This window comes from Desmodus rotundus, chromosome 12 (genome assembly GCF_022682495.2).
Source record: "Desmodus rotundus isolate HL8 chromosome 12, HLdesRot8A.1, whole genome shotgun sequence".
Taxonomy (NCBI): domain Eukaryota; kingdom Metazoa; phylum Chordata; class Mammalia; order Chiroptera; family Phyllostomidae; genus Desmodus; species Desmodus rotundus.
Window position 1 is genome coordinate 39,618,179 of NC_071398.1, and position 69,640 is coordinate 39,687,818.

General features: G+C 49.6%; 3 protein-coding genes across 11 annotated transcripts; all 3 read left to right on the forward strand.

The window, feature by feature from the left end:
- Positions 1 to 24,803: 24,803 nt before the first annotated feature.
- Positions 24,804 to 37,409, forward strand: CXCL17 (C-X-C motif chemokine ligand 17). Its single transcript, XM_024577629.4, has 4 exons — positions 24,804 to 25,108; positions 32,881 to 32,961; positions 33,578 to 33,679; positions 37,202 to 37,409. The coding sequence occupies exons 1-4, from the start codon at positions 25,030 to 25,032 to the stop codon at positions 37,297 to 37,299; spliced, it is 360 nt and encodes a 119-aa protein (XP_024433397.1). The 5' UTR covers positions 24,804 to 25,029; the 3' UTR covers positions 37,300 to 37,409.
- Positions 37,410 to 38,043: 634 nt separating this feature from the next.
- LIPE (lipase E, hormone sensitive type) lies at positions 38,044 to 56,849 on the forward strand. Of its 5 annotated transcripts, none has more exons than XR_006653623.3 (10): positions 38,044 to 39,507; positions 47,982 to 48,517; positions 50,595 to 50,685; positions 50,803 to 50,948; positions 51,116 to 51,301; positions 51,516 to 51,810; positions 52,561 to 52,788; positions 53,032 to 53,208; positions 54,882 to 55,212; positions 55,369 to 55,481. XR_006653623.3 is itself a non-coding variant. In XM_045185587.3 (10 exons), the coding sequence occupies exons 1-10, from the start codon at positions 38,634 to 38,636 to the stop codon at positions 56,434 to 56,436; spliced, it is 3,171 nt and encodes a 1,056-aa protein (XP_045041522.2). In that variant the 5' UTR covers positions 38,044 to 38,633; the 3' UTR covers positions 56,437 to 56,849. The 5 variants fall into 5 exon arrangements, 4 of the variants coding, with proteins under 4 accessions (XP_045041522.2, XP_045041524.2, XP_024433476.2 ...); XM_045185587.3 differs by lacking the exon at positions 54,882 to 55,212 and adding an exon at positions 56,221 to 56,849 and having other exon boundaries at positions 55,369 to 55,790; XM_045185589.3 differs by lacking the exons at positions 38,044 to 39,507; positions 54,882 to 55,212 and adding exons at positions 40,887 to 41,083; positions 56,221 to 56,849 and having other exon boundaries at positions 55,369 to 55,790.
- Positions 56,850 to 64,785: 7,936 nt separating this feature from the next.
- Positions 64,786 to 67,001, forward strand: CNFN (cornifelin). 5 transcript variants are annotated; one of them, XM_045185584.2, is made up of 5 exons: positions 64,826 to 64,886; positions 65,386 to 65,599; positions 66,041 to 66,151; positions 66,558 to 66,694; positions 66,788 to 67,001. In XM_045185584.2, the coding sequence occupies exons 2-5, from the start codon at positions 65,563 to 65,565 to the stop codon at positions 66,875 to 66,877; spliced, it is 375 nt and encodes a 124-aa protein (XP_045041519.1). In that variant the 5' UTR covers positions 64,826 to 64,886; positions 65,386 to 65,562; the 3' UTR covers positions 66,878 to 67,001. The 5 variants fall into 5 exon arrangements, with proteins under 5 accessions (XP_045041521.1, XP_045041519.1, XP_045041518.1 ...); XM_045185583.2 differs by having other exon boundaries at positions 64,827 to 64,886; positions 65,278 to 65,599; XM_024577382.4 differs by having other exon boundaries at positions 64,833 to 64,886; positions 65,418 to 65,599.
- The last annotated feature ends 2,639 nt before the right edge of the window (positions 67,002 to 69,640 follow it).

The following is a 69,640-nucleotide window of genomic DNA, read 5'->3' on the forward strand; positions in this document are numbered from 1 at the left end:
GGTAGTACAGATAATTCTAACAAGCTTTGAGGAAACAATTTGGCAATATTTAATAAGAGCCCAAGTAAGTCCTTTGACTGAATTGTCTATTCACTTTCAGAAATATAGCCCAGGGAAATAACTAGAAGTGCAAAACAAACCTAATGCAAAAAAGATATTCACCATAGTAATATTTAAAAGAGACACGACTAGAAATAACCCAGATGCCTAACAATAGAGAAATCACTAAATTATGAATCATCCATTAACATAATGTTAGCCATTTTTTTAAGATGATAAAAACATATTTTACTTAGTACTATTGCAGTAAGGGAGAGAAGCTTCAGTAAAACCAAGCTCAACTCCCAATACAGAAAGACAGCTGGGGATTAACAGCAATCAAGCAGCTTAAGGGGGTCAGTGGATGGAAAATCACCAGAAGTAGACAGCAAGTTTGGGGATTCTTGCTAAACTGCTCTGACAGGATTCTTGTTATAGGCAGATCAAGGATTTAGACATCAAGATAGGGGACTAGGAATTTGATCAGATATTAAGAATGGGGATTCTACCTAAACTGATTTAGTAGGATTCTTGCTGAAACTGAACTCTACAGGCCAAGAATGGGGCCCAGGGACCAGGCCTAGCAGAAAAGAGGGCTCGGAGAAACCTGTCTGAAGTTTGGTAAAGGGTTAAATCTTTGTCACAACAACAGAAACAGGCAGAGGAAACCGGCGGTTACTTTTGGAAAACCAAATATTACACTCGAAGCTACCACGCTGATCTGCACCACAAGGCGCACACTTCTCCAAGTTCCAGCAGCAGAACTGGCCGAATCTGCCAACTCCGGCCACGTCTTTAATTGGAGATTGTGTCCACATTCTATCCAGTGATTGTTCTGAAGCCCTTAGCACCTGACGCTGAGCCAAGGGAACGGGTACAGTAACTGCTATTCATGGCGTATGTTAGTCATTTTTAAAGGTTTTTTTAAAAGCTTAATCATATGAGAAAATTCATAAGTGAAAAAAATCAGTATACAAAGTTATATACATAGTATGATCTCAATAAGTACAAAAATGGTAAAAGAAAAAAGTCTATATATGCCTTTAACTCCAGGTATGTGTGATGAGAAGAATCTTTTCCTCTGCTTGACAAGATGTCTGCAATAAGCATGTATTGTTTTAACACTCAGCAAAAAAAAATTTTCTTAAATATATGTCCTCTTGTGGACCTCATATTAGTAGAGTACCTGACGCATACTGGGCACATAATAAACATGTGCTGAGTTCATTCACTAATGGGAGCAGCGAGCTCCTATTTTTTTTTTTGTCTGAGGAACATGAAGCGGGGGGAGTTAACTGCACTTGGAGTGAGGAGGCCTAGATCTCAGAGACTGGGAGAGATCACAGCCCTTCCTCATCCACAGAATGGAGGGAGCACCTGCCTACCCGCCCTCAGGAGACTCTGGTGGGAAGCAAATGAGACAATGCCTGTGAAGTTATTTTGTAAATTGAAAAATTCTACACAGCATCTAAAGACAAACACTAAGGAACTACTGTTGTTTTCGCCCTTCTCGGTTTATTGCAGAACAAGAACGATATAAACCGGAAGCCCACGGGAAAATCACCCCTTTCCCAGAACAGTTTACAAAATCCCCCACTTCTCCAGGTGCGCAAGAGTGGGTGCCTCCTGGAGCAGTATCTTAAAGAACTCAAATTGTTATAGAGTTACAGTGTCACAGTATTTAAAACATACAGTAAAGACCTTCCCCCACGTACAGCTGGAGTCTCTTACAAGAGGCACTAAGAATTTTCAGGTCTGTTATTACACTGGCTTCCTAAGTAATATTTCTACCTTGTTTCTCCTTTCCAGCCATTTCTGTGCTTTATCATCAAAATACTCTTCCTGTATCATAGAATCACAGACTCCATAGCTAGAGAAATACTCTTCAGTCACATGGTCCAAACTCCTTAGAGCTAAGGAATCTAAAGCACCTAAAGCCCAGTCATGTTAAAAATAAGTGACTGAATCAAGGTCAGAATACTGATGTCATTTCCCTCCTCAAAAACTTCTTCCAGAAAACAAACAAACAAACAAAAAAACCCCAAAAAACCTTCAGATAAATTCCACTCCTTAGTATGACTTTCAAAGCCCTTCACAACCTGGCTCCAACCTACCAATTGAATCTCCTCTCACTCTAGTCTCCCCGACAAACCCTTGGTTCTAGTCCAGCTGGTTTCTTCTCCATCTGCTGAACTTCAGCTTCTTGGCATCATCTCGGATGTTCTCCTGGAGGGCCCCTCACCTTCCTCGCCAAACTTTGCACATTTGCAAGGCTTACTAACTGTTCAGAAAGCCTCCCCTGGCCAGCTTGGCCCCGAGGGCAGCTCTCCTACCTCTGGGCGCCCAAAGCTCTCACTGTCCATTACACTTGTGTATATCCTTTGCAGTCCTGACATAGTGATTTGTATGTTTACCTGTCTTATTACCTCCCCCCACCTAGATTATAAATGACCTCCTTAACGGTGAGGGATTGTCTTTTATGTTTCTCCACATTCCCCAGCTGCACCCATCCACGACGGTATGGGATGTAAGTTGCTGTTCTAAGTTATTTCATTTGATCCTCATGATATTCTCACAAATGAGAAAGCAGAGGCTCACACAACTAAAAAAGTGGCAGAGATCCATGATGGGAATCCAGTTCCCTCAGCCTCCAAAAGCCTTAGCCATAAACCATGCTGCCTCTAACCCGGCCAGCACCTCATGTGGGGCAGGTGTGCCGGAACTGCTCACTGGTGTCCCAGCCGTTACCAGGGTGAGGTGCAGAGCTAAGGTACACATGACAAGGAAGCAGAAGCAAGCTTCATACTCCCCTCTTCTGAGGCCCCAACTGGGTTCCCCTGAGTCCCTGGGAAGTCTCCTTGGATTCCTGGCATTAACCCCTCACCCTGTGCCAACTTAGGCAGCAACCCCACTCTGTCCCACAGGTAGCTTATCTGGGAGCCCTGACCAAATGGGTTAGACACCAGGGAATGAAAGGCCAAACTCCTCTGAAGCTGAGCCAGAAAAGTGATTCTTAAGAAACTAAATGGCTCACTGGAAGGGAGCTCCTCCCTATGGCCACCGGGGATCAGCTCCTGTGTGTTCCTCTCCGGGCTTGTCAGGCAACTTTGGGACTGCAGAGACAAGGCCCTTGCCAACGAGCCCTGTCTCACCGAGCTCGGGTGGCAGCACACCCCAGGTCAGCAGGAGGGCCCGTGTCTGTCCTGCTCACCTGGCCCAGGGCCACCTCTTCCGAACGCTCGCATGGAAGCAGGCTTTCCAGCTCTGGTGGTAACAGCTACCCTTGATTGAGTGCCTCCTGTGTGCCAAGCACTGTACCAGTGCTTTAAATGTTTGTCTCAATTAATCCTTGTTACTATTCTGTGGACTTCATGGACAGTGTCCTAGTGCCATAGGTAAGGACACAGGCTCTGGGGTCAGACTGTCCAAGTTCAGAATCCCAGCTCCACCACTTGCGAGTATATTAGCTTGAACCTGCTACTTAACTTCTCTGTGCCTCAATTTCCTCATCTGAAAAATGACCACTACACTACACTTAATTCCTAGAAATGGTATGAGGATTAACTGAATTAATAAATGTGAAATGTTCAACATATGTTAGCTAAACTATTATGTGGGCATTATCTCTATTTTACAGATGTAGCAACTGAATCTTAGAGAGCTTAAGTCACTTGCCAAAGTCACACAATTAATAAAGGACAAAGAGTGGATTTAAATCCAGCTCTGGACACCTGACACATTCCATCGCTTGAAGCATCACTCTGCTTTCTATCTTTCTTTATCTCCATCTCTATCTCTATCTCTATCTTTCTTTATCTCCATCTCTATCTCTACCTCTATCTCTATTTATCTCTATCTTTCTCTATCTCTACCTCTATCTCCACCTCTACCTCTACCTCTACCTCTATCTCTACCTCTATCTCTACCGCAACTTCTAGCTCCACCTCTATCTCCACCTCTCTATTTCTATCTCCATCTCCAGTACTCAGGCAGCAGCTGGACTGCTGAAAGAACTACAATAAGACTCAGGGTAAAATAAAGTTCCCAGGCTCATCCTGGAGAAGCAGAAATCTACAGAGCCCAGAGCCAACTCTGAGAATGTAGGGGTCTGGAAAAGTTTCACTCACCCTACCTACAGTAATTTTACACAAGTGACATCAGGCTAAAGTTAATATCAAAGGCAGTATTGAAAAAGAAAAGTCACAGAAGGGCATCACAAAGCCTTAGCAGAGCGGGTTTTCAACCGAGAGGGCAGGTCCCACCCGAGTATGGTAGAGGGATGCTAGGTTAGTGCGGAAGCCTCAGAAAAATGTTTGGCACCAGTTAGTCTGAGCATTTTTTTGCATCTTTCCCTCTATCTGACCCTTAGCTATTGCCGAAACTCCTGTCTGGTGTGAAGTGTACTTCCCTAGAGACAATTCCACAAGGCCTCAAATTACCCTGCCTTCGCATGGCTAACTTTCTTAAGAGTAGCTAACAAATCCTGCTTCCAGACCCCAAGCAACATGCACTTGTTCTCCATCTCTGGGAATGCTTGAGGGCGTGCTCTCCGTGAGGGGCTGAGCCACCAGCTGAGGGACTATGGGAGTTGCCTTCCCCACCACATCACCTATCACAGCATTTCCTAAGGAGCCCAGTTTCCTGCTTCCTGCTCACTGTGCTCCTGAAAAGGAGGGTCAGAAAGCGCACAGGGCTGGACTCCTGCCCTACTCTCCTTGGTCGGCCAGTCGGCATCTGACCTCGCCTGTCTGGTTCTGAGAGTCCCCAAAGGGTTACCACTGAGACAAGAGTTGGGTGCAGAGGGAATTAGACCCAGAAAGCCTTGCTCGAGAATTGTATTTATCTTTGAAAATCAGCACCTGGAACTTGGTAGGTAGGTGACAGTATCAGTGAAATTAAATTGTTTTTAAAAGGCAGAATGCCTAAATATTGGTTAGAAACAAGCCATAAGTCTGCCCTGTTTCCTGCTTGTCAGCTTGTCTCTAATCTTCCCAGAACAGGCTGCTGCCTAGGCCGCAGCAGCTCCAGAATCCCCTGGGTCCTGCTCACAAAGGGTGGAAATGGCTAAATACTCCACGTCTAGTTCCAGATCACGTCTAGTTCCAGAGAACTGAGCTCATCCCACTTCACCCTCCACCTCCCCACACCCTGGTACATTACACACCGGAGAACAAAACAAGGTGAATTTCACACCCGATTAAGGAAATTTCTATCACCTTTCTAATCACCCCTCTGACAACACAAGTTACCAGTACATTGCACAAAAAGCAGAAACATAAAGACAGCAAACCCAGCTCCTGAATTGCTTCCTCTCAGCAGCAACTGCCGTTGACCCCACACTCGGACCTGCACCCACACACCCAGGCACGTGTAACGCACTCATGCACCTTCATAGCACCCACTCTAAACTCTTAAGCCGTACAAGAGATGAAGACACCACACGGGTTCACCTATGTGTTACGCGGGCCCCAGACCATATTTAGAACCCCTCCTCGCCCTTCACCACGCACGCATGCTAGGAGCATGCGCACGCGCCCCTGTGCGCCTGTGTGTTGTGTCAGGTTTTATGGGGAAAGAGGAAAACATGAAGCAGAGACCCCGATATCTATGGAAACAATTTCCTGCTATTTGTTTCAGGGAACCACAGGCAGGAAACAGCCCGGAAAGTTATCAAAACAATGACAGCCTACTCCGGAAATTGAGTGTGATGCTCAGGGGAGGTTGTGGAGGAGGCAAAGGAACAGGAAGTCATGTGACACCAAAATACGAGAAGCCTGGGCAGGGCAGGGAGCCTACGAAGCGGGCCCTCGTTCCCCAGGGCCGAGGGGCCTCCGACTGCGAGACTCTCCCCCCACACACACAGTAGGCATCTCCAGGCCACTGAAACACGGCTGTGCAAGAGGAGACACAAAGAGAACTCACAACCTGCTCGTTTGGAGGAAGGAAGGAAGGCACAAGAGACTAAAAAAAAAAAAAAAGCAGCACACAGGGCTCTGCCACACCTGCCCCTGCCTCCGCCTCCCTGCTGCTAATCATAGAATGAGAACTTGAGAGCAAAACAGAACACGACATACTATTTCACCCCAATCCAACAATTTGCCCATAAGAAAACTCAAGTCCGGAGTGGGCGAGTGACTTTCTCATGGTAACAGCGGAAACCAGTGGCTTAGTTGACACAGAACCAGATCCCCTCACCCCCAGCCCAGGGCCCTCACCCACGTCTGGATCTCCCAGAGACCACAGTGTGTGAACAAACCTCCAAAATGAACTGTATAAAACTCCCCATTGTCCTTACTCTGGAGAGGGGGTGTAACGGGACCAGCCCTTCAGACTTGCCGGTAAATGAAAGATTCCTCCGCCCGCACAGCAGACCACCGCTGTGGGTGACGGGATTCCCACTACAATTCCCAGGCTGCAACCCCCGTCCCCACTGCTGCTCTCAGTTTGTCCCCACTCTGAAACAGCTATTTCCCTCTAAACACAAACACTAAGGAACTACTGTTATCTGTAGTGACGCAGCTGAACTTCATGGAAAGCTCCATCTCCACCTGAGGGTGTGGCTGGGCCTACAAGGAACCACAGAGCAACCCCAGGTAAGGCACCCAGGGGACAGGCAGAGAAGTGAAACCCGCCCCTAGGGAGGAGTGGGCAGGAAGAGGATATAAGAGGAAAGAAGCAAAGGACGAATGAAAGGACAACGTGCATAAAAGATACTGACTTAAAACGCCTTCTCTAGCAATAAACGTCAGCGTGATTTCATCCGTTCTCAGAACGAAAGGCACCCCTCCAATAGGCCAGAGAAAGGAAGAAAGCAGAGACCACACTGTCAATTTCACAGAGGGACAAGACCCAAACTGTGGGCCACTACAGAAGCCAAGATTCCATTGCCCTCCAGAACCCAGACCACCAGCCCTAACTCAGGAAGATGCAAATATCAGTGTTTGAGAAATTTCACTTTCAGTTGGTCCTAGGTGACACCTACAGATCTCAGTACGTAACAAACATCCCAGAGCAGTCAGCCTTACCTTCTCCCCACTGGACAGCTCGCGGTTAAAGGCACATGTGATAAAGTCCTCCAGGCAACCTGGCTTCAAATTCTGACTCTAGCACAGGAGCAGCAAGGGCCGGGGCTCACGCCTATACCTTAATCCCGTCATCCGTAAAATGGGGCTGATAGAAGCACCCACCTCACGTGTTGTTGTGAGCATCAAATGAGGTAATCTAGTTAAAGTGTTTGCCCCACTGCCTGGCAGGTGGTAAGCATACAATACTTGTGGGCTATCAGTTGTTCTATTAGCACACAATTAGTTGTCCTAGTTGTCAGTTGTACCATAATTAGTAAGCATACCATATTTGTTGGCTATTAGTACCTTTTTTAAGATTTTATTTATTTACTAATTTATTTTTAGAGAGGGGAAGGGAGGGAGAAAGAGAGGGAGAGAAACATCAATGTGTGGTTGCCTCTTGAGCACCCCCCACCGGGGACCCAGCCTTTAACCCAGGCATGTGCCCTGACTAGGAATCAAACCAGTGACCCGTTGGTTCACAGGCCAGCGCCCAATCCACTGAGCCACATCAGCCAGGGCTTACATGCAATATGTTATACAACTCCTTACTCCCAAGAGATTGACACATAAAGCAATTTTTAAGCTATTGGGTGCCCTCCCAGGAAATTTCCTGACCTAGTAACCTAGCTATGAACTTAATCCTTCTAAATTACTTCTTCCCCTTTGCCTTCCTCGTTCACCCCTACCCCACACCGTGTTCTCAACAAAACTTTACATTTACATTGTGCTTTTATGTTTCATAATGAATGTTAAAGTGTTTTGTAGTATGTGTTTTGGTTGCCCGCTCTTCTCCATTATCTTTCTCCAGAAGTCTTCCTTTCTTTCTCCCCTTTCCATCTCTCCCCCTGTGGATTCACTGCCTCCATTCTCCAAAAGACTTACCAGTAGATAATATGTGATCTGCCCCCAGGCTAAGAACACCAATCTGGCCAAAACCCTGAGAAGCCGCTCTGATCAGCAGAGGAAAGACAGGTGAGGAGTAAAACGCAGCCTGCACCTTGTAACAAGAGGAGACCACGCCAAGCAGAGCGCACAGGCCAGGCGCTGGGCTCGCGGCCTCTTCCCCATCTTGGCCCCCACCACTCCCTCACTCCAGCTCAGCCTCCTTCTAGAGCAGGGCTGTCAAACTCATTTTCACCGGGGGCCACATCAGCCTCATGGTTGCCTTCAAAGGGCCAGATGTGATTTTAGGACTATATAAATGTAACTACTCCTTAACTAGGGGCAAGGAGCTCAGTGCTGCTGCCTTGTAGAAACAAGGTGCCGAGCCAGATAAAACAAGGTGGAGGGCCGGATTGGCCCTCGGGCCTTGTGTTTGCCACCTGTGTTCTAGAGCTTCTTTCCACTGCCCATAAGTACTTACACCTGGCTCGACCACAGGCATCTTATCTAAACTCCCAAAACTGAGCTTAGCATCTGGTGGTGGATCCTCAGGCCTTTGAAGGGATGAAGCAGGCTCCAGTGAGAAAGAGGAAAGAAAATGCACAGCCAGGGCATTCGAGCTATAGGGCTTGAGTTTATCTAGTCAAATCTCCTCATTCTGCAGCAGGTAAGGCTAAGGTCTATTGAACAAATCTACTAATTCAAGGTCAGAGCTTAGTCACCAGGACCCAGGTCCCCTGGCCCACAACACTGCTTTTTTCTACTAATAGGCATAGAAGACTCCCAAGCTAAACAGGATTCCCACAACTTTCCCCGTTCCCTGGACACAGCTCAGAACCCCCTACCCCAACCCACAAGCCTGCAGATTCCAAGGTGACCTGGAAGGAACAGAACAGGAAGTTGTTAGCTTTGGCACCAGTTCAGGGTGGAACTCTTGGGGCCAAACACAGGGCCTTTGACTACAGGAAAGAATAGGTCCATTGTCTTGGTGGGTGGAACCCAACCATGGCAGGAGCAAGGAAACCAGTTTTGTGCTTGGAGATCAAGACGTGGCGCTAAAATATCAGGGTGGTGAGAGGGAAGGGAGAAAGGAACATACTTTAAGAAAATAGAGGCATTTACAACCATTCTTACGCCTAGGATTTGTTTGTTGTTTTGCTGTGTTTCCCTCACACAGCGCCTCTGAGTGCCCCAGGATCTAGCAGGGCCAGGAAAAGGTGTGCCTCCCTAGAGGGTGGAGCAAACAGGAGACTTGATGGCTCCACTCCGAAACTGTCAGTAGAAAAAGGAGCCACTGTTCCGTTCCCTAACTGGTGAAAGAAAAAACAGAAAAACTCAGCTACACATCCACCTCTCAACAAGGGAAACAAACCCTCCTACAAAATACAGGGGATTGTGTTTGGGGACTGGGACCCTGCCCACCTCAATACTGTAAGAAACAGGGAGGGGAAATGCAGAAAAGCCTGGGCCTTCAACAACAAATATTTCACTAGCACGTTCTCCCCAGCCTTGAAGTTTAAAGTTGATTTCCAAATTGCCGTAAAGTCTTCGTTTGCCCCATAAAAGATCTCTAACCATATTCCTTGATTCCTAGAGACTCTTTCCTTTGGGTTTGATCCACTCAAGTAACAGACCATTTTAAATGAAGGACAGAATCTGACACTTACCCTCAGGACAAAGCCTGTCGTTTCTCCCTTCCTTCCTTTGCACAAGCTTTCCTACCTGTCACATCCTTCCTTTCTCTTGCCTGTGCCCTTGGCAAACAAATGGCATGCTTCCCAGAGATCTTGAAGGCATTTCCACAGGCAACAAAGTGGTTCCTTCATCTGTGCTCCCACAGTACACTGAACATAACTCTGCTTACACCACCACGATGTAATGATGTGTGATTTTTAATTTTTAAAAATTGAGATACAATGCCTTGGCCAGGTGGCTCAGTTGATTGGAGCATCATCCTGTACACCAGAAGGCTGTGGGTTAAATCCCCAGTCAAGGCACATAACTAGGTTGCGGGTTTGATCCCCCCCAGCCAGGGCACATACTGGAGGCACATCGATATTTCTCTTTCTCTCTCTCTCTCTCTCTCTCTCTCTCTCTCTCAAAAAACCTACAGACATCCCTGGCTGATGTGGCTCAGTGGATTGAACACCAGCCTGTGAACCAAGTTCTTGCTGGTTCAACTCCCAGTCTAGGGCACATGCCTGGGTTGCAGGCCAGTTCCCCAGTAGGGGGCACACTAGAGGCAACCACATATCAATGTTTCTCTCCTCTTTCTCCCTCCCTTCCTCTCTCTAAAAATAGATAAACAGAATCTTTTTTAAAATTAAAAAATAAGAAATCTATAAACATATCCTCAGGTGAGGATTTTTTTAATTGAGATAAAATATAAAAAAGACAACAACTATCACCAGATTCCATTTCCCACCCATAATCTAGACTTAATCATTGTTTAACATTTGAGCACATTTCCTGCAGTCTCTTTTTCTCGGTGACAGGCTATACTCCTGGAATGCTCCCGTTTCTTATAGATCTGGAGGTCAGAAGTCCAAAATGGGGTCTCACTGGGCCAAAATCGAGGTATCGGCAGGACAGCACTCCTTCTGGATGTTCAGGGAAAATCCCACTTCCTTACCCGATCAAGTTTCTAGGGGCTGCCCACATTCCTCGGTTCACAGCCCCTTCCATCTTCAAAGCCAGCATCGGCAGCTGGCGTCCTTCTTAGGCTGAACCATTCTGACCCTGACTCTCCTGCCTCCACCCTTATGATTACATTGAGCCCACCTGGGTAACCTGGAACACTCTTACCATCTCAAAACCCTATAACTTCATCATATCTGCAAGGTCCCTTTTGCCACATAAAGTAACATTCACAGGTTTCAGGGATTAGGATGTGGGCATTCTGGGGAAGCCATTATCTGCTCTACCCCAGGTACCTTTTTTAAACTTCACCCACAACAAAAATTTATTATGCCTTCTCTCTCACATTCTTCTGATACAGAGGCAAAAGCACAAGCTTTGAGTGAAACACACAAGCTCTGTCATTAGCTGGTTAGATGACCCTGGACCAGTCACTTAACCTCCTTTAGACTCTTTTTTCCGACCTGTAACAAGGATAACTCTTACTGCATGAGTAAATGACAGTAAAAGAGTAAGTTAAGATATATAAGGCACTAAACACAGTGCCTGGTAAACGATGAGCCTGCAGTAAATAGACCTTTCAAACCTTCCTTTTGCCATCCCATTTTCTCTCAGCCTTGCCCATGTCTCCATCTCCTTTCTCTTCAGTGACTTCGTCTAACCAGTTAGCAAAGAAGGCATACTACCCATCTCCTGTGATTCTGCCTGAGTGCTTCTTGGGATGGAGTCTCATACATACTCAAGGAGCCCACTATACAAGATCCATGCAGAAAGTATCCAGCCACATACTGTGAAAGGTAGAGACATTTATTGAAGAAGATACAAGATACAAGAAACATCGTACATAGGACAATGACACTTCAGTCCCCTTAAAAGTAGGCACCTTGGGACCTCACACAGTTCTCCCCATCACCATCAGCTGCCCCATAGTGTTTTCCTGAATCTCATCAATGTTCTGAAATCTCTTTTCTTTCAAAGGTGATTTTAATTTTGGGAAAAGCCAGAAGACACAGGGTGCCAAATCTGGGCTATAGAGGGCCTGAGTCACCTGAGTGATTTGAGGTTTCACCAAAAAACTCTGCATGAGATGTGATGCATGAGCCTGTGCATTGTGATGAAGCTGTCAATCACAGTGGCCCATGGCTGTGGCCTCCTGAATAATCTGAATAGTTTCTGCGGAGGAATGCTCAGGATTAACATAATATCTGACGCAGATTCATTGCTCTACTCACTCAGTCATTGTGAGTGCAATGGCCACACAGTACACATACTCACTCAACGGCATCTACCTCCCCCACTGACTAGTGCAGTGAAGTCGTCTTTGTTCACGCTGCACATTCCAGTCCACTCTCCTTGGCTGCCAGGTTACATGGATGTGGTGCAAAACATTCTCGTTATATTAACAAGGGTTGGACTTCTTCTAGGGGCATCTGTCGAGGACAGACCTTGTATATATTTGCAGAGGTCAAAGTCTTTTTACATTCATATAAATTTTATAGTTTCTTGTAACTTATACATGCCAGCCCCAGTTCTGCCCTGTTAACTTATACATTCACGTTCTTCATCCTTCTTCATCCTTCCTCTTTACACCTTATAAATAAGGACAGTATGGAGACAAAAGTAATGCCTGGGGCATATTAGGGAATTCCTTTAGCAAGAATGCTATTTGTAAGCCATCTCCTGAAGCCTGTTTCTCAGGCTGACTTTCAGCAAAATCTTCCCCAGACCGACAGGGGAAATAACTGTTGCAGAAGCTGTATGCCCTCTGGGTATTTCTGCTCTTAAGACATTTTCCAGAATGTTGTTCATGAGTTACTACCCAACGCTTCCACTCCTGCATGTTAAGCCTTCCTCTATCATTTTCATCTCCAGCTGGCCTGCCAGGACCCTGGCTAGAAAATGCCTTTCTACCCTAGATGACCAGGGTGGAACCTTTGTCTAGTCCCATGATTATAATAGCTCACACTTACTCTGCACTGACTATTTGCCAGGTACTATCCTAAGGGTTTTATATGTAACTACAGCCTTCACCAAAAAAAAAAAAAAAAAAAAAAAAAAAAGCCATGAGTGTTATCATCCCATTTTAACACATTAAAAAAAACTGAGAGAAGTAATTTACCCAACATTGCACAACTCCATAATTTAACCTCATCTCCCACACAAATAAATATTAGTGATTTAATCTGGGCAGAGGACACTCTAAAATTTCTGAGGTCTCCTGAATGAAATTCACCTTCCAGAATGACCTTTGCCCCCTCCATTTTCAGGATCTATGAACAATCAGTGTTTTGTCTTCTGTCTTATCCTCACTTGTGCACCTGTTCCCTCACACCACACTCACAATTGCACATCCTGACATAACAGGTTTTTTGAACCTTATAATTGCTTTTATGGGCCTGAATATATTTGTGAATAAACAGGGTCCGTTCCAGGTCCCCATGAAAAGTCCTTTTCACTAAATTGTCAACTATTTGCATAGCCATGCTTTGGCCATAAAAGAAGTGTGCTAGGGAAAGAAAGCCTCATGAGAAGGAAGCAGGAGGAGGGAGCATCCCTGGAATGGTCACAAAGGGGAGGAGATTTCAAATCAGAAACAGTCATAAAACACACCCAGAGTTTGTGGCCTTTGAACAATAGCAGCCCCACCTGTCTCTTTCCATGCATGTTGACATTTGACTTCCTTCTCAGCCTGCCCCTCCTGCCCTGTGATCTTAAACCAGTACTAGATGCCGAGGACCTAGGGCCAAACCACTGAACCTCAGCACTATACTGTGTGAGTGGAGGTACCAGAAAAGGGAGTAAAGTGTTCAACTCCTAAGTGACCTGACTCACCCATGTACGTACCACCCGGGCAGGGAAAGGTTTAAGGGTTTTACTCAGGAGTCATACTTCCTCAAAGCCATGACTAAAAGCAAAGGGGTGGGTGTGGGAGGCATCACAGCTTTTTTTCCTTTAGAAACCCATTGTCCCCTCATTCTCCCTCTATTGGGTTACATTCCTCTGTCCACAGATCACTTGTTTACTGAGTTGGGTTCCAGGAAAAAAATCTCAGTTGAATTCCTTAAAGTCCCAACCACTAAATTCAAGAGTGTCTAATTATGATCAAACACAAATACCTTTTAAAGCCTCTGCAGGAAATTTTGACAAGAGCCTTTGCGCCACCCACAATCCCTTTGCGGACCACTGGGCCACAAACAAGAGGAGGGAGAACATCTGCATGCGGGGACCTGTGCGTCTGCCCCTCATCTAATGCTCACAGTGACCCTTGAAGTAAGTACTATTATCTCTATTTTGCAAGTGAGAAACTGAAACTCCAAGAAGTCAATTAACTTGTCCCTTATCCAAGAACTGGTAAAAAATGGAACAAGGATTAAGACTCACATATTTTTTAATCTAAAGCTCATGTTTTCACTCCACACCATCCTATCTACCAGATTTCAAAGATAGGACAGATGACTGCTTCTAACAGAAATCCTCATAAGAGGCTTCAATGAAGAGTCAGAACCTAAAGTGGGCCTTAGAATGAAGAATAATAATTCAAGAGGCTGAGCAGGAAGGCAAGGGTATTATAGAAAGAAGGATCCCTGGCTAGCGTAGCTCAGTGGATTGAGTGCCAGCCTGTGAACCAAAGGGTCACAGGTCTGATCCCAGTCGGGGCACATGCCTGGGTTGCTGACCAGGTCCCCAGTGGGGGGCACACAAGAGGCAACCACACATTGATGTTTCTCTCCCTCTCTTTCTCCCTCCCTTCCCCTCTCTCTAAAAATAAATAAATAGAATCCAAAATAAGGAAGAAGGAAGGAAAAGAATTAGAATAAACTCATACATGAGAAAGTACAATGCAGTTCAGTTCACATAGACTAAGAGAGCAGACTGGAGCCCTGCTTCGGCTTTAAATGGCAGCCCGAGAAATTCGAACTTTCTCCTAGAAGTGATAGGAGTAACTGAAACCCTTTGAGAAAGTCAGAAATATGACAAAATAGCATTTTCAAGAAGATTACTCTGACAATACTAGGCAAGATGACTTAGGAAAGTGGTTCTAACTCTGGCAACTCTTTAATTCTCAGGAAGTTCTCTTTTTCTTTTTTTAAGTTTTCATTTTAACGTAGTTTCAGACATTCAAAAATGTTTCACAAACAGTCAAAGTGTCCATGTCCCCTTCATTCAACTTCCCCAAATGTTAATGCTGTAGATAAGGACAATACAATGATCAAAGTCAATAAATTATCAGCAGTATAATATCAGGAGCTAACCTATGCATCATTCAAATTCCATCAACCTTCCCACTAAGGCCTTTCTTCCAGACAAGGATCCAGTCTAGGCTCACACACTGCATTTAGTTGTCTCGTCTTCTCAGTGTCCTTTAATCTGGGCCAGTTCCTCAGGATTTCTTTTTCCTTCATGACCTTAACATCTCTTTAAAACATTGGTCAGTTATGTAGAATGACCCTCGGGCTGGACTTATTTCATATTTCCTCATGATTAAACTTAGGTAAGGCGCTTTCGGCAAGAATACCACGGAAGGGATGCTGCGGTTTCTCGGCCCATCGTTATCAGGAGGCCCGTGACACCAACATCTCTCACGATTGGCACTGTTAACCTTGAACATTTGCCTCGGGCTTCTCCACTTCAAATGACTCGTTTACCTGGAAGCTTTTTTAAATTACCAATGCCTGGGCCACATTATGGGCCAATCAAATCAGGCTCTCTGGAGGTAAGGCACAGGCATTGGTGGGTTTTTAATGCCCTGCAGGTGATTCTAACCGGCATCCAAGGTTGGAAACCAACAGCTCAGACAGTAAGATTAAAATCCTGGAAATATAAGTGGAATCCCTTCTTTGAGCCTCTCTTCAAAAAAATAAAATAAACAGTTTGGGGCACAGATAAAATACATCTGGACTTTGGCATGAACCCATGGTAGGGAAGAGGAAAGGCCAAAAATTCCCTGACTGAGAAAGTGATGAGTGAATAGACTGCTGTCCAATAAAAAGCGAAGGCAGGGCACTAATTAAAGTGTCTAGCCTTCCTGGCCCACGTCAGCTCCAGGCCGCAGAGAAACCTTTGCTGCGGTGAAAGCACACACCATAAGGTTTTACTGACGCGAGCCTGACATGAGCTCCTAATTGCCACCGAGGGAGGGAATTATGGATCATGTGACAAAATGTACAACTGCACACGCAAAGATGAACACTTCTGGGTGCAGCTGAATGAATAATTCACAGAATCTAGGTCAAAGGGATGTGATCCCCTTAAACAACCTTTCCCTCCCCACTTATCTTTTCCTCCTTAATCTCTTCTGAAATAAGAGAGCAAGGACCTTGCTGTAAATTTTATGAAATAGGAAAGTGAACACATCTCCGGCCCCCAGGCTGAAGCAATGGTAATGTGGTCAACCTCCTTGGTGTTATTAACTTGTGGTTTCCATAGATTTCATCAACCCCTCCCTTGGAGGGGCCATCTGGTAATGTGCACACCAATTTAACCAAAATGTGGAGGCAGGAAGGAGCCTGAAGAAAATAGGCCCTAAAGTATTCACCAACTACCAGGATCTGGAGCTGCTGGTGCGGGAAGAGCTGCTACTAGGTAATAAGTGACAAAAGAGAAGGCAGCTCTAACACTCGGGGAGTACTGAAACAGAATTAACTCACCCTGGCCCGGTGCCTCAGTTGGTTGGAGCATCGTCCCCTACACCAAAAGGTTACAGGGTTCGATTCCTAGTCAGGGCACATGCAAAAGGTTGCCAGTTCAATCCCTGGTAAGGGCATGCACAGGAGGCAACCAATCGATGTTTCTCTTTTTCTCTCTCTCTCTCTAAAGTCAATAAGCATATCCTCAGGTGAGGATAAAAAAAATTAAAAATGGGGGGGAGGGTGCTGGAAGGGTGGAGGGATTGAGCAAAAAAGAAAAAAAGAGAGAAAGAATTATGAACACGGACAACAGTGTGGTGCGTGCAGGGGGGTAGGGGAGTGGGTAGAGGTGGAAGAGGGATGAGGGGATAAATGGTGATGGAAAAAAATAAAGTAATAAAATTAAAAATAGAGCCCTGGCTAGTGTGGCTCAGTGGGTCGAGTGCCAGCCTACGAACCAAAGGGTTGCCAGTTTGATTCCCAGTCAGGGCACATGCCTGGGTTGCCAGCCAGGTTCCCAGTAGGGGGCACGTGAGAGGCAACCACACATTGATGTTTCTCTCCCTCTTTCTCCTTCCCTTCCCCTCTCTCTAAAAAATAAATAAATAATATCTTTTAAAAATAAAATAAATTTTAAAAATTAACTCAATTATCCCTCGATTATTACACAGCCAATTCTCCCTCAAGCCTCTCTAACGAGTCTCACTGAGTGGACTGGCACATAATTAAACACTAATACATGGGTAACATAATTTATAGAAGGGTGGGTCCAACTAGGTCAGGAATGGCAGGGGAAGGTTACACGGAAGAGACAGGATTCAGGTTAGGCCTTTGAAATGTTAAGTCTCAGGGAAACAGAGACAAGGAGAAACACAAGCACAGGGAACCAGGTGCCAGGCACCACTGTAGACGCTAATTTTGAAGGTGATTTCAGGAATGAGAGTGGGCTTGCATATGCTATTTATTCCCCTCAACCACCATATGGGGCTATTTCAGACGAATACGTGGATCCTCAAGAAGATGAAGTAACCTGGCAAGGTCGGATGTGGACTTGAGATAAGGAAGTAGGCGGGTCTAACTCCAGAATTCGCGCCAATACCATTACCATGGAGAGAGGCCCGAACACAGTATGCCTAGGGAACGAGGATAGCTACGGAAGAAAGGGTTAAAAAGCAGGAAAGTTAGGTAAGCCTACTAAAGTGGGACCATCTGTTGTACACCCATGAAAACTCATCAGAGACATTTGATTATAGAAAAGCTACTGAAGATTCTGAGTAACCAAAGGGACACCTTGAGCAAAGACCAAAGGGGATGGTGGAAAAATTGGGAGTTCTGGGTTCCTAAGCTAAAGAGATGCCACTAACGAGAGGCCACCTAATGTGCTGGAGCCAGAGCTGGCCTGCGTCAGAAGCTTGGGTTTAAACGCAGAAAGTTCCACACCAAAGTCATGACTATGTTAAGCAGGTCACATTCTCCCTCTAGACTACAGTTTCTCTTCATTCATAAGTCAGGTGAAGTGAGAATTAATCTCTAAATGACCTCTAAAGCTTTGCTACTCAAAGTGTGGTCCACCAACCAGCAGTGAGTGTCAGCGTGGTGCGTTATAACAAATGCAAAATCTCAGGCCCCACCAGAAGAATCAGATCTGTATTTAAACAAGATCCTCAGGTGATCCGTAAGCACATTCAAGTTTGAGAAACTTTTCTAAAGTGTCTTCTAGTTCTAAAATACAATAGTTTCAGGCTCAATTTAACTCAGTCACTTCACAAGGGGGAGTAAAGAAGAAAAAAGTTTACCTGTTCACTTCATTCATGCCATTTTCCTACTCCTAACCAAGGCTCTCATCTCAGACTTGCCCACACCTTTGGAGCTCTTAGGAAACAACAGTGGGGCAATGCTGCCACCTTGTGTCCATATTAGTAAATGCACTTACTCTTTGTGTTCTTACCAGTGAGGGCGAGGCAGGGAAGGTTGGCAGAGTGGGTGAAGTCCAAGGCACAGATTTGAGGATCACAACCACCCACAATGCCTGGACATAATGTCAGCGAGAGGTCAGTGTGCATCCTGGAGTCATGTCACCTTTCAAGGGGCAGTTTTTGTAACACCTAATAAAATGTGATATTAAGCCCTGGCTGGTGTGGCTCAGTGGATTGAGTAAGGGCTGTGAACCAAAGGGTTGCTGGTTCGATTCCCAGTCAGGGCACATGTCTGGGTTGTGGTCAGGTCCCCAGTGGAGGCCACATGAGAGGCAACCATACATTGATGTTTCTCTCCCTCTCCTTCTCCCTCCCTTTCCCTCTCTCTAAAAAATAAATACATAATAGAATCTTAAAAAATAATAAAATGTGATATTAGTGGGAAACCAAGGTTTCAAACCAAGCTCTGCCCTAGTAACCTTTGGGTTACAAAAAAATCCCTGCGGCAGTTATTTCCAGACATCGATCCCCTGCCTGCCCTCTGCCAGTAAACTGATAATATTCCAAGGAAAGTTACTTTACTGTGATGGTTCTTTCTCATCCTGAGCCAAAAGTGTCTGATGAACACTCACCAACCCTAGTCCTCCTCTCTGTAGGCACCAAAACAGGTCCCATACCTTTTCACACAACAGACCTTCCGATATTTGTGAACCGCTGCCATGCGCACCTCCGTCTTCTCTCGGCCACTTCCCATCCTGGGCACTGAGCTTCTGTTTACAAAGCCAAACACCGCCTCAGCTGATTTGAGGCTACTGGTCTTTTCTACTGTGCTGCTGCTCAGTCATCCCATACCTGTGTGGATGCACACAGTTTTTACAGAAACATACAGCTTTCACTGGAGAGACAAAGATGAATCAAACCTGGTCCCTGCCCTCCATGAGCTCTAGGGTATGGAGGGGACCCAATTAAAAGCCAGACCATGATAGTTCAGTGAAAAACACCCGGATGGAGGGAAACACAGACTTTTTTGGCCCATCTGGTAAGCCCCCCTGTGAAAATGTCCACTCTTGGTTTTCTAGGCTCGGTTTTCCTAATTTCAAGCTCAAAGGGAAAAAAAGAATGCAGATGTCCCAGATGGTGCTTTTTGCAATCACAGTTGGACTGGACATTTCCTTCTGGTCCATCCAAGGTGTTTGAGGGCTGCCGCCTCGTTCTGAATGTCCTCTCTCTCCCATCAGAGCTCGCCACATCTGCACATGCAGCAGGCAGGCAGCTGCACACCAACAGGAATTCTAGCAAGCCAGGGAACGAGTATCAATCCTGCGGCTTCTGCTTTGTTCCCTGCACTTCAGTCTCCATTTCTGTAAAACGGAGCAGTTGGATTAGCTCTCCGTGGGTCTGTGTGCACTATGAGAGCTCCTCAGAGACCGAAACGCACCTGCTTCCTCTTGGCAGCCATCACCTAGAACCAGGGGGCGCTCCAATGTTCACTGAATGGATGCATGAATGACTGCTGTTAGAGCAACATGAATCAAGGACTCAACAGGTATCTCTAATGTCCACTAAGTACACTGTGGAGGGGGAAAACCAAGTAACTGTGGCAGAATGGTATTTTCTCCCCACTTTCCCCATCCCTCCTTCCTGGAAGGAGGCCTTTGGAAATCAGACTAATCAAATAATGTGTTAAAAACATTATTTGAGATGGGCTTTAAGTAGCTGTCAGTATTAACAAGAGAAAAGCCTGTTTGTCTTAGGGGTGTTTTAAATTGTGAAGCAAAAAAAAAAAACCTTTTAAATTTCATAGCCAAAAGTCTTTTTAAGAAAGGGTTTGCCGTTGCTAGCAAAGGAGGAGGAGGAGACTGGTCTTGAGGCACTGAATCTAAACCACCAGCAGGTAGTTTTAAAAAGACATGTCCATCCCTGAGTTTTGCCAGCACTTTCATACACCAAGTAGGCAGGAGAAGGAGCTAAGCCTTGAAAGCTATAAGGATTTACATTAGCTACAGGCAAAGGGGATGGGCTAGTTCTGGGACAGACTCAGCAGAGCCCACAAGGAAGAAGTGTCCTCTCTTGTGGACTCGCTGTGGGCAGCAGACTGAAACGTTCGTGTGCGAATAAGCAGAGGCTCCTGGGGCTCTCTGGTGCCTGGCTACTCTCTTTTGGATAATCTTGGAAATAGTCACCTGGACTATTTCATCCTGGAATAGTCATCCCAAATTCCAACAGACTTACAGGGATGTGAGCAGTCTTCTGTCAGAGTTGGGTCAACGCTATTGACAGGTTCACTGCCCTGTCTCTTTCTCTTGCTCTCTGGCTGCTGTAAATTTCATGTAGAATATCTCAGAATATCTTTTCTTATCAATGTCAACGGACTTCATGGATCCAAAGCCCCTTTCTGTGGTACAGAGGGCCCCACATCCCCCACAAGTCCATGGAGGGGGAAATCAGAGTGAACTGACCAGGAGCCGGGACATGGGGAACACAGAGGAGTAAACAGACTGAGGGGACGGGGAGGAAGGTCTAAGGAGGAGCTCCCTGACCCTGTGGCACCCTGGGAGTGGGCTGACGGACAGCTCAAAGGGAAAAGAAAAGAATCCCCCCATCAATTTCCATGTGTATGCACGGCCACTGAACTTTCTGGTAATGAACTGCACTTTCACACGCTTTCCAACATATCAGGCCTAGTTAAAGTGTTACAAAAATATCACTCAATTCAACAAACATTTATAGAATACTCCCAGAGTGCCAGGCCCTACATGAGTTCAGGAACACAAATAACAAACAGCCCTTGCCCTCCAATTAGCTTCGTGCTCCTTCTCTGCACTGACCTCCTGCCCACCCTCCACCAACCCAAGTCCCACCCGCCCTGTGAGACCCAGCCCACGTTCCTCCTGACCCAGGGTCCCCTGAGCTACTCTCAGGCCACAGTAAACTCCTGCCACTTCTGAAATTTGGTTCCAATTGTATCTCTAGGTTTTATGAAGTGTATGTCCTCTCTCTGGTTAGACTTGAGCCTCCTAAGGACAGAGACCATTGTTAGAATTTTCCAGAGAGAAACCACAGCAGCAGTTTATAAGGGTCCAAGCACTAGCCTTCAACTGCAGAACCATCTCCACAGCCTAGCACAGTGCCTGGCCCCCAGCCAACAATTTATAAACTTTTACTAGCAAAGACTACAATCAACTCTCCAACATGTCAACAGGCACGGATAATCTGAAAATTGAGAGGGTAAGAATGATCAAACAAAACATCAAAGAGGGCTTGACTCATGCTTTGCCTCTTCCCTCCTTTCAGACGAAGCCAAGCCGCACCACCTTTTCTCCCTCCTGCTGGAGCCTTCCTTGTTCGCTCTCCCCTGGCCACCCATGGACATCGCCCAGCATTCAAGCCTGGCCTCTCCCCTTTCTTTGAGCACATTTCCTAAAGTCTCTGGGATGACTCAAGGCAAGTGCTAATGTTCTGTAACCCTTACTGTTTACTCTAGGTAGTAGTAAGGTCTTCTTTTGCTTTAGGCTATTTTCAAACAAGGTTTGCAGCCAAGGGCCCCGATGGCCCGGGCAAACACCTGCCTCCTGCACTTCCTGTTTCTCAAACCCTCTTGGGCCTGAAGTCCTGGGGGTTTTCCACCAACCCAGTTCCCTCTCCTTTAGGCTGAAGGAACTCAGCTGCCTTCCTGAAGAACAACGAGGGGGCCTGGTCTGACCCACCACTCCAGCGCCTCTGGCAAGAGGGAATAGCCTCTGCCTCCCACTGTGCATGAAATGGAGCAGACTGCACACCGAGTGAGGACAGGGCAAGTTCCCAAGCACAGCGCCACTATTGCTGACGTCGGGCCAAGGGTGGAGTGGGAACACACCGAGGGGAAACAGACCATGCCATCCCCTCTTCAGCCGACCCTGAGTACAGCCACACCTCACTTCTCAAACGTCTCCCACCTCAACAATTCGGTTCTCAACCAAGTTGTTCACAGAAAAAACGTCTTAATTTTTCCAACAAAACTTCGGTTCTCAGCCCAACTGCCCTTTCATGCTAATACCTGTCTGATCAGTCATGTGTCTCTCAGGAGACAAAGGAGGGAATGAGTGAGTATGAGTCAGTTTACCACTGAACCTCACGTTAACATCTCAGGAAATTAGGCTGTAAATATTTTCATGGGTTGTTGGGGTTTGGGGTTTTTTTGCTTTTGTTCCTGCTTATTATTACTAAATACACCCAGTAAGTCACCACGGACTCTAAGAAGCTTAGAGATAGCAGCAAAGTAAAAGGAAAGTTGTGAGGACAAGAGAGCTTTAAAAAGAAATAATCGCAAAGTAAGATCGAAGTGTTCGCCTGTCTGATCCGGCTACCAAGTACGGTGTGGTAAATCGACGAGTAGCACAATTTTAAAACATACAGAGGCCATCAACAGTGCTGATGTTACTAAGGGTGTGAAAGTGCTCACAAAACAACAATCACAGGCAATTGAAGAGGTAGGAAAACTGTTGCTGATTTGGATAAACGAAAAGCAATTAGCCGGTGAGAGCATTTCGGAGGCAATGACGCTGTGAAACAGCGAGGATGCTGCATGCTGACCTCCTCAAAGACAGCCCTGGACCGAGGGCCGAAAGTGATTCATTTAAGGCCAGTATGGGGTGGTCTGATGAATTTAAGAAAAGAAGTGGCATTCAGAGTGTAGTGAGGCACGGGGAGGCTGCCAGTCCTATCGAGTAGCTGCTGCTAATTTCATTATAGACTTTCAAGAATACATAGAAGCCAAGGGATCTGTTCTCCAACAAGGGTTCATTTGTGATGAGACGGGCCTCTTCTGAAAGAAAATGCCGAAGAGGACCTACATCACACAGATGGAGAAGTCACTGCCAGGACACAAGCCAATGAAGGGCAGGCTGATATTGCTGTTGAGAGGGAATGCCAGTGGGGACTTTAAATCGAAGCCTCTACTCGTCTACCACTATGAAAACCCATGGGTTTGCAAGGAAAACATGTTATAAAAAGCAACTTGAATGTGATGTGGAGGGCTAATAGCAAAGCTTGGGGAACCAGGCCAATTTTTTATTGAGTGGATTCATGAAGTGTTTGCCCCAAGTGTGAAGAAATACCCCCAGGAAAACAATTACCACTCGAGGCACTTCCCGCAATGGGCAGCGCTCCTGCCCACCCTCCAGGCTTGGGGGCCTGGTTGGCGCGTGAGTACAGCTTCGTCTCTGTCAGGCCCTGCCACCTAACACAGCCCCTCTCAGCCAGCCAGTGGACCAGCAGGCCATTTGAAATTTTAAGAAACTCTACACAAAGGCACTGTTTCAGAGGTGTTTTGAGGTGACCTCTGAAACTAATTTAACCCTCAGGGAGTTCTGGAAGGAACATTTTAATATCCTCACTTGCCTGAGACACATAGACAAGGCATGGGGGGGAAGTGTCTCCAGGACCATGTAATCAGCCTGGAAGAAAATGTGACCTGAGTCTGTTGCTGCAAGAGACTTTGAGGGCTTTGAGGATGAACCTGTGTCTGTTGTGGAGGACAGTGTGCCTCCAGGCATGTCCATGACCTTGGAGGTGGATGAGGATAATGTGGAGGCCCCCAGCACTGAGCTGAGCACCGAGGAACTCCCAGACGTGCAGATGGAGCAGCAGCAGGCAGCAGCTGAGGGGCTCTCTTCACAGGAGGAGGAGGGAAGGGAAGATATTCAAGGAAATGCTTGGGAAATAGGGAGAAATGAAAATTTTTATTGAAAAGTAGCACCCTGACAAAGTAGCAGCAAACGGTGCAATAAACAATCTCTAGTGGAACAAAGAGACAAACAGAAAGAACCCCAGAGGAACAGCTACCTGACGTTTTTATGGAGCAGACTCCCTTTCCGAACAGCATCCCTCTGTCCCTTGCTCCCTCCCCTCCACAGCCAGTCATCAAAGCTCTCAGCATTAAAGGTAAGCTCTAGTATGTACATAAATTTTCATTTTTCACTGTACATTTCATTTCCTTTTTGTTAAATTTTCATTCACATTTCATGTCCTTTCCATTTTCAAAGGGTTTATTTATAACAGCACATCAGACAAGTATGTATATAAGAAACCTTAAAACAGCCCTGGCTACTATAGCTCAATGGATTGAGTGTGGGCCTGCAGATCAACGGGTCACTGGTTCAATTCTCAGTCGGGGCACATGCCTGGGTTGTGGTCCAGGTCCCCAGTAGGAGGAACATGAGAAGCAACCACACATTGATGTTTCTCTCCTTCTCTCTCTCCCTCCTTTCCCCTCTCTCTAAAAATAAATGAATATTTTTAGAAAAAGAAAGCTTAAAACAGGGAATCATTTGGGGGTCTGGAATGGATTAATTCAATGCACATTATTTCTAATTGGAAAAAATGATTCAGTTTTCAAACAAATCGCTTCTCAAATAGCCTTCCGGAACAAATTAAGTTCAAGAACTGAGATTCCATTGTACTCACTTTCTTGCCAGATATTAAGCTACAAGAGTCACTGAAAGGTATAAGGAAATTCAAAGGAGTAAAAAGGCTTGGGAAAGAAATCACACTGTGGAGGAAGGAGGCAGGAAAGAGAAGGGGAGGGCACAAATATTGCTGCCAAGTTATCAGTTACTTCTTATGTTCTTAAGAATGCTTCATGTCTTTGTTTGGCCAGTTTTACCTCCCAGATTCTCGTAAAGCATATGGTGCAACCTGTTACCTAATGAGACCAGCGTCACTTAGCTCCTCTTTCCTTCTAAGGGAAACACTGACCTGGGATTAAAGTGCAAACCACCAAGCCATACACAGTGGCCTGAGCCATCCCAAGAAGTCTGGAGCCTCTGACTGGGGACCTTCCACAGCCTCTTCAAGCGACTTACAGCAGCACCAACAGTCACGATGAAAGTTCTCATCTCTTCTCTCCTTCTGTTGTTGCTGCTAATGCTGATGTCCATCGTCTCTAGCAACCCAAGTCCAGGTAAATGAGATTAATTTTTTTAAAGATTTTATTTATTTACTTTTAGAGAGAGGGGAAGAGAGGGAGAAAGAGAGGGAGAGAAACATCAATGTGTGAGAGATACATTGATTGGTTGCCTCTCTCATGCCCCCAACTGGGGACCTGGCCGGCAACCCAGGCAAGTGCTCTGACTGGGAATCGAACTGTGACCTTTCAGTTCGTAGGCCGGCACTCAATCCACTGAGCCACACCAGCCAGGGAAGATTACTTTTCTATAAAAGGGGGAAACAAGACTGGGGGTGGATGGAGAATGTGGCAAAACAGAAAAGAAAATGTGGCTCAAAAAAACATATTAAAATGTAGCTCCTTTTTGCTACAGGTATTTGGGGTAAGTTAACCTATCTCATGCCCATTTCCTCGTTTGCAAAAGGGAGAAAACTGTACCAACATCTAAAGAGTGTTGTGAGAGTCAAATGAGACAATGTATATGAAAATCTAGGGGGAAACTTTCTGAAATAGTAGCTGACAAAAAAAAAATGGGCTCACTTGCTCCCTTCTCCCCCAATCCCTTTTCCAGAAGAGTAATGCATTTCCCCGTGGCCAACTTTGATGGCAGTGGTATAAAAGTGTTGAGGGCAATTGTACATTTGCAGAAAATAAGGAAGTCCTTGTTTATATTCTTTTCTTTTAATCCTCCCCCAAGGACATGTTGATTGATTTTAGAGAGAGAGAAAGGAAGGGTGAGAGAGAGAGAGAGAGACATCAATATGAGAGAGAATCATCGATTGGTTGCCTCCCATACATGCCCCCACCAGGGACTGAACTCACAACCTTTTGGCCTATGCAACGACACTCCAACCAACTGAGCCACCCAGCCAGGGCTGTTTATATTCTTTATAGTGTACCTGACATCCCACCAGCAATTTTAATGCTATTTAATGGCAAAGTAGTAAACTAGAAAAATCATACCACCAGATAGTATCCATAGTTGAAGCATTAGCCATACCAAGCCCTGTTTTAACAGCTCACCTTTTGGGAAGCAGACCCTTGGTCAGGGTTTTTGAATCAGCTCCAGTGGCCTAACCCTTAGCGGAACAAACATGCTGAGGAGAGTTCATCCCCATCTTCGTTTCTGCTTGAGAGAACCATCTCCCCAAGGGCTGCTTTGAGGTGAAACAGCTTTGTTACATAGTCAGCATGAACTCAGTCCAAAATCAGGAGTGCACCGTACTCCACCCCAATTTCAAACTTCTCCCTTGTAAAAAGGGCTTTCTGGAGACTGCTGGGCCCCATAGCCGAGCCCACCATTCTGAAAGAGGATTTTCCATCACTAAGACAGACACCAAGGCTAGAGTCCTCAGCCTAGAGTCAAAGCTCTAGCCACAACCTGCTTTTCCAGTCCACTGCCCTCTACTCACTCACAAATGTTCTAAGCTCCACCTAAACTGGGTGGGAAAAGGTCTTATGTTTCCCACCAGCTCAGCTCTGCTCAAACACCCAGCTCCAAAACCACCTCCTTTCCACGCCTCCCGCAATTCCTCCTATGACTTGAGGTGAGCTCCACCTCCTGGGAACATGCTTATCCCTAGTGGACTCCCTCTTTTGCACTTATCACATTGTGCCTTACGCGGAGGGTGTTGGTCTGCCTCTTCTACCTCCACCCCCGCCCTTCTAGACTGCAACCTCTTTGATGGCACAATCTGCACAATCTGGTGTATTATTTCCATATCCCTCACACTGTCCAGCACAGTACTCAGTAAATATTTGCTAAGTGAAAGAAAAATCCTCAAGTGTGCTTGACGACTCTACACTGAGGTTTGATAGCAGCTCTGTTAACATGTGGGGCTGGATGATTCTCTGTTTGTAGGGGTTATTCTGTGCATTGTAAGATGTTTAGCAGTATCCCTGTGGCCTCTACCCACAAGATGCCAGTAGCAGCCTCCCCCACCCCTTAAGGTAGCCAAAAATATCTCCAGACATTGCCAAATGGCCCCTGAAGGGGGAAACCACTCCCCAGTTGAGAGCCACCCACTGCTCCATGCGAAGAGCTCTCAAACCTGCTCCACACTTAGATTTACCTGTACCTTCAGCCTTGAAGCCGGGGAGTCTAGATCCAACTGTGGCTCTCCCACTCACTTTGCAACCCCGGACAAGTCGCTTCACTTTTTTGAACTTCAGTTTTATCATATTTAAATGAATAAAATGCCAGTGAGAAAATACATTTTTTGTGAAGATTAAGTGATCTGTAGTGTGTACCTAGTAAGAGGTGAAGAAATGGACTGAATAAAATTTCTAAAGTAGCTCCTAAGGCACAAGGGCTATGAATCAGGAAAGCTCACGGTGCCGCCAGGTCACGCTATTACAAACCACATCAGCTGGCTGGAGGCCAGATTCAAGGCTTGTTTCCCAGCCAAGCACAGTATTGCAACACCAGGTTAAGTCTGGCTAGAGGAAACGATGCCCTACCATCACCGCAAAACATCCTCAAAGTAAAACTTCTTACTTTGCCTCTTAAAATAACCACATATATGCACAATACGCTTTACACGGGAGAAAGGAGGAAAAGATAAGTGAGAATATAGAGAATTCAGGAAATAAGTTACTTATAATAATAGTCTACTCATTACTTATAATACTACTTATTAATTATAAAATTACTTACAACAGCGGGGGACACGCGTTAAGCAATCCCGTTGGCAGGCACCTTTCTGAGCACTTCACACCTATTATCTCATTGTGTCCTCACAAAAACCTAATGTACTTTTTTAACCTTTAACTTTTCACTTTTCAGACTTTCAAAAATGTAAAAATAATCAGAGTTCCACCCTGGCCGGGTGGCTCAGTTGGCTGGAACTTCATCCCATACACCAAAAGGTTGCAGGTTTGATTCCCAGGCAAGGTACATATGGAAGGCAACGGATTGACGTTTCTCTTTCCCTCTCTCTCCCTCTCTTTCCCTCACTCTCTCTCTCTATCTATTCAAATAAATAAAAAAATATATCCTCAGGTAAGGATTTTTTTTAAGTTTTTAAAAATAATAATCAGAATTCCAGTATGTCCTTCACCCAGTTTTTTTTCACAAATAACACCTTACATAACCATACTATGATGACACAATGCTATTAACTAATGTACAAATATTCAAATTTTTCTAATCATATCATTAGTGTCCTTTTCCTAGTCCGGAATCCACTCTAGGAACCTACAGTATTTGAATAAAGTTATCATGTCTCCGTGGTCTCCTCCAATCTAGAGTATTTTCTCAGCTTTCCTTATCTTTCTTGACCTCAACACTTTTGAAGACTAGTCAGGTACTTTGAAGAACTTCCCTTAATTTGAGTTTGTTTGACGTTGCCTCATAATTAAGTTCAGATTTTGCATTTTGGGCAAGAACACCATAAAAGCGATGCGGGCCTTCTCAGTACACCACGTCAGAAGGCCCGTGATACAGTGCCCCCCCTTGCTGCCCATGCTGACTTTGAACAGTTCATTAAGGTGGTGTCCGCCGGATTTCTCTACTGAGAGGTTACTATTTTTCCCATTGTAATTCATAAGTATCTTGTGAAGGGTACTGTGAGACTATGCAAATAGCCTGTTTCTTCCCATACTTTTGCCCATTAATTTTTTAAATCCATTGATAATTCCTGTCTACAATAGGTATTTCTATGGCATTAGTCAAATGGTGGTTTTCTATTTCCATCATTCCTTCTATGCTTATTAATTAAAATTCTACCATAAGAAAGAACTGTTCTGCCCTGGCTGGTGTTGCTCAGTGGGTTGAGCGCCAGCCTGTGAATGGAAAGGTCACCTGTTCAATTCCCAGTCAGGGCACATGCCTGAGTTGGGGGCCAGGTCCCCAGTAGGCGGCATGTAAGAGGCACCCAATCGATGTTCACATTGATGTTTCTCTCTCTCTCTTTCTCCCTCCCTCTCCTCTCTCTAAAAATAAATAAAATCTTTAAAAAAATAAAATAAAGAACTGTTCCTTCTCTTCCATTTATTCAATTATTTATTAATAAAAGACTCATGAATATTTATGGATTATAATCCATTACTATCATTCTTTATTATGCTGTTCATATTGTCCCAAAACTGGCCATTGCGAGCTCCTATAAGTTAGTTTCTATGCCTTTTTTTTTTTTTTAGAGAGGAGGAGAGGGAGGGAGAGAGGGAGAGAAACATCAATGTGTGGTTGCCTCTCGTGCGCTCCCTAATGGCGCAGAACCTGGGCATGACCTGGCCTGCAACCCAGGCATGTTCTCTGACTGGGAATCAAACCAGTAACCCTTTGGTTCGCAGGCTGGTGGGCACTCAATCCAATTAGCCACACCAGCCAGGGCTACTTTCTATGTCTTTTTCACATTTTGTTAGCAGTTCTGACACCACAAGATATTTCAGGCTTATTTTGTACTTTCCAGCCCCAGGTTGGGAACCAGCCATTTCTTGGAGGAGCCCTGGTTTCTTTTACAGGAGAATAGTATTAGGTAGTTATTGCCCTTCGGTTCTAGGTGCTTGTTCTTCTAGGCCCTCTAGTGGACAAAGCTAGGAAATAGATATATGGATACAAACACATGCATTACTAGTCCCATTCTATGTGTTAGGTAAATGAGGCACAGAAAAGTTAAGGAACTTGTCCAAAATCATAAAGTTAATATGTGGTGGAATTGGGAAAATGAAATAATGACAGAACTACCACAAATCCTAACAAGGGGAAGTTACTTTTTGACACATATAAGTCAGCAAAATCCAACAAGCCTAACATTCCAGCATAGACACTCTCTTTGGGAAATAACTAGAAGTCAGCAATTATAACTACGGTAAAAACCATCACGTACTGAACACCTGCTTGGACGCTGGGCACCCACAGTATCTCATTTAGTGCTCACAACTCTGCAAGGCAGAGACTCCTGTACTCGTGTTACAGATCAGAGAACCAACAATTAAAGAAGCTAAGTGACTTATCTAAGACTACACAGTCAAGTGGCAGGACAAGCAGTTAATCCCAGTTCCATCTGGATATAAAGTCGGTGCTTATTCCACTGTGTCAGTATCTTCCAAAACTGATTTTAGGTGGAACATAAAGTAGCTTTTACTTTAATAGTTATATGTTCATTTTAATGCATGTTAGGAAAAAATCCAAGCATGTAATCAAACCCATAATTCACAAATAATATTGTATAGGATAAGGCTATTTTAAGTAAATTACATTTAAAGAAAAAATATGAAGTAAACAATAGTAGAGGTGGGACACGCAATAGCAAAAATCACAATGGCGGTGCCTCACTGCAGCTCCAGTCACACCGAAATAGCAGAGTCATGCAGAGCTGCAGAAAGTACAACTCCTGGACCCGAGTTTTAGTTCTAGATATGTCTCTATTACCTTTATGAACTCGGCCTTTTCATTTGCTCTCTCTGGGCCTCAGTTTCCTCGTCTGAAAAATAAGAGATAGTGATTCAGTTAATTAGTGCAACCACTTTTTTAAAGATTTTATTTATTTATTTTTAGAGAGAGGAGAAGGGAAGGAGGAAGAGAGGGAGAGAAATATCAACATGTGGTTGCCTCTCACGTGCCCCCCACTGGGGACCTGGCCCACAACCCAGGCCTGTGCCCTGACTGGGAATCTAACCGGCGACCTTTTGGTTCGCAGCCCATGCTCGATCCACTGAGCTACACCAGCCAGGAGTGCAACCATTTTAAAAGCAATTTCGTAATGACATCAAGAAACACAGAACTGTTCTTAACTTTTGACCCAAAAATTCCATTTTAGGAAATTTGGCCCAAGGCAATAATACAAAATTTGGAAAACAGTTACAAGCACACAGAAATTTATCAATATGGAAAAATAAAGCATTCAGCTCTGGGAGAACAGTTAAATAGGTTGGGGCACATATACTTGTTGGGAGTGTTGTGCCATCATTAAAAATGAAGAGGACACTGCAACATGCTTACGAAGTAAACAAAAAGAAATTTGTTCACATACTATGGTTATCACTATATAAAGAAAATCACATGCAGAAACATGCCAAATACCAACAGTTGGTAAAAATAAAGATTTCCTCATTTGTACTTTCCAATTCCTCTGGCTCTAATATTCTGGGGCTTTTCCCTGGAAGTGGGTGAAGTCAGGTGAGAATAAAATATTAGAAAAGTTTGGATGGCAGGGGCTATGCCTGTTTAAATTACTGTAACAGCACTCAAAACAGCACATGAAAACATTTAGAAACCAGAACTGGAGGAAATGAGGCAATGCCTTCCATCTGTGTGGGAGAAAGGGCACAGGCCTGGGAAACAGGAGACCTGCCCTGAACCAGATGATCTCCAAGGCCCTCTCCGTACAACTCGTCTGTCCACCTATTGGACAAGTATTTACCGAGCGCCCAACATGGGTCAGGAACCACGCAGCCAAATGACTACTGGTTTGGAGACTAGAAGGGAAAAAGATTTTTAGTGTGCTAGGGCTGCCATACCAAAGTATCACAGACTGGGTGACTTAACCAGCAGAAATTTACTTTCTCACCGTTCTAGAAGCAAGAAGTCCAAGATCAAGGTGTTGACAAGTTGGGTTTCTTCTGAGGCCTGTCTCCTAGGCTTGCAGATGGACCCCTTTCTGGTCATTTCTCTGCGCACATACATCCCCGGTGTTTCTTTGTGTGTTCAAATGTCTTCCTCTACAAGGACTCCAGGCAGACTGGACGAGCGCCAACCGTAACAGCTTCAGTTTCACTCAGTCACCCCTCGAATGGCCCTATCTCCAAACACGGTCATTCTAAGGTACTGAGGGTTAGGATCTTAACGTGAATTTTGGGAAGGACATGATTCAGTCCACAACAGATTTCAAACAACAAGCTACAATTGTGTAACAGTGGGGCTGCATTCAAATATGATGGGGGTTCATGGAAGGCATAATTAATCCTGACAGGAATATCAGAAACTACTATACACGGGATGCATCATCTGGGCCTAGTTCTGGTTCCAGAACCTCAAGTCTATGTATAAACCATCATCCTTGATTGTCACAAAAATATCTTAGGTATCACGAAATGGGAATAAGACAGCATCAGGTGATAAGGCATACCTAAAGAGAGGCCAAAAAAGGAATGGCTTTTGTTCCAGAGGGGCAAAGGTAAATACCATCCTTTTATTGTGTTGAACTGGGATTAGGAATTCAAATACAGCAAACTTGGAGGTCAGTGAAGATCCTGATGGGCTTATGCAGATGGTGCTCCTTGCTCTCATTCCTGAAGTTATGAGGATTTAATGTGTGTGTTGCGGGGGAAGGTCTTTATTAAGTCCCATCTTCCGCCCTCTCTTCCGTCCAGAAGCCATTCTTTCTCCACCTACCTCCAGCTAAACTTTTCTCTAGGCTGGATTTTCCACCTCAATTCCTTATCTATTTAAGATACTCCTCTCTTGCCCTGGCTGGTGTGCCCTGGCTGGTGTGCCCTGGCTGGTGTGGCTCAGTGGATTGAGTGCCGGCCTGCGAACCAGAGGGAGCGCCAGTTCAATCCCAGTCAGGGCACATGCCTGAGTTGCAGGCCAGGTCCCCATTGCGGGGGTGCACGAGAGGCTGCCTCACATTGGTGTTTCTCTTCCTTTCTCCCTCCCTTCCCCTCTCTCTATAAATAAGTCTTTTGAGTACTTGAGGTAAAATACTCCTAGATCCCTGAGTAAAAAAGGGAGAGAAATGGAACTGTGCTGCAATATGCTGAACTAGGTAGCACAATGCTGGGCACCATTTCTGTTGGCCCCTTCCCTTTCCAGTGCCTGGAAGTGACATGTTTCCTTCCAACAGGGGTCGCCAGAGGCCAGAGGGACCAACGCCAGGCTTCTGGGAGGTGGATCCAGGAAGGGGGCCAAGAATGTGAGTGCAAAGGTCAGTAACTCAGTATCAACAACAGCAATGCACCACTGATACCCCACCTCTCTCCCTTGAGTCCCTGAGACCAGTGCAGAAGTTATCGGAGCTGACTCACCCATTCCCTCCCCACCAGTCCAGCATGTGCACCACCAACACCAGCTTTCTTCCTGAGTCTCCTCTGAGGGCTGGACTCCTCCAGGGAAGAAAGAGCTGGCTAAATCTCTGCCTGCCTCTTCCCTCTTACTTTCTCCCTAAGAACCCAGGGTTGCCTTCCAAAACCTTCCTGGGTCTTACTCTCAACCTTATTTTACTCACAAATAAGACTGAATCAGACAGGCAAAATGGCTTGCCCCAGATAAAGCAGCTACTAGAAGGATGACATACACCTAGGTCTTATTTCTCATTTTCTGGTCTCCCTAATGATATCCTGCTGCCCTCTCCACACCTGCCACCAAATTCTTGCCAACACAGGTGGAGAGAAACTGCTCAGAAGTATATAGATATAACTGGATATCTCCACTGGTCCATGTTGACCCATTTCACCATCCCATTGCAGAATAAAAAAGCAAAGATCCTGCTTCCAACTCTCAGACATGACCCTCCCATCTAAGCAGCAACCCTGTTATTTCAGACTGGTTCCTGAGAGCTGCTAAGAGAAAACTCATGGCAGTGCCCAGGCTGCCAAAAAAGCAGTGTCCCTGTGATCATCTCAAGGCCAATGTGAAGAAAACCAGTAAGTTTCAAAAGAATGACCTTCCTTCTTTTGAAGGAAGTCACTTGGTGCGACCAACTAGGGATAAAGCAGGGGTTGGGAGAGACGACAGAGGTGAAATGAAGACCAGGATAAACCTCTGAGTCCTTTGTACTCATGTCGATTTGTGGGGAAACAGGAAGAGGAGGAAAAGCAGGATACAATTCTCCTAGAACTACAATGGTTTCACCAAAGTCACTTTAGAATTCCGTTGTGGAGGGAGATGGGGCTGTTGGGGACCTGGACATTTACCTCTGAAAATGACACATGTCAATGTCAAACAGAACTTTTTTTTTTTGAAGATCAGATACAACTTATTGTATTTTTTCCCATTACCATTTGTCCCCCTTACAAACAGAATTTGAGGCTTCCACAGTGTAGCAGGTTTTTTCAATTGATTGATTGATTTTTAGAGAGAGAGGAAGGGAGAGAGAGAGAAACACCGATTTGTTGTTCCTCTTATTTATGCACTCATTGGTTGATTCTTGTATGTGCCCTGACCAGGGATGGAACTGCAACCTTGGCATATCGGGGCAATGCTCTAAGTGACTGAGCCACCCAGCTAGGGCACAGTCTAGCAGTTTTTAAATGTCATATAAGATTAAGTTGGTAAGCCCTGACTGGTGTGACTCCATGGGTTGGGCATTGTCCCACAAAGCAAAAGGCTGCCAGTTAGATTCTGGGTTAGGGCACATACCTGGATTGCAGGCCTAGTCCTTGGTCGGGGCTGTGTGAGAGGCAACCAATTGATGTTTCTCTCGTACATCAGTGTTTCTCTCCCTCTCTTTCTCCTCAGCACCTTCCCCTCTCTCTAAATAAATAAAAATTTTTAAAAAGCACATTGGTAAATGTTAAGCTGATTGATATTATCATATTATCAAGAATGGAATAAATCGGGCCCTGGCCAGATAGCTCAGCTGGTTAGAGCATCATCTTGATATACCAAGGTTGCAGGTTCAATCCCAAATCAGGGCACATAGAAGAAGCAACCAATGAATACATAAATAAGTGGAACAACAAACTGATGTTTCTCTCTCTCTCTAAAATTAATCAATAAAAAATGGGATAAATCAGGATCCTTATCACTGTTGATAAAGTAAAATATATGGTACTACTTATCAAAAATTTAAATGTGTATTCCTATTAACCCAGTAATCTCACTTCATGGTATCTCTAGTATAGAATACTTGCATGGATACTCAAAGATATATATGTATAAGAATGTAAATTACAGCAGTATTTGTATTAACAAATAAATAGAAATTTTAAATGTTTATCAGCCCTGGCTAGTGTGGCCAGTTGGTAGGAGCATGTCCCATAGACTGAAAGGTTGCAGGAAGGCAACCAACCAATGTTTCTCTCTCACGCCGATGCTCCTCTCTCTCTCACACTCTCTCTCTCAAAGCAATGAAAAAACATCCTTGGGTGAGAATTCTTTTTAAATGTTCATCAAAAGCAAATTGGGGAATTCTGCAGTTGTCAAAAAGAGTGAGGTAAATCATTATGTGCTGTCAGAAAGATATCCACAATATGTTAAGTGAAAAAAGATGCAGAGACCCCCTACTTCGCACTCTTCACGAAAATAAATTTCAAGTGGATTAAAGATCTAAATTTGAGAGACAAATTTATAAAGGAAAACAGGAGAATATATGTATGACTTTGGAGTAGGAAAGGATTTCTTAAATAAGATACAAAAAGTGTAAGCCATAAATGAAAAGATTTAATAAACCTGACTTCATTAAAATTAAGAAATGTTGGTCCTCAAAAGAATCAAATGACTAAAAGTAGGAGATGGTGCATATAATCAGTGAAGGATTAATATTCAGAATATATAAAGAATTCCTGCCTTTGCCAGGTGGCTCAGTTGGTTGGAGCATGGCCCCATACACCAAAAGGTTGCAGGTTTGATTCCCAGTCAGGGCACATACCTAAGTTGCAGGTTCAATCCCCAGTCAGGGTGCATTTGGGAGGCAACTGATCTCTCTCTCTCTCTCCTTCCACCTCCCTCTCCCTTCTTCTCTCTTTCAAATCAATGAACAAATCCTTGGATGAGAATTTGAAAAAAAGAAGATCTTTAAAAAAAAAAAGAATTCCTACAGATCAATCAAAGGAAGGCAGGCAACACAACAAATAGGCAAAAGACTCAAATCAGCTATTTGGAGACAAGGAAATCCAAATAGCTAGTAGACATATGAAATGGCACTCATGTACCACTAATTGGGAAAATGGGAGCTAAAACCAAACAGATATCACTATAAGGCATCATACTGACAAAAAATTTAAAGTCTGATGATATCACGTGTTGGCAAAGAGTAGGGAACAAATAAACTCATATCCTGCTAATGGGAGTGTAAATTGGCAAATCATTTTGAAAAAGTGCTGGCAGTATCTACTAAAGTTTAAGCTCTGTCAGGACTCATAAGAAATGCAGGCTGATATACACCAGGAGACATGTACAAGAATTTCATAGCAGCATTGCTTATAACTACCCCAAACTGAAAATTAACCAATAAATAGTGGTATGTTCAAATATTATAGATCGGTGAGAATAAACAAACACATAACAATGTAAATGAATCTTACAAACATAACATTGGGTAAAAATAACCAAGGCACAAGAAAATAGCTACCACACGACTTCATATAAAGTTTAAAAACAGGCAAAATTAGCCCTGCCCAGTGTGGCTCAGTTGGTTGGAGTGTCATCCAGTAACCAAAAGGTCATGGGTTTGATTCCCAGTCAGGGCACATACCTGGGCTTCAGGTTCAACCTCCAGTCCAGGTCCTGGCACATAAGATCCCCAAGTTTGGGTGCCTTCAGGGCAGCCAATTGATTGTTCTCTCTTGCGTCAATGTTTCTCTCCCTCCCTTTCTCTCTCCTTTCTTCTCTCTCTAAAAAACAATGAAAAAAATGTCCTCGGATGAGGATAAAAAAGTGTAAAAGAAATAGGCAAAATTAAACTAAATTATTTAGGAATAGGTAAGTGGCAAAACAATAAAGAAAAAAAGTAAATGCTTACTGTCAAAGCCAGGGGGCGCGGGAGGATAGTGATCAGAAAAGGAGGGAGTTGCTGACAATATTCTATTTCTAGGTCTGGGTAGTAGGTTCACAAGCACCTGCTCTATAACTATTTATTGAACTGCACATAGAAGTTTTTATGGACTTCTATAGATGCATATAATATTTTGCAATAATAAAAGATTTGTTAAAGGTGCAGAGCAAAAAAATTCATGTATAGTATAATTTTAATTTTTAAAGCAAACTTAATAGTTTATATACAAAAAGATATGGAAGACTATATAGTAAACTATTAACAGTAGTTTCTTCTGAGGAATGGGGAGTGGAGTTTGAGGGGTTTGCCCTTTTATATTTTTTACTGGATATATTTTTTAATTTTAAGTTTTTCCACTGGACAAATCTAACTTTTATAATTTTGAAAGTTCTCATAAAAATTAAATTAAAAAATGTTTAACACTAGTCTTTCCCCTTTATTTTCACCGTAGGACACCGAAGGCACCACCGGAAGTCAAACAAGCACTTCAGAGCCTGCCAGGAATTTATCAAACGTTGCCAGCTAGCAAGCTTTGCTCTGCCTCTATAGGAGCTCCGAGAGCCTCTCCCAGTGAAACATTCTCAGTCCAGAAGGGGTCAGCACACCTAGACAATGTCCTCCAGCTCCTTCTCCCTGCCCCCACTTCCTAAATCATTCCAGTGATCTCAAAAAGCAAGTTTCCCAAGATTATTTTGATGATCGTTCCCTCTCGTGCTTTCCCCTGTAAGTCTTTTCCTATGCCCTCTCATTCCCCAGGCTTCATTTAAGCTTAATTATCTGAAAGAAACCAGGAAACCCCAGCTTCCTAGCTGGTTCCACCTGACCTTAAGTACAACCAGGCAAGTAGCAAAAAGAAGTCAGTAAATATTACTAAATGTAACAGGTCAAAATAATTTCTTTCAAATGGAGTCTGGCAACTCACATTCAAGTCAGATGACCCACTCTACCCTGTTCACTCCAAACTCAGCCCAGATTCTACATCTACACATACTTCTTCCCACCACCTCTCCCTCCCTCTCTCTCCCTCTCTCTTACTCTCTCCTGCCCATCTTTTTATTCTTTTACTCTTTCAACAAACCCTTTCTGAGGTAAGAGCCAAGTGGGGCAACTAAAGCAGCTATGGCAATGAATTAAACATGGTCTTGTTAAAGATAATATAGGTTTAAAACACTGGTCATTTCCTAGCATGTAGAACACCTTCAGGATTCATGACTGTTATCATCATCAAGAGTCATTGTACTCTGTGAGTTTCCAAACTAGTACAGAAGACATGGTATATGCAGAACCATAGGTCCAGGGCTAGAGAGATGGTATGGAAGATCTCAAATGCCACTGAAATGGGCTTCACGCTGTAACAAAATGGAAGTGAAATGATAAAGCAATAATACAAGGTAATTAAACTGGCAACCATTTGAAAAAATGAAGAAAAGATTATTACAACAGTATAGAGAAAGCCTTCCCCCCTGATCCTTCCCTCAACATCAGAAGGGGCAGGGGGAAGGAACACTCATCCAGAATCTGGCTTCTGTCATCCCAAAGGACTAAGTTGGGATGTTGCCTTATGAGAAAAAAAATTTTTTTAATTGAGTGGTGAGTGGGGTGGGGTCCTATTTATGACACAAGAGGGCAAGCCCCTCCCCTCTGGTAGAAGAGTGCTGGGCACACGCCCTCCTCCTGTTTCTAATCCATCCTCACACAGCTGGAGGCACAGAAGAGCCTCACTGGGCACAGGAGCGGGGGCCACCAGTGGTCAGCCCACTTGTCAACTGCCTTAAAAAGACCAGGAATGCCAGGGTAAAGGAGTGGAACCCAAAGGAAGGTGTCATCATGAGGAATCAATGAGGCATCTGTGACACAAGAGGCCTGGGTGGGAGGCCAGAAGGATGAAGCCTGGGAGGTCCACATCTCCCACGAGGGAAACAACAACAGTGCAGCCAGGTTCTAAGTCAGTAACTAGGCCTGACTGGGATGAGCCACACGAGACCCCTATCACCCAGCAAGAGCCTGGCCCAGAAAAGACACTCATAACACAGCCAGCATCTAAGACCCAGCAGGGACCCAATACTCAACAGGAGCCTGCTTCCCAGCAAAGGCCCCTCACTCAGCAGGAGCCCCTCGCCCAACATGAAGCTGAATCCCAGCAGGACACTACAGCCCAACAAAAATCTGCTTTACAACAGGAACTTCTTGCCCCACAGGAGCCGGCAGCACAGCAATCGCCTCCCATCCAAAGGGTGTCCTTCACTCAACAGGAAGCTGCCTCACAGCAGGGAGCTGGGCCAGAAGAAGAATCTAGAACTGAACAGGAGTCAGAATTGGGAGAGGGACATGTAGCCCAGCCAGCACCTGGCTCAGCAGAGCCACCTCTAGTCCAACAAGAAACTGGATCAACACCTCTGGCCCAAACTGAATCTGTGTTCCAAGAGGAACCAGGACAGTCTGACGCTATAGCCCAGGAAACAGCTACAGCCAAATCCCAGCATGGATCTCCGATGGAGTGGGGGTTTCTATCAAAACTTCATGAACTATCTGTACAGCAACCAGCCTCAGAGTGGAAGGCATTTCTTAAGTGGGTCACAGATGTTGACTCCGAATCAGATTTGGGGTATCCATATGAGACCGATTCGCCAGTTGTGAGGGGTGGAACACTGACCCAGGGAATGAAGCTGGACTTTGAGGGGAAACCTGGTTATGAAGTGGTGTCAGGAAGTGCTGGGACATCAACTCAAGGAAAAACCAGAGACTACTGGGACACAGGTAAGTTGAGCCTGAAGGAACAGGAGTCCCCCAGGGACAGTTATTAAGTACTGGGAGATACAAGTATGTCAGGTTAGCTCAGGTGATCCCTCAGCAGTCCTGCTAAACGAGGATCAGCAGCCCTATTTGATAGATGAGGGAGCCCAGGCCTTGAGATGTAAAGCATCTGACAGGAGGGGGGCAGTAGGGAGTGGCCAGGCCAGGATCCAAAGCCAAGGTCTGACTTCTTCACAGGCCCCAGGCTGCCTCCCTTCGAAGGATTTGGGGTAAATAAAAGTGGGAAAGTACTCTGAGTCAGGGGCCAGAACACCGAGGAACCCGCCTCGCTGCCACTATTCATCCATCCCTCCCCAAACCCACTGAGCACAGCTCTGGGGCAGACACTGCGTTGTACACGGGAGACACAAGGCTGAACGTGGCCCCTTACCCGTGAGGAGCTTCCATCCCGACTAGGCCGAAATCTGTGCCTTCACAATCCCTGAGGCTCTCCAGGTCAGCCCTCTGCGGCAGGACACTTGCTCCCCTCCCCAGGCTGCCCCCTCAGGGGAGTCCCAATCCAGTCAGGCCTCTGCAGGCCTTACGGGTTGCGTGCTCTGAGAGGGGCCGTGGGGTCCGCCAAAGACCCCAAGCAAGATAGGGGCTAGGGGAAGGGAGGGCTGGCGTGCCTTCCTCCCGTCCTCCGAAGTAGGCAGCGGTACCCTGGGGTGCGGGCTCCAGCTCCCATCCGCCTTCTCTAGGCGGCAAACGGGCGTCAAGTGTTCTCCCTGCAATGCGGGGTTTCTTGTTGAAGAAGCGGGAGGGAGAAAAGCATGCAGCCCCACTCCGAAAGCTGAGGGCGCTGTAAGACGGCCGAGCCCACGGGCCGGCAGTGGGGGCTCCAGCCCAGAGGCCCCGCCCTCCCGGAAGGGCTGACCCGTCTCTCAGGGCTGCGGCGAGGGAATTGGTGTCCCTTGGTGCCAAGGCTGGTTGTACGCCTTTGGGAAGGTGGGAAGGAGGGGCAGAATGGAAAGAGAGGGCTCCAGGTCTTTTCCCAGTGCTGAGGGTGAGTTATTTCTCTAGGCCACCAGAACCTGTATCAAGGGACGCCCTCCCCAAACTAAGAGGGCGACCAGGCAGCCTTTCTTGAAGCGCCGGTGCGGCCGCTATGTGTCCATGAGCGAGCCTCGAGCTTCCTCTGTTTCCCGCCTTTTCCCTGGCTCACTACCCTGCTCCCGCCGCCGCTCCTCCCTACCCGCGGGCCGGCGACGCGGGGCTAGTACGCAGGCGCCGAGTAGGCTCCCCGCCCCTCCCCCCACTCACCGGGGAAGAGAAGGCAGAAAAAAGAACCGCGAGAAATAGGGCAATAAAGAGAACTAGGAGGTGGGGACGGGGGTGCAGAGAATGGAGAAAGCGGGGCTTCCTCCTCCGACGACTAGCAGGCAGAGCCACGCCTCTGGTGCTGGCGCCCCGCCCCGGCTTTGAATTGCCCGAGAACCTGGCCGGCTCCCCTGCCCCCCAGACGGAGGCTCAGCGGCGCCCCGGTCTCCCCTCCAGCGGGCGGGCAGGTTGGCGTTCTAGGGGATTCCTACGTGGGAAGGTGAGTGGGAAAACAAGGCTGACAACCAGCAAGTGATAAAATCGAGGCTTCCGAACCAGGATGGCCACTGTGGGACTCCCCACTAGTCCTGCCTGATGGACGCTCTTCACTGCCTCCAGGACTGCATTTTGTCGGTCGCGGTCCTTTGGTGTAGAAGGGGCGGGGCCAACCTTAGGCCCTGGCGGTTGAAGGCGGGACCCGGCGGTGGAGTGAGGTTCAGAGTGCCCAAGGGGTGGGACCCAGAGTGGAGCAACCCCATGATTGGGTGGTAGGGGCGCCCAGCGTGTGTAAACAAGATTAGCCCTCGGGGCGGAGCATAAAGGCTGCAATTGGTCCCCGCGCTGGGAACTGAGGAGGATTGATGGAGTCAGTCGGGGAATCCGGGGCCGGGGCCCCGGCCTCGAAGGAGGACAAAGAGGGATCCAAGTGCCGTAGCCGCCGGCGGTGGCGAAAAGCCAAGGGCAAAGGTGAGCGCGCGGGGGTGGGCAACAGCCCGGAAGGAACCTCAGACATCCTGCGAGGAACAGGGGACTAAGTGGACCGACCCACCACCTGGAGAAGTAGGGGAGTCCGTGGGTTGGCCCATTGCCGCCCTGCGGGGGGTTGCGGGGATGATGTGAGAGCGGAATTTCCCCCCAGCCTAGAGACTACCGGGCGCCCCGCTACTGCCTCGGGAAGAGAGTCCAGAATGCGAGTCTTTGGACCAGCGTTACTGCTCTGGCTCAGTACTCGCTTTGTGACCTTAGGCAACTCCTGCTCTCATTGTTTCCCACCTGGGAAATGGTTCAAGTGCCGATTTTCCGGTCAGCGGCACTCTGGAAAGATAGTAAGGAAGAGGTTTATAAGCTGTTGCCCAAAGAGGAAGTTTAGGGGTGAGTCAGAGAAAGGTAGGAGGAAGGAGTGCCCCAAGGTGGGGAATGCCAGGGGGCCATTGCAGCTCAAAACAGACCTGCCCTCCCATCCTTCATTTAGTCCATTCATCCATTCCCTGTCAGTCCACCTGCTTCAGCCCCACTCCCCTGGGCCCAACTTCCTGACCCTCTTCTAGGACTAGGGATTCCTGGGTTTGCTTCAGCCGCCACACCCTCCCTCAGGAGAAGGGAGGCCTGTCACATTATTTACTGAAAGACTGACAGTCCAACGGAGATGCTGCAAACCTCAGGCACAGGCTGGCATTAAGCCCTTGCTCAGTTTTGAGTATTTGTCAACCCAGGTGAGGACCTGTGAGAAGTTCCTGTGCAGAAAAGAAACTGACATAGCCCCTAAGCCCCAGCAACCCCACACTCATTGTTCTCCCTGCCACAGGCTGCACCGTTCATCCCTGTCAAGGACAGAACGGGAATTGGCTGTGATGCACGTGCCCACTCAGATAGGCTCAGGCCGGTGCCCACGTGCATTCACTGTCACACAGCAAGACTGCATCACAAGCCGACAGAGTGCCCAGAGGCAGTACAGACCGTGGTTAAGTGCATGGGCATTGGAGACCTGGTTCCTCAGCCTATGGGCAACAGGTTCCCTCCCTTGCGTCGACTTTTTGAGCTAGAAAGTGGACATAATTAGAGTGCCTGACTCACGGGACTGTTGTAAGGTTTGAACAAATGTGGTGTGTTTGGCGCTGGCACACAGCAAGCCCCCAGAAGGAGTGGAGGTCACCCCTCATGAGACAGCAAGCTCCCCAAGAGTGGGGCTGTGTCTGCCTTGTTTACCCCATATTTCCAGAGCCTGCTATGCCAAGCACATAGGAACTCAAATATTTATTGAATTAACCAGTAAAGGAATGCATGAACTGTAACACTGGGCCAGTAATAAACATGCTGCACTTAGGATTGTCACGAGGAGTCAGAATCCTCATGAGCAGGGCTTCCTGCACAGGGCTGAGCCAGTCCTCACAAAGCCACGGGCCCACCTACTCAGGCCCATTCCCCCAAGCTCTAAGATTTGCCTCATTTGTCCTGGTGCCAGGTCTAGGTTGGGTGAATCAGTCCCCGCCCCTGCCCCAAGGGCATCCAGGCCTGCGGTGCAGTCCTTGTCATCGATTCGATCTTGCCAGTAACCCAATGACGCTGGTGTCATCATGATCACCTTATTTCCCTGATGATGACACTGAGGCCCTGAGGGAACAAGGTCACCTGGGCTTCCTTTTTGGCTAGTGAGGGCAGAGAGATGGCCATCTCCAGCCTCCTGAGGGCAAGGAGTGTGTGAGCTCAAAACTGCTCTGTGCACAGATTGTTCAGCAGACATTCACTGGGCACTTCTTTGTGCCAGGCCTGGGCTCTCGGTGACCAGATATAATTCTAAACTGTGATAAATACAAGAGGGAAATCCCTGAGAAAATGTAAGTGGGAGGCTCTCCTAAAAGGTGACATTGGGCCCAAGGATGAGGAAGTGTTGACTGCTCGGCGAGGGGGCAGGGAAGGCCAAGGGGACACAATGAGCAGAGACCTTGAGGCCCGAGGAAGTAGCACATTACAGCACAGCGGGACTTCATCGAGGGAGGGGAGGAAGAGAAGGCTGTGCGGCCCCCCGATGGTCCCTGGTTTAGGAGGCCATGTCTAGAATGTGGGGCTTTACGCTGAGAGCAAGGATGGTGCTGTTGAAAGGCTGGGAGTGTGTGACCAGATTTATGTTTTAGAAAGATCCTCGGGCTGCTGCGTGGAACAGACTGAAAAGGACAAAGTCAGAGCCACATAAAAAGTTGTTACAGTCATCCAGATAAGGGAGCAGTGGGAGTGGGGAGGACCAAGTTCTAGAGGCTTCTACGGGGCAGGGTGGACAGAGCTTCATTATGCACTGGATGAGGATAGGGGGCGGCCAAGATGATACCCTGGTTTCTGGCTTGAGCAAATGAGGGGACATGCTTATGCCACACACACACATACACACACACACACACATGCCCACAAAACCTCACAGGCTGAGACAGAGGCAGATACACTCACAGCCTGAGAAGCACACGCACAGGCTGTGGCACATGCATAAAAATATGCCTTTGGACATACCAAGAAACAGAAAAATGCACAGATTAAGAAAAAATGTCAACACACCCACCCACAAACACAGGCTGGGTCAAACACTGGCCATGACCCAAACCCATGTGTACATATATGCATGTGAACCTCACACACACTCATACCTGACAACCCAGAGAGCACACAGCTGACACGTGACAGGGAAGGAGCAACACTCAGATATGCCATCCTTGCAGGGTCTGTGACCCTGGGCAGCATGTCACCTGTCTGGGTCTGTTTTCTCATCTTCCAAAAGGGGTGATAATAGTCCCCACCTCACGCATCCTGGGGAGGATGAAATGAGTTACTTCACAGAGAGCACACAAAGAGATCAGTACCCGGCACACTACCACCGGACCTCAGAGCGCTGTCTGCTCCTCTGAGGGAACACTCGGGGAACTGGCTGCACTTGCCGGCACCTGTACCCAGGCGTCTCCCTTTCAGAAGCCCTTACCCCTCCCAGGCCCCAGACCTCACCCTTCCTTCATCCTCCCCCCACTCCCTTCCACACTGCCCTGCTCCATCACCAGGGGCGAAAATCCAGGCCTGAATCAGATGCCCAGTGCTCTATGGGGCAAAGGGCTGGTGCCCAGACAGCAAGACCCCTCAGCCCTACCTCTGCCCCAGTCTCTGCCCATGGCCCTGGTGGGCCTGCCTATGCCCCAGTGCCCTCTGCCTGGGATTCTTGACAAGTTTCTGGCGATCTCAGCATCCCTTCCTGCCAGCTCCACCGGCCCAGCCCCCAGGGAGCCACTTAGACCAGGGCAAAGGGCAGGGCCCTCGGAGTCATAAGGGCCTGTGATCCAGCCTCTTCCCCACCGCTTTGTGCAAGTCACTTGTTCTGTCCAGGTCTCTTCTGTCCTCATCATCAATAAAGAGTCCTACCACATAGATGGGAAGTAAATAACCATGGCTTTACAAAGTCGGAAACCACAGTCTATTAGGCAATAAATACATGCTGGCTGTGCGCCAGGCACTGTGCAAAGGGTCCGGGTACAGCAATAAAACAAAGTCCCTGCCATCAGGGAGCCTGTAAATTAATGAGGGAGACAAAGAGGAAAGACATAAATAGTCAGTTGTATGGTATGTCAGGCAGCAATGCGTGCCACAGAGAAAAATGGCCCAGTACACACCTTGGTGAGGCCACACGAGAACCACCGAGCAGACAGCTATAGAAAAGGCCTCCCTGGGCGGGGACAGGCAGGATGGCCAAGTGCAATTTCCCGATGAGGAAACCAGGCTGATCCAGGATCACCAGGTGAGTGGCTTGGGCTGGTATTCCGCTGTCACAGCCACTAAGCTTAGAGCTCCCTCCAGAGGCCTCTATCTGTCCACCTTGTCTGCCCTGGAGAGGGGTGGTTCTCTCCCTCACTGTGACTTCTCAAGCTTTCCTTCCTTCCTTCAAGTATTCGCTGAGCACCTACTATGTGCTGGACCCACTGATGGGTCTGTCCTCATGAGGATGGCATTTCAGGGGGGAAAAGAGGAGGACTCGCCCCCGGCCAAGCAAATGACACTGAGGCCTCAGGGCCTCAGGGCCTTGCACCCGTCCCTTGCCAGGCCCTGCACCTTATTTTGTATTTGTGACTTTGTATTGTTTTTCCTAAATAGCCCCACCTCCACACATAAGTTTCATGTTCTTATAAGCTTCATGGCTCTGTGAAGCCGGGTTCTGCCCCCAGGGGGAAACAAATAATAAACACGTAAACAAACAAATGTGTCAAATTCTAGGAAGAACAACTTAAGCATGATGGCAGAATAGTGCTGGGGCAGACCTACAGGGATGAGGGGTTAGGGACTGCCTCTTCAAGGAGGTGACGAGCTGAGGACTGAAGGGCAAGAAAGAGCTGGCCAGGCAAGAAGCATGAGGATTAAAATAGGTGAAGTGTCTCTCAGCCTTGCTCTTCCCATATGAGGCAGAGAGGACAGTCACAGCAGGATGGGATATGAAGGGTAAGTGGCAGGTACAGGGTGCCCAGTGTGCGAACACCACACAGTAGGTAGGGCCTGTGGCTCAGGCCCCTAGCTGAGCTTGGCACTGCCCTTAATCTGCTTTTGTCCTCCCAGGAGGGACAGGCAGGGCTAGCTACCCTCTTTCCCTAACAGCTGGGGCCAACTGTGCCAGGACCAGCCTGGGGCTGGGGGGAGGTAGCGGGTGCTGAGATCACAGGGCCCTTTGCTCCCTGAATCCACGCCGGAGAGAGGGAGGGCAGCCTGGCTGGGTGAGAGGGGACAGTTTGTTCAGAACTGGGACTAAGACTCCTGGGTCTGGGGGAGGAGGAGCTGGGGGCCTGGACTTCTGGGTCTGGGGGAGGAGGGAGCAGGGGGCCTGGGGTTCTAAAGCAGAATTGAACTGGAGCTGGGAGCAGGCAGGGGGGCAGGGAATTGGGCTCCAGCTCTGTTTACAGCACATGGTTCTCACTGTCCCTTGTGGGTAGGAGGGAGGTGGATCAGTGGCCACACCCTGAGCAGGCTAGGCCCCTCCCCGGGTTTATCACCCCAGGCTGCTACTGGCAGGAGCCACAGTCCCACAGTCCAGCAGTCCTAGCCCTGGGAAGGCTCCGAAGAGGCCTGGAGGGGTGAGTGCCCAGCTAGCTAAGAAATAGGAATGGCCCTGAGAGACAGGAATGGCCACTGCCAAATTGCAGGGCCTGGAAGGGAAAGAATACACCTTCTAGGGGAGCAGGGGACCATCAACCCAGGAGCCAAACACAGTGCGGAGTGGGCTGCATGAGGGAAGAGTCTCTTGAACAGAGGGCAGGGGGGACCCTCAAGTGTGGGGACTCCAGTTTCTGAGGATCAGAGCCAGAGGCCCAAGCTCCAGAGCCCCAGGAGGGAGACAGGGCTCCGGACCTGGGTTTGAATTCTGCTCTACTGCTTTTAATGCAGCCTTCAACTCCTTACTTAACACCTGTGTGCCTTAGTTTCTCCTGTATAATGGGATGCTACCACTCATAGCTGAAGCACGAACCAAGGCAGTCTGGGTCTCAGAGAGTTATCAAGGACAAATGAACAAACGCATAGAAAGCTCTTAACATGGTCTGGCACAGAGTGAGCTCAAGGTCAGAGGCAACAATGATTATGAATGAGTACTCAGGAGGGCAGAGCTGGCCTATGCAATCTAAGCCAAGTGGACAAGCCAGAAGGCCGGGAGACCCAGCTGGGAGAGGAATGAGACAGTTTGAGGACTGTACGGAGGAACAGTGTGGGAGCTGGAATTTGGAGGGGGTCCCACAGCCAGACTTGAGGGGCCAGGAGGGGGCAAGAGTGACTCTTCAGTTTTAAGTAAGGCTAGAGTGATGAACTCCTGGGTTCAGGAAGAGAATTAGGCTTGAGACCAGGGTCCTGGGGCACCACCAGGTGGATGGGAGTGGTGGGCTGAGGGATGAACTCTCCCAAATATCGGTGGAGGAGAAGGGCCTGTGGGTGATGCCTGGGGGCCTGTGAAGGAGGTGGGGTGGAGGCCTGAACTGGGTCCTGACAGGGGACACCAGCTGGAATCCAGACTCCTCAGAACCTAGAAGGAGTCCTGGGCCCAGGACAGTAAATGGACTTTCGGGTCCCTGAAAGACAGGAAAATGGATAGGAAGACTCCTGGGTATAGGAGATGCTGGAGTGAGGGAACCAATAGGGGAGAGCAGAGACACCTGGGGAGAACGGGCTGAGGGTTTGAACTCCGGGATCCTGAGGAGGAAGAATGGATCTAGGTATCTGAACTCATGGGTCCTAAGGAAGGAAGGGGATAAGGCCCTAGCCTTCACCATTGGGTCTAAAGGAAGAGGCCAGATTCTGAAGCCTGAGTCTGAGGGAGGAAGGGCATAGAGACCAGGGCCCCAGTTGAGCCAGGGATGATCCAGCCCTGCTTACTGAGCCTCTCCACCTGCTTGCAGCCTCAAGGCTCATGCACAGCATGGACTTACGCACGATGACACAGTCACTGGTGACTCTGGCAGAGGACAACATGGCCTTCTTCTCAAGCCAGGGCCCTGGGGAGACAGCACGGAGGCTGACAGCCGTCTTTGCGGGTATCCGGGAGCAGGCGCTCGGGCTGGAGCCAGCCCTGGGCAGCCTGCTGGGCATGGCGCACCTCTTTGACCTGGATGCAGAGACTCCGGCCAACGGGTACCGCAGCCTGGTGCACACAGCTCGCTGCTGCCTGGCACACCTGCTGCACAAATCACGCTACGTGGCCTCCAATCGCCGCAGCATCTTCTTCCGCACCGGCCACAACCTGGCTGAACTCGAGGCCTACCTGGCCGCCCTCACCCAGCTCCGTGCTCTGGCCTACTACGCGCAGCGCTTGCTGGCCACCAGCCAGCCAGGGGGGCTCTTCTTTGAGGGTGACGAGGAGCTCAGCACTGACTTCCTGCGCGAGTATGTCACTCTGCACAAGGGCTGTTTCTATGGCCGCTGCCTGGGCTTTCAGGTGAGCCCCTGCCCTGCCCTGGGCCCACAGTGAAGGCACCTGGCGACCCCTAACCTGGCCCAATAGTGTAGCAGAATAACCACAAGGATCATAGATCAGAAAACTGCAGATACAGAAAGGGAAAGCTGTCTGGGGCTAAGACAGAGCTACACAGGGACCTCAAACATGTGACACCCCCCGCCCCGCCCCGCCCCAGGCCAGATCCACCAGGGAGCAAGAAATCTTTAATTTGCATAGCTTTTTATACCAGGCTCCCCACTGCTCTCTATAGTCCTACCCCCAGGAGTGCATTCACCTTTTTATGTTATCTGGCCCCTGAAATCACACAAGAACCCCCAGGAGGACAGTCAGTATTATTCTCAAAGGCCCATTTAGTCATCCCCACTGGAGACCTGGGAGGGAGGAGCAGAGGGTCCCTGGAGCTGCTCTGCTGGACCCGGGTCTGCCTGGGCTTTGTGACTCACCTAGGGAACTGCAGCATCAGGCTCTCCAGGCTGAGTGGAGGGCCAAGGGGCGGATCTGAGTTGGTGACAGTGAGGAAAACCTGTTCTCAACCCCTCTCCTCCCTGAATGAGGGCCCTGGCTCCTGCCCGCCACAGGCCTCCTACCCTCTGCTTACCCCAAACCACCCTCGAGGAGACACAGCTCATCTCTGCCCTAGAAGGAGGCAGCCAGAGGCCTTCAGAGTCATAGGAAAGTAGTTTGGAGACTCAAAATTGGGTGGCCCTTGGCGCACCAGGCTCAGAGCAGAGGCCAAGTCACCCCTGTCTGGGGTTGGTGCCAGATCCCCCAGTGCCTAGCCACGTCAGGGAATCCCACCAGGAGTATCTGGGGCTGTCTGGTCCTGCAGCCCGCTTCAGAATCTCAGGAGCTCCCCCCACTTCAGTGATAGTCAAGCGTGGCAGTCTCTTAGCCTCCACCCCACCCCCCGTCCCCCATTTCCCTGTGGGGCAGCCTCTCTCCAGTGACCCAGCTTGGGTATGCCTGGGAACTTCCCCTCACCTAAGATGAAACCACAAATACCGGGCCAGCCAGCTCCTGTGTCCTGGCTGTGACCTTCAAGTCACGGGAGAGAGATCCTGGGGCCACCTGAGCCAGCATCCAGCCACAATGGCCAGGCACCCCTTGGCTCTCTGGCCCACTGGGACCCTGGCCAGGGTGGGGCCACGCCTGACAGCTACTCTGGGGACGTGCTGTGTTGCAGGACAGCCCCACCCCTCTGGCCCCCCATGAAATGGCAGCCCCAGGAGAGCAGAGGTCTTTCCTGTCTGGGTCTGGCTCAGCCCCTGCTCCAGCCCAGTGCCTAGCACACAGGAGGACCTGGGCCAGCATTTGCCAGATGAACAGAAGACCCCTGCTGGCCCTGAGCCCACCTCCTGTGGCTTTTTCCCCCTCTGATCTCATCTCCCCATTGTCTGTCTTTCCTGGGCTGCATGGCTCCTCTCTCAGATGCTGTCTCCCTCTTTGGCTGTCTTTTTGCCTCAAAATCTCTGGCCCTATCTTTGACCATCTCCCGTCTGTCCTGTTGACTTGTAACTGGTCCCCATTGCCGTCCTTGCCTTATCTCTGTTCCTCGCTGACTTTTAGGAAATCCCTGCATCATTTTATACCCAGCTTAAAATCCTCCAGTGGCTCTACCCCCCATCTGGAATAAGTCTGAATTCCTCAGGCCCTATGTAAGCCCACTTTGCTTCTCTGACCTCATCCCTGCTCCTCCTCCCCTACCCTCTGCTCCAGCCACGTTGGCCCCTGGTTTCCTTATCCACAACCAGGCCCACCTCAAAGCTTTGCACTTGCTGTGCCCTCTGCAAGGAGCAGCCTTCCCTCACTTCATTTGGGTCCCTCAGGCCCCCTCCTCTAAGTAGCCTGACCCCTAGTCATTCTGTGTCCCCTCCACCAACTGTCTCTTCAAAGCATTAGTCATTACTTGACATTATATAGCCTGTGCCTAGAGCAGTGCCTGGCACACAGAGATAGCTCAGTAAAAGTCTGCTGAATGACGACACCTGCCCCTCGCTCCTGCATGCCCCTGGTCCTTCTTCTGGGTGGTGGGTGATACAGAGGCCTCTCTCCACAGTTCACGCCCGCCATCAGGCCGTTCCTGCAGACCATCTCCATCGGGCTGGTGTCCTTTGGGGAGCACTACAAACGCAACGAAACCGGCCTCGGTGAGCCCCAACCAGCTGGGCCCTGCCTGCACCACCCCTGCCCTCCCACCCCTCCTCCCCATCCCTGGCCCCACAACCTGACCTGCCCGGGCTCCCTGACACCCTCCTGACCCCCAGGTGTGACCGCCAGCTCCCTCTTCACCAGTGGTCGCTTTGCCATCGACCCAGAGCTGCGTGGGGCCGAGTTTGAGCGGATCATTCAGAACCTGGACGTGCACTTCTGGAAAGCCTTTTGGAATATCACTGAGATTGAGGTGCTATCGGTGAGCATGGGGCGTGATGAGGGCCTAACCTAGGGACACTGAGGCCCAGAGACCATCCCAGGGATATCAGGTCTCCACAGGGCTCCAGACCCAGGGATAGCACATAAAGGAAAAACTGGGGGCTTATGCTGCCCCTCCCCAGTGCTCCTTCTGTTCCCTATCCCCAGTCTCTAGCAAACATGGCATCAGCCACCGTGAGGGTAAGCCGCCTGCTCAGCCTGCCACCAGAAGCCTTTGAAATGCCACTGACTGCTGACCCAAAACTCACGGTCACCATCGCGCCCCCCTCAGCCCACACGGGCCCTGGGCCAGTCCTCGTCAGGCTCATCTCCTATGACCTGCGTGAAGGACAGGTAGGGCCCTTGCCTCGGCCAGGAACAGGTACAGAGCAAGGGGCCAGGGCAGCTCCCTCCCCAGCACCCACCTTCACCCAGATGCCCTCCCTTCCCTCCATGCCTTTGTAACTCACTGCACCTTCCCCCCTCTAGTATCTCTAAGCACATACCCTTCGTGGGGAAGGCTCAGGCAGGCAGCCCCAGCGTCATCCTCCTCCTCCCTCACCCCCAGGACAGTGAGGAGCTCAGCAGCCTGGTGAAGTCTGAGGGTCCTCGGAGCCTGGAGCTTCGGTCACGGCCCCAGCAGGCCCCCCGCTCTCCATCCCTGGTTGTGCACTTCCACGGCGGTGGCTTTGTGGCCCAGACCTCCAAGTCCCACGAGCCTTACCTCAAGACCTGGGCGCAGGAGCTGGGTGTCCCCATCGTCTCCATCGACTACTCCCTGGCCCCAGAAGCTCCCTTCCCCCGAGCGCTGGAGGAGTGCTTCTACGCCTACTGCTGGGCTATCAAGCACTGTGCCCTCCTCGGTGAGCCCAGCCCTGTCCCTGCCCGAGCTTGCGTAGGGGAGCCAGTCACCTTGTTTCTCAAGTCTCCGTCTTCTCCCCCTGCCTCCCCTTCCATCCCCTACCACCCAGCCCTCTGCCACCTGGCTCCCCACACACCCCACTCCTCCATCTCTGCCTGAGCACTCTCTCCCCGGTGCCCCAGCCAACCTTCCATCAACCACTTCCTCCTCTGCCTCCAGCTCCCCCACTCCAGCATGGACACACCATCGCCGCCCCCCCCAATCTCCTTTGACCTTTTCTTTCCTCCTCCTGTTCCCTGCTGATGTCTCCAGCCCATTGTTCCAGCTCCTCTGACCTTCCACTTCTGACATCTTGGGAGGTACAGAGCAGGGTGGGACTGTGCCCCATGCCACAGGGCCCATGGTCCCTTCCCAGCCTGAACCCCTGGCTTCCATTCCCTGGCCTTGAATGCCTCTTCCTCTTCCCCAACTCTCGCCCATCCTCATTGCTTCCAGCCTCCCAAGCTTCCCCAGAGCTTCCCAAGAGCTTCCTGATCTCTAGGCCTCTCCATGTCTTTATTCGACCTGATTCTCTGGTCACTGTCCTTCGAATGGGTCCAAATCCCTACCTCAGTTTACCAGTCTCTAAACTTGCAGTTGGCTGGACCTTGGGGTTGGGGCCTGCACATCCCACCTCTAAGAGCCCACAGCTCCCGGCCCAGAGCTGGATTTCCTCCCTGCGAGGCATGACCAAGCCCCCTCTCCAAAACAGGCTCCACGGGGGAGCGGATATGCCTTGCAGGGGACAGCGCAGGCGGGAACCTATGCTTCACTGTCTCCCTTCGGGCAGCAGCCTATGGGGTGAGGGTGCCAGACGGCATCATGGCAGCCTACCCAGCCACGATGTTGCAGTCCACCGCCTCTCCCTCTCGCCTTCTGAGCCTCATGGACCCCCTGCTGCCCCTCAGCGTGCTTTCCAAGTGTGTCAGTGCCTATGCTGGTAAGGCCCACCCCCTCAGATCTGGGACCTGGGGAGCCAGGGTACCTGGGGCCCCCAGGGACAGGGGCAGAGCCCAGTGTCCTGGGTCTGAGGCAGAGGGGCTGAGGAGAGAAATCTAAGATTCCTCCTGAAGCGATGAGCTATTCTTGGGTCCTTGGGGGCATAGATGCCTGAGGCTCTGGGTGTTGAGACTGGGCCTAGAAAGAGAAGAGACCAATCCAGCCCCCGACACACACTCCACAGGTGGGGAAACGGAGGACCACTCCGATTCGGACCAGAAGGCACTGGGCGTGATGGGACTGGTTCGGCGGGACACAGCCCTGCTCCTCCGAGACCTCCGCCTAGGAGCCTCCTCGTGGCTCAACTCCTTCCTGGAGCTGAGCAGGCACAAGTCCCACCCTAACTCAGTGCCCATGGCAGGTGAGTGAAGCCCTCCCCACACACCTATCCAGGATGCCCAAGACAGACAGCCTGGCACACCACAAGTCCCGATACAGGGAAGGGGCTATGCCCTGGGGCCCTCGGGGGGGCAGACATCACCCGATTCCTGGTCCTGCCCCATTTCTAATCCTGGTCTCTACAGCAAAGCCTTGATTTTCCACAACAGTCCACATCCTGAAAATTCAAGGACTTCAGGTCCCCCCAGGTCGTTTCAGTCCCAGGGACTATAGGATTTAACTTTTCAAACAGCCTTTTCCAGAAAGACACCCGGTAAACAACTCAGAAGGTCTGCCCCAGGTGGGTCCTCGGGTGGGAGTCCAGCCCTCTTCGATTCTTTCCAGACTTTTATTTTAATTTATTGATTTCAGAGAGAGAAACATCAGTTGTTGTTCCACTTATTTATGCATTCATTGGTTGTTTCTCCTATGTGCTGTGACTGGGGGTCCAGCCTGCAACCGTGGTGTATTGGGACAATGCTCTGACCAACGGAGCTACCCTGCCCGGGGTTCCAGACTTTTAAGTGGGACTTGGGGGTAATATCCCTGCTGCAGGAGCTAACCAGTGAGGCTGGGGTGAGGAGATCAGCAAACTAGATGGACCTTGGGAAGTTTCCAAGCCTTGGGTGGGTGGCAGGACCCTCGGGTAGCCGAAAACCACTTCCATCCAGGGTTTTTCCCACTTTTCTTTAACATTTTAATTTTAAGGATTTTAAACCGCAACCAACGCAACTCATTTTCTCTCTCTCAAATCAACAGTATTTGCTGAGTAACAGAAATTGCATGTTCAAAAGTGTATGAATATTGAGAAAATTATTCCAGTTGTTTTGTTTTAAATTAAGTTTTGATTTTAGGGTATTCAAATGGGTTCCAATAAATACACACAGAAACACAAGGGATTTGAATGGTAGGCACACGGACCACTGAGCACTGGGACTTTGCTGACAAAGGTGACAGGTGCAGTCCCTAGAGCCCCTGCACACACAGAAGCCTAGCCCCCTGCTGCACCAGGTACTTGCTGGGTGGCGTGGGCAAGTAATGGCATCTGTGAGCCTTGCTTTGCTCCTCGATGAAATGGACACGAGAGTGCCCGCCTCATAAGGCTATCGTAAGGACTGCTCACACCCGTTCATGCCGAGCACCCAGCACAATACCTGGCACACAGTAGGTACTCTTAGGGGGTGCCAGCCTCCCTGACTGGGGCTGTACCCTGTGACTCTAGTCAACAGTTCTGTTCCAGTGACCCCCAGCTCACAGACTTAATGCAGTTATTCTCGTATCTTGCATTTGCCTTCATGGATTTATAAAGACAAGTGAGAAAAAACTGAAAAATAGAGGATTTTGGCCCTAGTGGTAAATAGGGTGGGTCTGATAAAATTAATGGAGCTGAGGCCAACGTGGGCACACCACGTGGGCCGGAGCACATCTGTAGCATCAGCTGGGTACTTGCTTTCCTGGTCACTCAAGGGAGAGAGATAAAACTGAAGAACACAAAGCCCGTCTTGGGAGTAGATCTATGTGGCTACAGGTGTGGGACCCCTGGGAATCTAATGTGCCCCCAAAACACTTTTTCGCTCCCTTCTTAGTCTCCTTTCAAGTCCTGTGGGCCTGCTCCCTGCTCCTCTTTGATCCATTCATACCCTCTGTGTCAAATAGCTGTAAAAAGATGGCTGGGCCAGGAGGCTGCTGGAACAGGGCGCCAGACCTGGTAATAAAACAGTTGGGTAATCCAATATCTTATCCCTCTGAATCCTCAGCACCTCCTATGAGGTAAGGACTATTTTTATCCCCTTTGTGCAAAGGAGGAAACAGAGACTCCCAGAGGTAAAGTGACCTGCTCTTAACCTTCCCAGGCACTACACACACACGCGCACACACACACCCCTCCACTAGAACACAGCTCCACCTCCAAGACCACGAGACTCCTTCTGCCTGCCCCTTGGAGTTGCAGTTTGGGCACGTGGAGTTCCCACCCGTCCCCAAAGAGGTATCTGGGGGGGGGAGGCACTCCAGGTCTCCACAGCCCTGGGACGCAGCTCCTCCTCCAGAGGCCTACAACCTTCCCTGCCAGCCACCCACATACCCACAACACAGCCAGGCTGACCTGCAGCCCAGCTAGCCCCTGACCTTGCTCCTCTCACAGAGCCAATTCGGCGCAGCGTGTCTGAGGCAGCACTGGCCCAGCCTGAGGACCCACAGGGAACGGACCCCCTCAAGGACCTGAAGCTGCATGAACTGAGCCTCAGGGGCAGCTCTGAGACATCAGGCACCCCTGAGCTGTCACTGTCAGCAGAGACACTTGGCCCCTCCACGCCCTCAGACGTCAACTTCTTATTCCGGTCTGAGGATACACCAGAAGAGACTGAGGCCCGAGATGAGATGAGCACCCAGGACAGAGGTCTAAGCATTGGTGCCACCTTCCCTGAGGGCTTCCACCCGAGGCGCTCCAGCCAAGGCCCCACACGGATGCCCCTCTACTGGTCGCCCATTGCCAAGAACCCCTTCATGTCTCCGCTGCTGGCACCTGACAGCATGCTGCAGAGCCTGCCACCTGTGCACATCGTGGTAAGTGCCAGGCAGGGACCGGTGAGGGGTGGGTGGGATGCAGATGCACCTGGGGAAGAAAGCTCCCAGGAAAGGGGAAAATGTCGGTAGCATGGCCCCCAGGGGAGAGGTGTGCCACCAGGAAGGAATGCCTGGCAATGGGAGAATGCAAGGGATTCAGGGCAGCCGTTTTCTTTTGCAGCCTTATTGAGCACCATGCCACCGAGGGGTAGCCACAGGGCTTGAAGAATCAGGGAATGGGAAGCTACAGCGGGGTCCTGGGGGAAGGAAAAAGCCAGGCAGAGAACAGGGAGCCCAGTTAAACTCATTCTACAACTCCCCAACCCCCCATGCCTCCCTCTTCTGTCTGCCCCTTTGTCCACGTGTTTCACCAACCCCGCCCCTTGTTTCATGCACGTCCTCCCTGTGCCTCACCCCCACTGTCCTGCAGGCATGTGCACTGGACCCCATACTGGACGACTCAGTCATGTTCGCGCGGCGGCTGCGTAACCTGGGCAAGCCCGTGACACTGCGAGTGGTGGAGGACCTGCCACACGGCTTCCTGAGCCTGGGGTCCCTGTGCAGGGAGACGCGCCAGGCGGCCGCGCTGTGTGTGGAGCGTATCCGCCAGGTCCTCACTCTGCCTGGCACCACCGTGGGGGTCTGAGCCTCGGGTCAGAGCCAGGCCACCCAGTACGTGGGGGTTGGGGGTGAGGGGCCGTGACACTAAAGGCCTCCTGTTTCTGTCTACATCAGCTTCATAGTGTATTGTGAATATGCTTCAGGAGGAGGGGAGGAGGGTGGGGACCCCTGCAGAAAGCCCCTGGCCCCTCCCTACCTGGGCCGTGGGAGACCACCAGCTGTGCCTTAAGTTGGGGATAATAAGGGGGAGGCCAGGAGGTGAGACCCTGCACTGGGGGGTGGGGGGGAAACCGGTCTCTGGAGACCTCTGGACCCGCATTCCACCATTGCCTTCTACTGCTACTGCAGCGGCTGCAGAGGCGGGGCCTGACCCCACCTGCAAGTCGGTTTGTTTTTGTTTGTAAATAAAAGTATTTAATTAGTTTGGCCTCTCGCAAATTGGGGAGGGTCGGTTTGTCCATCAGGGGGCAGCATCAGACTCAGCTGCTGGGAATGAGAAACCTAGGACTGGAGAGTTGAAGGCTGGGGGCCCAACCTGGGGTCCTGGAGAAGAAGGGGCCTGTGGGCCTGGATTCTTGGGTGCAGAGGGACTGGACTCCCTAAAACACACAGACTTCCCCACAGACTTAATCCAGGTAGAGCACCAGAGGACTCTGGGTTCCCACCTACTCCCCTTTATCAAACCAACCCCAGCACCCACCAGAAGGAAACCCAAATCCCCTAGATAACTGGAGCAAGCTAACAGGACACTAGAAACAAACTATTCACCCAAAATTCTGAAGGCCCCAGCTCTGCCCAGCTGTGACAGTCCCTCAGTCCCTCAACAAAGACTCTGTTTCCTCAACCTTTTATAAGCCCTGGGTTTGAAGCAGAGATGGTTTCAATCCAGGGTCTGCCCTCAAGGGACTCAGGGAGGATTCAAGATTGATGCAGACAGCTCCTACAAGGGCTACACCTATAGTAGTCAGGGAGGGCTTCACAGAGGAGGTGATCCAAGCTTGACTTTTTTTTTTTTTTTAAGATTTTATTTATTTTTAGAAAGAGAGGGAGAGAAACATCAATGTGTCGTTGCCTGTTGCGCACCTGTACCGGGGACCTGGCTGGCAACCCAGGCATGTGCCCTGACTGGGAATTGAACCAGCAACCCTTTGATTTGCAGGCCTGTGCTCAATCCACTGAACTACACCAGCCAGGGTCCAAGCTTGACTTTAAATAAGCAGAAGAAACATGCAAAGTTGTTAGAGCAAGTGGCCTGTGATCAAGGCCTCTGCATGGCCAGAAGGTCAGGTGCAAAGTGGGAAGTGGCCTGAGGGACCCGGAGTGGTCAACAGGAGTAAATCCTGAAGGACCTGAAGTGCAATTTGGACTATAACTGAAAGGCAGTGAGAGCCGCAGATGGGCTTTGAGCAGGGATGGGATTGGTGGCACTGACGAGCCTGCTGGGACACTGAGGGGCAGGCTGAAAAGGGCAAGGGTGGAGCACTGGAGGCAAAGGAAGAGGATGGAGCCAGGGAAGACAAAGCCTGAGCAGGGGCAGAGGGTAGGGAGTGGGAGTAGAGGTGGAGCAGAACCCAGAGCTGTAACTTAGGTTGAATAAATAGGACTTAAGGGTAGAGCAGAGGTGACAGAAGAGTAAGGGGACAATGGCTCAAGTCTGGCCAGGGCAAGGTAGACAGTGATGCTGTCTCTTTCCTGGGAGGAAGCTCAGGTGTGTGTGAGGAAGGGGGGGGCGCACATGGAGAGATCAAACAGTCTTAGTGAGACATCCAGGGGTACATGCAGGAAGGCAGGAGAGTGGGCTGGGTGCTCACTTCTGACTGGAGCTGAGGGACTAGAACCTTTCTAGGAAGAGGGGGCAGGTGGGATGAGCAAAGGGCTAGGACAGACACAGAGAGCTCTGAGGACCATGGCCCCCCGTGAAGAGCGGGCAGTGAAAGTTGAGCCCAGGAAGGCTCTAAGGAGTAGCTGCAGAGGGAAGATCAAGAAAGAAGAGAACATGGAGCAAAGGGAATGAATGTCAGGGGAGGAGGGGGTGGTCTATGTCAGATGAGAACCCAAATGTGATCACCGGGCCTCAACAATGAGTGGGTGGGTCCTCAGTGACTTGTACAGAGCCCCTGCAGGGCCATAAGAGGTGGGCAGCCAGATGTGTGGAGGATTAAGGAGGGAGTGGAAGGTAAAGGATTGGGTAGGTGGATACCACAAGTCTTTAGCTGTAAAAGGGATGAAAGCTAATTCAACAGAACTTGATGCAGTATTTGTGTGTGTTTAGAGAAGATGGAACATGTTTTATACCGCCTGAGAAGGAAGGGAAGGAGAGATGGAAGATGAGGAGCACAAGAAAGCTGTTTCCTGAAGGGAGGAGGAGAAGAGGACCCTCACCTCAGCGGCCCTCATTCACTTGACTGACTTCTGAATCAGGTCCTGTGATGGGGGAGGGAGCCATAGCCCAGAACTCTCCCTGAAGCTCCAGACCCACTGGTGTGAATGACAGTTCCCCTTGTCCAGCTCATAGGACCCCTTATTCATCTCTGTCCAGTCATCATCACCAACCTGCTCTTCTTTCCTGTCCCTGTCTCAGGGATGGCTTCATCATCCCCTTTCGCTCCAATGGCTCCTCCTCTGGAAACCCTTTCCTGACCCGCCAAACCCCCCAAAAAGACTCTTCCAGACTCCCCTGCCTCTGCCACATCCCTGCCTATCGATGTGTGGGGGCTATCCTCCCATCTGACCCAGGCCTGACTCATACAGGGACGCCGGAAGCCTCAGGAAATGTTTAAGTAATGGGCGGGTGAAAGTGTGGATAAGTGAGTGTGAGGGGTTATACGAGGAAATCAGTGAGGGAATTAATGTGGGCAGGGCAGGTAGGTGCAAACAAGAATCAGGTTTTGGGTGGGAGGAATGAAATGAACGAATGAGTATCTGAGAGTGTGCATTGCGGATTCAGTTTCTCCAGCAAAGCAAAATGGGCGGTCGCCCAGCTAAACTCCCCGGTCCGCCTCAAGCCTCACCAAGCCCACCGTTTGCCATCGATCTTTGTTAAGAATCCCAACACTGGACGTGCTGGAAAGGTCTTACCCACCGCCCCAGCAGAGCCTTTTCGCTCTCGACAGGACTCCAGCTTCCGCCGAGCCCACCCGGATTCCCACCTCCCAGGTGCCCGCCTATTGGCAGACTGGAGGACCGGGCGGGGACTGGCGTCTTCGAGAGCCTATCTCTCTCCGACTTAGGCCAAGGGCCCCGCCTACTAGGAAATGCACCCTGGAAGTAGCTGAGAGCGTGTTCAACTGAGGAGGAGCAGTCAGTGGTGCTTCTGGCTGCATGTATTTGGGCTGTTGCTGGCCTGACCTTGGGTCCCCTAAGGAAGGATGGGGACTTGAGACTCCTGACTCCTTGGTCCCGAAGGAGGAGGCTAGGGGCCCGAGGGAGGACGGGACTGAGGACTCGTAGGAGGAGTAACTGGGGGCCTAGACTTCTGGGTCTGACTGAAGGAGGAGGAGGAGGAGGCTGAGCTCCTGGACTCCTGGATCTTGAGGGATGAGGGAACTGGGAACCTGAAAGGTTGGGGTCTAGGGTGGGGACTCCTGGGTCCCAAGAGTCACTGGCCTGCCCAGGGATGACAGATTTGAAGTTTAGTATTTTATGCGGCTATTTATGGGATTGGAACCAGGCTTTGCCCCTAGGCAAGAGTTCTGGCTTCTAAGGTGGAACTTGACTAGAGATGACAAGGAAAAAGCTTAGGAGAAGCTCTGGCTTCAAAATACCCTTTCCTCATCCCTAAAAGGGAAGCCAGGGGCAGGGTGCTGTCTGCAAAAGAAACAGAGTGGGAGGAGACTTGAAACTCACATGGAGACAAAGAGAAAAGCATAAATACCAATTGAGAGATTAAATACTGAAAATAATAATAGAGCTCTCTTGTATGGAGTTTACTGTTGTGGCCCAGGTCTGTGCTAAGCATTTTACATAATTATCTCAGTCTTCCTCGTAACATCTTTAAGAGATTGGATTATTATTATTACAATCCCTATTTTACAAGTGAGAAAATTGACACCCAGGGACAGAGAATCAAGATGTAAAGAGGCAGGAGAGACATAAAACAGATAGTGATGAACAAAGAGATGAAGACAGGCCCAGAGACAGAAGAAAGGACAGACAAGGGGGAAAAGAGAAGGGCAGAAAGAAAAGCAAAAAGGGAGCTAAAAGCCAGGACACTGCAGGAAGATGGGGCGGGGGCGGGGGGCAGTTCTGGGGAAGGGAAGGCCAAGGCTGGGGACTCCCGGGTATTTCCTGACTCCCACATAGCATGCTGTGGGCGTTTGGCCTGGTTGGGGTCAAAAATAATGATTAGAGAGAGCAGCTGTGTCATTATCCTATTAGGAGATGATAAGAAAATGATTCATGGAGGTGCCCTGGGCCTGGGAGGAGCCTGTCCCCCACAGCCTCTTTGATCCAGACAGATCAGACCTCAGGAGGGACTGGAGAGGGGCGGGGCCCTCTCTGTCCCTGTCCATCGCTGAGTCCCTCCTGGAGACAGATGAGCCACCACGGGGCAGCAACGACTTTGCTGGAGGATCTTCACTCTAATTCTTTCTACTTTCCCCCAGACCTCGAACCAATGCCTGCCACAGGTCCTGGCTCACTCATTGCAGGGGCTCAGCCAAAGCTAATGGAGTGCATGGACAAACATCCCCATTGTCCTGTGCAGCTCTTCCTCTGTCCCCACCCTGCCACCTCATGCTCCCCGTCATGTTTCATTTCTCAGCCTCTCCCTGGTCTCTCCTATCTCTTCCCGCCTTCTCTTTCACCGTGGTGTTTCTCCCAAAGCCATTCGGCCCACCACCCCCATTAGGGAGAAACTGAGGCTCGGTTTGCAAGGAGTCAACCTCCCAGTGCCCCCTGTAGGACACGTAAAGGAGTAGCTGAGAAAGGGGTTCTCAAGGCCCCAGACACAGACACATTCCCAGCACCTCAGAGTCAGAATGAAAGAATACATCAAACATGTCCTTACAACATGTGCTCGAGGCAATCTTGCATTTACACCCACACAACCAGAGAATCACACGCACAGCACATGCAATCACCTGCAATAAACACACACGTAGGCACACAATCAGCAAATCACTGCACTGACAACACAGCCAGGAATATCCTATTCCACATGCAAAACAGATACCCCCGTTATGCGGCTACACACCCCGCCACTGACAGGCATTCCGCCAATCCCTGCTAGGACCATGAGCAAAGACTTGGCTTCGTTTCCTATCGCATCCCCAGCAACTAGAACAGATCATCATCATTGTCATCATCATCGTCATCAGCAGCAGCAGCATCACTGTAAACACAATACATTTCCTACGTGCCAGGCACACATGTAGGTACTTTACATGAATTAAGTCACTTAATCCTCTAAACAACTTTTCGCAACAACCCATTTTGCAGATGGAAAAATTGAGGTCCAGGGAAGTTTAGTTATTTGCTCAAGGTTCCACAACCAGTGAGAGGCCATCAGGACTTAAACTCAGGTTTTTTGGGTCCATCACACAATAAATAATAAATAACTTGCAATAAATAATTCCTGCTTTAATCCAGTCAGAATTACAGAACCTTGAAACAGCTGAGACCACATCCAAACTCATGCGCATAGGGGGTAGAATCACAGGAGGCCGATAGAGATGCACCAATAGGAAAGACCCCTTCACACGTCACACCTCAGAACACAGGGACATGCGAAGTGACACATCAAGACAATCCCCACACACGCACGGCACCCAGAGACGCGCACGCACACACAGATACAACACACCAAAACCTAGACAGGGAGACCCACCCAGAGCTCCCTCTTCTGCTCCCAGCCTTGCTGGGCCGGCCCTTAAGGAAGCAGCAGATTTAGGATGGAAAGAGGGGCCACCTCACTTGTCCGCTCAGCCCTACCGGTTCCACCAGGGTCATGACGGCACCACCCGCCTTATGAAACCCGTGTTGGGCAACTTGACCCAGACCCGGCCCGGACTCCTAGATTCTGGGGAGAAAGGGAGCCTGGATTCCTGGGTTCTGAGAGAGTAGGGGATGGGTGTCCCATTTATGGATTCTAGGGAGGAGGAGGAGGGGGACAGGGACCTGGGCTCTCAGGTCGTGATGGAGGAAGGGCTGGGGGCCCAGAATCCTGGGTTCTGGGAAAAGAGGGGCCAGGGACTTGGATTCCTCTGTCTTTAAAAGTAGGGCTCCAGGTTTAGTTAACAAAAATACAGGACACCGAGTTAAATTTGAATTTCAGATTAGCCACAATTACTTTTTTACTATATCACAAATATTGCACGGGACATACTTATGCTAAAAAAAAAAAAAGCATTTGCTGTTTATCTGAAATTTAAATTTAACTGGGCATCCTGTATCTTATCTGGCAGTCCTATTTGAGGGGGAGGACGCCAGATGCCTGGGGACTCTGCCATGGTCACTCCTCAGCCCCCAGGCCTCTGCTCTTCCTGTCCTCCGCCCTCCTCCTCACCCCTAAACAGGCCACCTCACAGCTTTCCCAGTCCCGATTTCCTCATCTACAGGAGCTGCTGTGTGTAATTGTAGTGCCCAGGCTGTGTAAGAGTGGGGAGAGGAAACCAGAGGACAGCTCACGTTGTCATACCGGGAGCCCCGGGGTCCTCCGAGATGACTGACCCTGAGTCACCTGCACGCCATGGTCTGGAGGGTTAGGGGATGGGGCGCTGTGGCTGCCTCCACGGAACAGGCCTGAAGATGGGGAGAGATGCCCATACAGGAGGCAGAGACCACAGGAGAAGGGCAAGAGACACATTGCTTGGGAAGAGAGAGACTCAGAAATGGGAGAAAGAGGACCAAAGAAATCTGGAAACAGATTGGTAGAGATGAGAAAAGACAGAGGCAAGTCAGAGCTGGAGACAAAGACTCAGAGATGGGGGCACAGGGACACTGGGACAGAAATGGAGAGGTGCCCCAGACATTCAGGTTCCCGGACTGAGGGACGGACACACACAGGCAAGATGCCGAGTGCTGCCCACAAGTCTGGGACGATGACAGCAAGCCACCTGGGTGGTGCCGGGATACCGAGGCTTAGGACCTGATGTGTTGAACCGGGGGGGTTGAGGGAAAGCTGAGATCCCAGGCCAACAGGGTGATCCACGTGCCATCGCCCCATATCCAGTGTGGTGACGACACCACCTTCTCTACAGGTGACACCCCAATTTTCCAGTGCCTCCTACATTTTTGGGGTGACACGTACTGGGAACCCCACCCGGCCCTAATGCTGCTTCCCTTACTGAGTCACCTCCAACCCTGCCAGGCCTGTTGGGGGGAGATGGTGACTCAGGCATCCAGGCCCCCAGCTCTTCACCCCTAAGGAACCTAGAAAGTCTGGAATCCCAGGACCCCTACCCTACTCAGTAAGGCAGCCTGGCCTAACCCAAGAATCTGGACCCCAGCCCCTCCTGCCTCAGACCCAGGAAACTGAGCCTCTCTCCCTCCTCTATTCAGGATCAGAAATCAGGCCCCCGGCCCCCTCCTCCCTCAGACCCGGAGGCCTGGGCCACAGACACCTCCTTCAGGAGGAACCAGGCTTCTCAGTTCCCAGCCTCCTCCCTTCCCAATTTAGAGGTGGAGGGAGGCGTGTTTATTTATTTTGGTTCCGGTGTGAATCAGGGCCAAAACACACTGCCCCCCCTTCAGGGCCCTGAAAGGGAGGACAGTGCCCCCTCTCCCAGGGAAGTAAGGCCCTCACTAAGGATGATGAGGGAGACCCTCAAAGGGAATCCACACTGCGCTCGTGCTCTCTCTCTCTCTCTCACACTGCAGGCCATTCTTTTCTCCCCCTCTCCCTGCCCTCTAAGTCCAGCGGTGGCTGTGGCTGTTGCCTCCACCTACCTTCCCCTCCACCTTCCCATGTCTCTTCTCTGAATCTGTCTCCCCCTTATTTCTCCCCAGATCTTTGTGCCTCTGTCTAGCCATCTACTTCTCCATCCCTCTGTGTCCTCTCATCTCCCTCCATCATTCTGAATCTCCTGTCTCTCTCTCTCTCTGATCCTGACCTCCCTTTCTGTCTCTGTGTCTCCCATACCTTCCCCATCTCTCTGTCTCTACCCCTCTTTTGGTCTCTCCTTGAAACCAGCTGTGCCCCTTGCACCTCTGCTCTGCCACCTTCCCTCCCCAGCACTATGCCCACCCCCCTTTCTGTTCCCACTCCTAGCTCCTCACCCCTGGACCCCCTCCCCCACAATTGCCTGGTCATCTGAGGTGCAGGTGGAGGGGGAAGTTGGGGGATGGGGGCTGGAAAGGGAGGGAGGGGAAGAGGTTCAGCCTGACTGGCTTGGCTCCCTGGGCACCTCTGTCAGAGCCCCGCCCAGGGCCATGTGGCCACCAGCCCAATATAAGCAGCTCCTGGCCCAAGACCGAGAACTCAGTGTCGGTGTCACCCACATCTCTGTCTCCATCATCACCATCTCCATCCTGCAGGTAGGAGCACCCCCACACCCCTCTACTCCATTCTCCCACCCCACTTCTCTCTGCCTCCTTGCAGATCTCTGACTCTCTGGACATCCCTCTCTTTTTTTTCTCAATGCTCCCGGTGCGCCCTTCTCAACCTGAGGATTGCTGGGTTGAATCTGGAAGTCCTGAGGGCAAGGACCCCCTCTACTATCCCCCTTGGCCTAGGCCATTGGATGTGGGGCATTTCTCTTCACCTCTCTGAGCCTCAGTGTTCCATCTGCGAAATGGGCTCGCAGAGAGGTCGAAGTGCCGGGCAGGCGTGAGCATTGCTGGTGGCATCTCCCTGGGCATCTGGCTCTGATCTCTCCCTCCTCGTGTCTGTGACTTCGCCTGTCTGCCTCTTGGTTTCTCTCTCTAGTTCTGCCTCTGGAATGAGGAGGGTCCTCTGGGGCCTGTCGGGCAGCTGTACAGAGATGGGCGAGTTTCTCGCCCCACCCCACACATCCCAATTCCACGTCTCTTCTAGCCAGCAGGCTGAAGAGGCCTCTTTCTCCCCAGCAACCTTCCCCTGAGAACCCAGCCCCTAGTGCCCCTGCCCCTTGGCCTCCCCGCCCTCAGTATCCAGCGTCCCTTGGACAGACTCCGCTGCTGTCACCACCGCCACCTCTGCCGTCCCCAACGCCACCTCCTCAGGGCCAGCAAGATGCAGTTTGAGATGCACGACAACGTGAAAGGCAAAGGTGGGATCACTGAATGGACCGGCAACCCTTCCAGTCCCCGGAACCTGGCCACTTCCCTCCCCTGGGCACCCTGGCTTCGAAGACAACTGGCACCTGCTTGTACCCCAGAGGTCCCTGAAATGCGGGAACCCAGCTCCCCAGACCGGGACGTGGAGGAGGCACTGTCAGCCCGGCCACCCACATGTGGCGCACACCCCTTTCCCAGATGTGCAGGAGCCCCACCCCCAGCTCAACCAGATGTACAGGAGGCAGCAGCAATGGGACAGACTGGGGTGTCGATGCCCAGATGTGGCAGAAGGGAAGGGGGCGCAGTGGTGACCCCTCAGTGGGCGGCCTGGTGGCCCCGCCTAGACTGCCCGGCAGAGGGAAGGGCGGCAGGGGTGCAGGGTCCCAGGAGGCACTGCGAGGCCGCCTGCTGACCCCTGTCTCCCACCTCCGCAGCCATGTCCTACCCAGTAACCAGTCAGCCCCAGTGCGCCAGCAGCTGCTACCAGACCCAGCTCAGTGACTGGCACACCGGTCTCACGGATTGCTGCAACGACATGCCCGTCTGTGAGTGCCCGCCACTCTCCTCCAGGCCCCGGGGAGAGCCGGAGGGAGGGAACGCCACCTCCAACCCCTCCGACGCCCCGCTAATCCCACTCTCTTGTCCTCTGCTTGGACCCTGAGTCCCCACTCTAACCCTCACGCCTTCCTCGGACCCCCAACGCTCCCTAGGATCCTAACCTCACACCTGCCAACTTCCCTTTGTAACCTCAACCGCACGCCCCCCCCCCCAACCTTCACACCCTATTTCTCAACCACTAACCTCCCCCGGCAATTTCTTCTGGGACCTTCACTTCCCTCCGACACTCAATTCCCTCTGGGATCCTCAACTTGGCCCCGGGGACCCCTCAGCCTCGCCCTCCCAGAGGCTAAGCCGGATGGGCCCCGCCCTGACCTCCCGCGCATGCCCCAGGTCTGTGTGGCACTTTCGCCCCTCTGTGCCTCGCCTGCCGCATCTCCGACGACTTCGGCGAGTGCTGTTGTGCGCCCTACCTGCCCGGAGGCCTGCACTCCCTGCGGACCGGCATGCGCGAGCGCTACCGCATCCAGGTGCGCGCGGGATCGGGACCAGGGGTAGGGGGCTGCGGACTGGTCTCCTGGGACCCAAGGCAGGACTCCTAACCTCTCTCTCCCACCCTCTAGGGCTCTGTTGGGCACGACTGGGCGGCCCTCACCTTTTGTTTGCCCTGCTCCCTCTGCCAGATGGCACGGGAACTGAAGATCCGAGAGTAAAGTGCCCCCCACCCTCCTTTCCCTTTGGTCCTGCCTGGCCTCCCCTTCCCCCTCCTGGGAGGGCCTGCCCCTCCGCCCTATCCCGCCACCAGAAATACACCCACAATAAAAACCTGAAAACCAACTCCGCCTACATCGTTTGTCTCAGAGAAGGAATCTGGGTGGAGAAAGAGGTTTGGTGCAGAAGGTGGGGACACAGGGAAGGTGCCTAGGTGTGGAAGGAGGAGTCTGGAGCCGGACCTTTGACCTCCACCTGCTGTGGATGACATTGGCAAGTCCCTTCCCTCTGGAGGCCAAGGTGTCCTCACTAACAAAGTCAACCCAGGACCCCTGAGCTGCCTATCTGAAGCTCTGCCTGGATTCTGAAAAGAAGCAAAACCAGAAAGGTCCTCTTGGTAAACTCCAAGCACTCAAGTTCAAAGAAAACATTTAGGAGAGGCCCTGCTCATTTAATACCTATGGGTTCTTAGCGTACACACAGTTCGAACAGGTAGAGGACCTTTGTTTCCAAGGCAGAGAACTGCCAGGTTGAAGGCTTTCTAGAGTAGGAAGGAGTCCACTATGTATCTCCAAAGCAACTACAGATAAGAAAATGTTCTGGTTTCACCCTGGACGGGTGGCTCAGTAGGTTAGGATATCACCCCGTACACCAAAAGGTTGCAGGTTCAATCCCCAGTCAGGTCAAGTACAGGAGGCAACCAGTCAATGTTTCTCACATCAATGTTTTCCCCTCCCTCCCTTCCACTCTCTTTAAAATCAACAGGAACATATCCTTGGGTGAGGATTTTAAAAATAAAAACAACCATTCTGGTCTTGACATTGGACAGACCTGGGATCGAATTTTGACTCTTGCTGGTTCTGTGCTATCTTAGTGAATTAATAAGCCTCTCTGAGCCCGTTTCCTTCTCTGAGGACCATCCCTAACATGTCACATGTCTCCTGGAGAGCAAATGATGGAACAGGTGGAAAGGCCAAAGAATGAATTTCCTAAACTGTTACTATTACTGTTTTATATATAGTGTAACATTATAACTATTCTCATATTAATGTTATTTGTTGTTATTATTCTCTATCTGTGGATCCAACCATTGAATGACATCTTCATCTGGAATATCCAACAGGCATCTCAGATTTAACATGTCCAAACCCTAACTCCTGGTTCCCTTCCGAAACCTGCTCCTCCACACCCCGGGAACGAGCAAGCCCCAACCTTCCAGGCACTCAGTCACTTTCTCCCTCGCCCTGTGGCATCCAATCTGTCAACAAATTCAGTCAGTTCTACTTTCAGAATATATCCAGAATCTCACTTCTCCCTACTCCTCTGCCCCCCCGGCTTGCTGCAGTCACCCTCCTCTTCAGCCTGAATTAATGCAGTGGCTCCTCACTGGGCTCCCTGACCCAGCCCCAACCCTTATTCTCTTCCCCACAGAGAAGCCCTGAGAATGGGTCAGATCGCATCCCTTCTGCACTCAGAACCCTCTTGTGGGTCCTCCTACAGAGTGAAAACCGGAGTCCTCACCTGGCCCAAGGACCTGTGATCTGCCTCTTGTTGCCTCGGTAACCTTGTCTCCTCCTTATTCTCTCCACCCCAACCACACAAATCTCTGGGTTGTTTCTCTAAAATGCTAGGCATACTCCCACCTCAGGGCCTTTGCACTGGCTATTCCCCCAACTTGGAATTTTCTTCCCTCAGATGTCCCTGTGGCTCACTCCTTCACTTCTGCTTACATGTCATCTTATGAGAGAAGCCTTCCCTTCCCACCTTATATTAAATAGCAAGAGCCTCACCCCCTTACCCCGCCTCATTGCCTTGTTTTCTTGGTCACCTTCCAACACACCCCATCATTTACTGATTTATTATCGGGCTCCCCACTGGCTTGTCAGCTCCATGAGGACAGGGATTTTGTTCACTGTTGTGTCCCCAGCACCTAGGACAGTGTGGGACCCATTATAGGTGGAGATAATAAGAATACTCATCAGGCCCTGGCTGGTGTGGCTCAGTGGATTGAGCACCAGCCTGCAAACCAAAGGGTCACTGGTTTGATTCCCAGTCAGGGCACATGCCTGGGTTTCCGGCCAGGTCCCAGTAGGGGGCACGTGAGAGGCAACCACACATGGATGTTTCTCTCTCTTTATCCCTCCCTTCCCCTCTCTCTAAAAATAAATAAATGAAATCTTTAAAAAAATAAGTAATCACAGGTGGGAGACACTGGCTTAGAGGTAATGGGGAGGGGTGGTGAAAAGGCAGACAGGCTGATGTCAGAATCTGGACTTGACTATAATTTAGCCCCGAGCTCGTAGGCGAGGGACTTAGCTTCTGCACCTGCAAAATGAGGGAACAAGCCTTACCTCCCAGCAGGGATGCTGGGGCTACTAAGACTCGTGCCAAAGCACCAGGCACCGTGCCTGGAGTGTGCTTGGAAGCATTTCCCCTTCTTTCCCTGAGCGTCGCCAACCCTTAGGATGTTGGTGGCCACACACAGCTTCCAGCCCAGGCCTTCTCACACCCTCCGTGAGCCTCTTGCCTTCAAGTGTGTGGACGCCAGGGAGAGGTGACAGCTGAGGGGCCGACAGGGAGGGAGGAGGAACACACGCTCTGGGGCGTTTGTACACAAACAAGTGCACGACAGTGACCAGAGCTGGAGGAACAGCGGCCCTGTGTCCGAGAAAGGGTCGTCACGGTGCAAACGCTCTCTCCTTATGGAGAAAAAGCCACGGGGTGCCAGCTCAGAAGAGACCTTACTGAAGGGTTCGAGCAGAACG

Coding starts and splice junctions, on each gene's coding strand:
- CXCL17 (XM_024577629.4), top strand. CDS start 25,030: ATGAAAGTTCTCATCTCTTCTCTCCTTCTGTTGTTGCTGCTAATGCTG. Junction 32,962..33,577: donor CCAAGAATGTGAGTGCAAAG/GTCAGTAACTCA, acceptor CTGTTATTTCAG/ACTGGTTCCTGAGAGCTGCT. Junction 33,680..37,201: donor GGCCAATGTGAAGAAAACCA/GTAAGTTTCAAA, acceptor TTTTCACCGTAG/GACACCGAAGGCACCACCGG.
- LIPE (XM_045185587.3), top strand. CDS start 38,634: ATGAAGCCTGGGAGGTCCACATCTCCCACGAGGGAAACAACAACAGTG. Junction 50,686..50,802: donor ACGCAACGAAACCGGCCTCG/GTGAGCCCCAAC, acceptor CCTGACCCCCAG/GTGTGACCGCCAGCTCCCTC. Junction 50,949..51,115: donor CTGAGATTGAGGTGCTATCG/GTGAGCATGGGG, acceptor CCCTATCCCCAG/TCTCTAGCAAACATGGCATC.
- CNFN (XM_045185584.2), top strand. CDS start 65,563: ATGCAGTTTGAGATGCACGACAACGTGAAAGGCAAAG. Junction 65,600..66,040: donor CGACAACGTGAAAGGCAAAG/GTGGGATCACTG, acceptor CCACCTCCGCAG/CCATGTCCTACCCAGTAACC. Junction 66,152..66,557: donor CTGCAACGACATGCCCGTCT/GTGAGTGCCCGC, acceptor CGCATGCCCCAG/GTCTGTGTGGCACTTTCGCC.